The sequence below is a fragment of the Lithobates pipiens genome, unplaced genomic scaffold (genome assembly GCF_037356315.1).
Source record: "Lithobates pipiens isolate NorthernLeopardFrog02 unplaced genomic scaffold, aLitPip1_a1.2 Scaffold_18, whole genome shotgun sequence".
Classification (NCBI taxonomy): Eukaryota; Metazoa; Chordata; class Amphibia; order Anura; family Ranidae; genus Lithobates; species Lithobates pipiens.
In genome coordinates this window covers 32,900,538-32,972,626 of record NW_027507758.1, presented here as the reverse complement: position 1 = coordinate 32,972,626, position 72,089 = coordinate 32,900,538, and the positions used below count along the sequence as shown (strand labels likewise).

The window sequence follows — 72,089 nt, the reverse complement described above, 5'->3', positions numbered from 1 at the left end:
AGTGAGGCGTTTGCTGGGCACAGTGAGGGGCATTTTTTGGGCACAGTGAGGCATTTGCTGGGCACAGTGAGGTGGCATTTTTTAGGCACAGTGAGGCATTTGCTGGGCGCAGTGAGGCGGCATTTTTGGGTGCAGTGAGGCGGCATGTTTGGGTGCAGTGAGGCGTTTGCTGGGCGCAGTGAGGTGGCGATTTCTGGGCACAGTGAGGTGGCGTTTGCTGGGCACAGTGAGGTGGCGATTTCTGGGCGCAGTGAGGTGGCGTTTGCTGGGCGCAGTGAGGCGGCGATTTCTGGTCGCAGTGAGGCGGCATTTTTTGGGCGCAGTGAGGTGGCGATTTCTGGGCACAGTGAGGTGGCGTTTGCTGGGCACAGTGAGGCGGCGATTTCTGGGCACAGTGAGGCGGCATTTTTTTGCCGCAGTGAGGTCGCGATTTCTGGTCGCAGTGAGGCGGCGAAATCTGGGCACAGTGAGACGGCGATTTCTGGGCACAGTGAGGCGGCATTTTTTGGGCGCAGTGAGGTGGCGATTTCTGGGCACAGTGAGGCGGAGTTTGTGGGGCACAGTGAGGCATATTTATTGGCAGAACAATGTACTGTATATGTAGTCAGTGCTATGTACGGGGCCCTGCCCCCTCTCCAAGCTCCGCCCCCCTCTCCAAGCTCCGCTCTATCTCTCCCTCCCAGCAAGTCTCCGCCCGCTTGAGTCCATAATTTTGGTCGACCGCTGAACAAATATCTTGCGCATGCACTAATAAAGCTTGAAGCCATAATTTTTCTTGACCAGTGAAGAAAATCGTGGGGTGGGTGGGGCTGCTGCTGACGTTCTAACCATCTGTTCAGCTCCGCCCGCCCACCCGCAAGTCTCCGCCCACTTGAGGCTAGAATTTTTCTCCACCGTGAAAATAAATATACTGCGCATGCGCTGTAAATGTCAGGGAATTGGCGCATGCGCAGTAAAGGCCCGCTGTCAGCTGTTTCAGTGACTGAGCCGCACCGGAAGTGACGGGGTGAGATGTTTTCATAAGTCGCAGGAAATTTTACAACACCGGGAACACTGCTCGCCACTGATGCTGGTAAACAGCCATTGGCCGTTTACCACGCAATCGGCTGTGATCATTCCAAACGCAGCCACTGTGCCCAAACGCAGACACTGTCCCCAAACGCACACACTGTCCCCAATCGCAGACATTGTGCCCCAAACGCAGACACTGTCCCCAAACGCACACACTGTCCCCAAACGCAGACATTGTGCCCCAAACACAGACACTGTGCCCAAATGCAGACATTGTGCCCCAAAAGCACACACTGTCCCCAAACGCAGACATTGTGCCCCAAACGCACACACTGTCCCCAAACGCAGACATTGTGCCCCAAACGCAGATATTGTGCCCATATTCTGCTGATTTAATAAATACACTACATATTGGTGCTGCCGATGATATAATAAAGCCATTGCCCGCCCGAGTCTATCAATTTTCAGCACCAATAAGAATGTGCTTGAGTGCATAATTTTTCTCGACCTGTGAACAAAGATCCCGCGCATGCGCGATTGCTGTTAATAGCAGCTGAAGCCATAATTTTTCTCAACAGTAAACAAAGATCCCGTGCATGCGCGATTCAGGGGCATGTTAGTGGGGTGGGCGGGGCTGCTTCTGACGTTCTAAGCATCTGTTCAGCTCCGCCCGCCCGCAAGTCACGCCCACTTGAGTGTAGAATTTTTATCCACCGCTTAAAGAGGAGGGCCTTTTAAAAAAAAAAAAATTAAAAGTCAACAGCTGCAAACATTGTAGCTGCTGACTTAATAAGCACACTTACCTGTCCAGGGCGCCCGCGATGTCGGCGCCCGAGGCCGACCCGTCCCTCGGCTCTCGGCGCCGCCATTCCTTCTAAGGGAAACAGGCAGTGGAGCCTTACGGCTTCACTGCCCGTTTCCTACTGCGCATGCGCGAGTCACGCAGCGCTTTGTGAATGGGACGCGCTGTGTTCTGGGACACACAGTTCCCAAAACACAGCGCGACCCATTACCCAGAAGACAATGCGGAGGAGGGGAGAAGAAGGAAGATCTCCGCGGAGGAGGAAGAGGAAGATTAGGATTATGTGCCTAGCAACAGGCATTTCTGGTAAGTAAAAAAAAAAAATTTTTTCATTTTTTTTTTTATATATTTTTTTCATTTTTAATATTTAATTTTTTTCAGGGTGGCCCTCCACTTTAAATTATCATCCTGCGCATGCGCCGTTAATATCACGGAATTGGCGCATGCGCGGTAAAGGCCCGCCGTCAGCTGCTTCAGTGACGGTGTAGTGTCATATTTTGCTCCCCATCATAGAATGCTCCGGAAGTGACGTTGCGGCCAGAAATTTAGCACTGCGCATGCGCGATGCGTTCCAAACACTTGCGCAATGCGTTTCAAATGATTTGCGACAATGCAGACCAGTGAAACCGTCAGATAATGTCAGAGAAGTGAGGGGAGGTAATCCCCTCCCTGAGACACAGTTACCTGCTCTCTCTCCGTCGCTCTCTGTTCTGTCTAAAGTTAATGTCACGATTACCTCCCCTCACTCCCGTGACATTATCTGACGGTTTCACTGAACTACATTGTCGGAAATCCTCTGTAACGCATCGCGCATGCGCAGTGCAAAAATTTCTGTCCGCAACGTCACTTCCGGAGCATTCTATGATGGGGAGCAAAATATGACACTCCATGGGGAGCCGCACCGGAAGTGACGAGGTGAGATGTTTTCATAAGTCGCAGGAAATTTTACAACACCCCTCTTCTTAGTGTATCCCTAATGTGGACGAGTGTAGGGTGTAGCAAGATGGCGACGACGAACGTCACTTCCGTAGCAAACTATGATGGGTCGCCGAATATGTCTTTACACCGCTGTAGTGTCACATTTTGCTGCCTATCACAGGATGCTGCGGAAGTGACGTTGCCGCCAGAAATTGCGTACTGCGCATGCGCGATGCGTTCCAAACACTCGCGCCGTGCGTTCCAACATAGTTTCGGCAATACAGTTCAGCGAAACCATCACATAATGTTACGGAAGTGATGTTACACACAACACAAACACTGGGCCGTTCGTTACAACACTAATACTTCCCTTGTTACCTAGTAGGTTTTGCATTGCTGGGACTTGTAGTGCCTATCCTGAGCTACATGCTTCAATGTTCAGTGTCCTCATCCCTATCCCCGAGCTTCAATGTTCAGTGTCCTCATCCTTATCCCCGAGCTTCAATGTTCAGTGTCCTCATCCCTATCCGCGAGCTTCAATGTTCAGTGTCCTCATCCCTATCCCCCTGCTTCAATGTTCAGTGTCCTCATCCTTATCCCTGTGCTTCAATGTTCAGTGTCCTCATCCTTATCCCCGAGCTTCAATGTTCAGTGTCCTCATCCCTATCCCCATGCTTCAATGTTCAGTGTCCTCATCCTTATCCCCGAGCTTCAATGTTCAGTGTCCTCATCCCTATCCGCGAGCTTCAATGTTCAGTGTCCTCATCCCTATCCCCCTGCTTCAATGTTCAGTGTCCTCATCCTTATCCCTGTGCTTCAATGTTCAGTGTCCTCATCCTTATCCCCGAGCTTCAATGTTCAGTGTCCTCATCCTTATCCCGAGCTTCAATGTTCAGTGTCCTCATCCTTATCCCTGAGCCGAGATAATTTATTATTACCCCTTTTTTTGGGGTGGGGGGGACCCGCAAACAAACTAAAAAATTTAAAAAAACTAGATCATCAATTCCAAAAAAAAAATAGATCATTAATTCCAGCCTCACTGTGCCATCAAACCAAGGCACAGTGCACATCTGTTTCTCTGACTGCTCTACTCTTTGTATAAATTATCCTCACTCTTCTTTCTTACCCCAGGCCCTTTCTGTCCAGGGGAAGCCGAATTTGATAGCAAACTGACTATTGCTGTCGGATTTGGCTCCCCCTCCCAATAAAGCTTCCACTGCATTTCTAGGGTTAAAAACACTTGTATATGGCCTCTCTGACTGCTCTACTCTTTGTAGCATCCCCACTCTTCTTTCTTACCCCAGGCCCTTTCTGTCCAGGGGAAGCGGAATTTCATAGCAAACTGACTATTGCTGTCGGATTTGGCTCCCCCTCCCAATAAAGCTTCCATTGCATTTCTAGGGTTATTACATTATTACATTATGTCTGTATGCTCGGGGATGAGCACGGGGGCGGGGAAGATAAAAGTGTAATTTGCATTCGGGATAGAGGAGGAGGAGCCGTAGTGCAGAGGGATGGATAGGCGGAGTTCCGATCTGCGCCGAGAGGCAGGGGGAGCTGATCTCGGCGGGGATGCCATTGTCGGCACAACACCGGGGGAGAGGCAATAGGGGAAATACTCCGGGGCAGGGATATTATGTGCATTTTGAGATCGGGGACTGGGCACTTATAACCGAGTTCGGGGGAATTATAATTGTTGGGGGGCATTTACAGGGAGAAGTACTCTGGGGTAATTATATGAGGGGGGTATGTAATTGTAATAGAGGAAGTACTCTGGGGTAATTATAATATGTGGAGGGGATTGCGGGGGGCCATTACAATGCGGAGGGGGGCAGGAAAGGTACTTTGGGGTAATTATAATAATGTGGGGGGGGACTGTGGGGTAATTATAATAATGGGTATCTATAATATGGGTAGGGGGTTTCGGAGGAATTATAATGTGGGAGGGGGGCAGGAAAGGTACTTTGGGGTAATTATAATAATGTGGGGTAAATATAATATGGGTAGCGGGTTTCGGGGGAATTATAATGTGGGAGGTGGGGCAGGAAAGGTACTATGGGGTAATTATAGTGCAGTGGGGGATTTTTATGGTAATTATAATGGGGGAGCGGAGGATTGTAGGGTGGTTATATATACATTGGAGGTAATTATAACAGGGTGGGGGAGGTGTTGCGGGGTAATTATATATGATGGGGGAAGGAGATTGTGGGGTAATTTTATTTGGCTGGGGGAGGGGTTGCAGGGTAATTATAACATTTGAGGGGGGCCCTATGGGGGGGTCTCTGTCGGGTTCCTCAGGGTGTTGATCTGACTGTTCTGCTCCCTCCCTCCAGGTCCAATGAGTAGGGATGGCCTCGGCTCCAACTGGCCTGAACCTCCCCGACACAGGAGACCCACTACGTACAATACACTTAGCAAGACCGAAATCTCCCGGACCACCCCGCAGGGTTTCTCCCACCATGTGGAGACTTACTCCTGCCACACCTCACGACCCCCCCTCAGCTCAGGCCTTGTCCAGAATCGGGTAGGAGTGCATCCCAGAGCTGCTCAAACAGCTTCCATCCAGACCACCTTCTGCCAGCCTGAGCTGGTACCGAGTTCTGCCCTCCATCGGTGCAGCAGAAGGTAGCGGGGAACACGGGGAGGGCGACCTTGTCCAACAGGCCGACTCCATGAAGCTGACTGCGGGGCTGCCTGGACTACTACCAGCCAAAGCTTTTTACCAGAGTCAGCCCAGTGCTGACCCTAGTGCTGGCCACCCGCCCGGCAGCCACAGGGATTTTAGAATGATGGACTCCACAGTCCCTGTAAACCTGCAGGAACCTGGCCTATCATGCCTCTTTGAATCCGGCATTCCCAAAGCCAAGCCTGGCCTATCATGCCTCTCCAAATCCGGCATTCCCAAAACCAAGCCTGGCCTATCATGCCTCTCTGAATGCGGCATTCCCAAAGCCAAGCCTGGCCTATCATGCCTCTCTGAATCCAGCATTCCCAAAGCCAAGCCTGGCCTATCATGCCTCTCCGAATCCGGCATTCCCAAAGCCAAGCCTGGCCTATCATGCCTCTCCGAATCTGGCATTCCCAAAGCCAAGCCTGGCTTTAGGCCAGGTTCACATACGGTATGTGTGAGTCCCCCGTCCCCCCCCCCCCGGTCAGGGGGCAACCCTATGTGAGTGTGACCGGCGCTCATTGGAGCTGCTTCACACCGGTTCAGGGCGGCCGCGGAGCGGATTGCATACCGTGTGTGCGTGTTTGGGTCCGGTTCACTTGCAAACTCAGACCTGAATCACACCTGAACCGGTGAACAGACATGCACTGGACCCCGGGCACAAACCCGCGGCCGCACACATGTGAACCCGGCCTAAAATCTAATGATCTATATCAGGGATATGCAATTAGCGGACCTCCAGCTGTTGCAAAACTACAAGTCCCATCATGCCTCTGCCTCTGGGCGTCATGCTTGTGGCTGTCAGAGTCTTGCTATGCCTCATGGGAATTGTAGTTCTGCAGCAGCTGGGGGTCCGCTAATTGCATATCCCTGATCTATATAGTACACAGCGAGCCTTTCTCCCGTCAAGCTGTGAAGAAGAGCCTAGAAAATACCTGAAAAGGAGGTGAGTGCTCCACCTACTGGCTGAAAATGGGAACACAAAACAATCACATCCACCTGCAAGAAATCTGTTATTCAAAAATGTTTAATAAAATTTCTATAAACATCCGACACATTCACTCCATTTGTTTTGGTTTCAATTTTATTCCACCGTTCATATTTACTCCACGAAAAAGAAAACCTAAAACCAGTGTTGGGACTTTGTATGAGGCGATGACTATGACAGTTCATGAACCTCCATCCCTGCTACATTGAGAAAGGGCTTTATTTGAAGGGCACTACTAAATGAACCCCTTCAGTACCGGGCACTGCCACCCCCTTCCTGCCCAGGACCATTTTCAGCTCTCAGCGCTGTCGCACTTTGAATGACAATTACGTAGTCATGCTACAATGTAACCATGTAACAGTTTTATCATTTTCTTCCCACAGATAGAGAATTTCTTTTGGTGGTATTTGATTACCTCTGTGGTTTTTATTTTTAGCGCTGTAAACAGAAGAACAGCGACAAATTTTGAAAACAACACAGTGGGGGTTATTTACTAAAGGCAAATCCACTTTGCACTACAAGTGGAAACTACAAGTGGATAGTGTACTTGGAAGTTGCAGTCGCTGTAGATCCGAGGGGGGCATGCAAGGAAAATAAAAACAGCTCTAATGAATATCCCAGTTTTAAAAAAATAAATAAAAATTTTTTCCTCAGTTTAGGCCGATATGTATTCTTCTACATATTTTTGATTAAAAAAAAAATCGCAATAAGCGTATATTGATTGGTTTGCACAAAAGTTATACTCATTCATATAGGATGGGGGGCGGTATGTGGGGGCCCCCTTATTAAATGAAATCCCGGATTCTCGGCTCACGAGGGGGGGGGGCGGGGTGCTCGCTCATTCCCACCCTCTTTCCTGACCGGCCGGGGCCGCGTGCTCAGATAAGGGTCTGTTATGGTCTTTGGGGGGACTCCCACAACGTTTTTTTTTGGTGTAGGGGTTCCCCTTTAAATCCATACGAGGCTAGCGAGGTGTCTATCTCGCAGATTTAGGTGGCGAAATTCACTTTCTTCGCTAGTCCCGGCTACCTGGACTCCGTGTGGGCAAGTCCGTTCATTTCAAAAGTCCGGCGGAATCCCGCCATAGTCTGCTGGGTTGTCCGCCGGACCTAGCCCGCCAGAAAAGTCTGGTCGGGTGTGAGAAGGTCCACTCGTTCGGAACCTCAGCTGCAAAGTCCATCGGTTTGTCCGCCGGATTAAGTCTGCCAGATAGTCCGATCGTGTGTACGTGGCATAAGGGGGCGATAAAGGGGTTAAGTGTGTTGCCTACTACGTGTTCTAACTGAAGGGGGGGATGGGACTTACTAAGGGAAATGACAGATCGCTGTTCGTACTTTATATGAACACACGATCCGTCTCCTCTCCCCTAGTGTTTCTTTTTCCAAAAAAAGTGCGCTTGTAAGACCGCTGCACAAATACGATGTGACAAAAAGTATTGCAACAACCTACATTTTATTCTCAAGGGTGTTAGAAAAATATATATATAATGTTTGGGGATTCTAAGTAATTTTTTACGAAAAAAAAGGTCCATTATTATGTGTCTCATGTTGGAATAATTGAGGACTATCAATTGTTTTGATTATATCTGTCGAGACCTTTTTTATTATATTACATTATATATACCTTCTCTACCAATTTATATGTATATATGCCCTTTGTGATAAAACGGTTATTATGCTCATTCATTTAGTAGTGTGCTTCATATAAAGTCCCACAATCTCTTTCCTTTTTCATATATACTCAACACTTAATTTGTACAGCACTTTCCCCCCTGGGGACTCAATACACTGAGAAGGTGGGGCAGACATCTTGGAGAGGGCGTTGGCCGGGAATCGAACCCGGGTCATCTACTTAGAAAGCAGCTATGCTCACCACTGCACCACCAACGCAAAAAAGTGGCATGTTTTTCATAGTGTGGGAGGAAACCGGAGAACCCGGAGGAAACCCACGCAAGCACAGGGAGAACATGCAAACTCCATGCAGATAGTGTCCTGGTCAGGATGTGAACCATGGACCCCAGTGCTGCAAGACTCACCACTAAGCCTCTGTGCTGCCCATATTTGGCCTCTGTTCTATAAGGCCCACCCCCGCTGCTGAGCAGGGACTTCTCCCCTCACCTCTCCCCCCTCTTCTGCCCCCACCTCTCTACTCACCTGCTTTTCTGCCCTCACCTCTCTACCCCCCCTTCTGCCCCCACCTCTCTACTCACCTGCTCTTTTGCCCCACCTCTCTACCCCCCTGCCCTTCTGCCCCCACTTCTCTACCCCCCTGCCCTTCTGCCCCCACTTCTCTACCCCCCTGCCCTTCTGCCCCCACTGCTCTACCCCCTGCTCTTCTGCCCCCCACTTCTCTTTCTGACATGAGCTTCTTTATATGCTGGTCTAGCCTAGCAGAAAGGGAAGTTCGAGTAGGTGTGACCCTGGGAACGGGAAAGGCCGTCTCCTCCATGGTGCTCTCTGCATTGTTGCTTGGTGGTGGAGTGACATCACTCGGTGGGGTGATGTCACTCTTAAGTGGGAAGATATTTGTATGCTGGGCCACCATTTCTGCTTCAAGCTCCTTTATACGCTGGCTTAGCCTAGCAGAAAGGGAAGCTCGAGGACGCGTGACGCTGGGAGCAGGAATGTCCGTCTCTTCCATAGCTCTCTTCACATTTTTCCTATGACATACCACGCTGGGGTGCACAGTAAATGTACTCTTTTGTGGCCTAAGGCCGGAACCCATTGCTGGGGTCATGCATTTGTTTGGAAGGATCTCACTCCCAGACCTAATGTTATTCCTGGTCAGTGTGACGCTAGGAATGGTAAAGGCCGTCTCCTCCATGGCGCTCGCTGCATTTTCACCTGCTGGTACAATGGTGTCTTCATCTGCTGGTACAATGGTGTCCTCATCTGCTGGTACAATGGTGTCCTCATCTGCTGGTACAATGGTGTCCTCATCTGCTGGTACAATGGTGTCCTCATCTGCTGGTACACTGGTGTCCTCATCTGCTGGTACACTAGTGTCCTTATCTGCTGGTACACTGATGTCCTCATCTGTTGGTACACTAGTGTCCTCATCTGTTGGTACACTGGTGTCCTCATCTGTTGGTACACTGGTGTCCTCATCTGCTGGTACACTGGTGTACTCATCTGCTGGTACACTGGTGTCCTCATCTGCTGGTACACTGGTGTCCTCATCTGCTGGTACACTGGTGTTCTCATCTGCTGGTACACTGGTGTTCTCATCTGCTGGTACACTGGTGTAATCATTTGTTGGTACACTGGTGTCCTCATCTGCTGGTACAATGGTGTTCTCACCTGCTGGTACACTGGTGTCCTCATCTGTTGGTACACTGGTGTCCTCATCTGTTGGTACACTGGTGTCCTCATCTGTTGGTACACTGGTGTCCTCATCTGTTGGTACACTGGTGTCCTCATCTGTTGGTACACTGGTGTCCTCATCTGCTGGTACACTGGTGTCCTCATCTGTTGGTACACTGGTGTCCTCATCTGCTGGTACACTGGTGTTCTCATCTGCTGGTACACTGGTGTCCTCATCTTCTGTTACAATGGTGTCCTCATCTGTTGGTACACTGGTGTCCTCATCTGTTGGTACACTGGTGTCCTCATCTGCTGGTACAATGGTGTTCTCATCTGTTGGTACACTGGTGTCCTCATCTGTTGGTACACTGGTGTCCTCATCTGCTGGTACAATGGTGTTCTCATCTGTTGGTACACTGGTGTCCTCATCTGTTGGTACACTGGTGTCCTCATCTGCTGTTACAATGGTGTCCTCATCTGTTGGTACACTGGTGTCCTCATCTGCTGGTACACTGGTGTCCTCATCTGCTGTTACAATGGTGTCCTCATTTGTTGGTACACTGGTGTTCTCATCTGCTGGTACAATGGTGTTCTCATCTGTTGGTACACTGGTGTCCTCATCTGTTGGTACACTGGTGTCCTCATCTGTTGGTACAATGGTGTTCTCATCTGCTGGTACACTGGTGTCCTCATCTGTTGGTACACTGGTGTCCTCATCTGTTGGTACACTGGTGTCCTCATCTGTTGGTACACTGGTGTCCTCATCTGCTGGTACACTGGTGTCCTCATCTGCTGGTACACTGGTGTCCTCATCTGTTGGTACGCTGGTGTCCTCATCTGTTGGTACACTGGTGTCCTCATCTGTTGGTACACTGGTGTCCTTATCTGCTGGAACACTGGTGTCCTCATCTGCTGGTACAATAGTGTTCTCATCTGCTGGTACACTGGTGTCCTCATCTGCTGGAACACTGGTGTCCTCATCTGCTGGTACACTGGTGTTCTCATCTGCTGGTACACTGGTGTCCTCATCTGTTGGTACAATGGTGTCCTCATTTGTTGGTACACTGGTGTCCTCATCTGCTGGTACAATGGTGTTCTCATCTGTTGGTACACTGGTGTCCTCATTTGTTGGTACACTGGTGTCCTCATCTGTTGGTACAATGGTGTTCTCATCTGCTGGTACACTGGTGTCCTCATCTGTTGGTACACTGGTGTCCTCATCTGCTGGTACACTGGTGTCCTCATCTGTTGGTACACTGGTGTCCTCATCTGTTGGTACGCTGGTGTCCTCATCTGTTGGTACGCTGGTGTCCTCATCTGTTGGTACACTGGTGTCCTCATCTGTTGGTACACTGGTGTCCTTATCTGCTGGAACACTGGTGTCCTCATCTGCTGGTACAATAGTGTTCTCATCTGTTGGTACACTGGTGTCCTCATCTGTTGGTACACTGGTGTCCTCATCTGTTGGTACACTGGTGTCCTCATCTGTTGGTACACTGGTGTCCTCATCTGTTGGTACACTGGTGTCCTCATCTGCTGGTACACTGGTGTTCTCATCTGTTGGTACACTGGTGTCCTCATCTGTTGGTACACTGGTGTCCTCATCTGCTGGTACACTGGTGTCCTCATCTGTTGGTACACTGGTGTCCTCATCTGTTGGTACGCTGGTGTCCTCATCTGTTGGTACGCTGGTGTCCTCATCTGTTGGTACACTGGTGTCCTCATCTGTTGGTACACTGGTGTCCTTATCTGCTGGAACACTGGTGTCCTCATCTGCTGGTACAATAGTGTTCTCATCTGTTGGTACACTGGTGTCCTCATCTGTTGGTACACTGGTGTCCTCATCTGTTGGTACACTGGTGTCCTCATCTGCTGGTACACTAGTGTCCTCATCTGCTGGTACACTGATGTCCTCATCTGTTGGTACACTGGTGTCCTCATCTGTTGGTACACTGGTGTTCTCATCTGCTGGTACACTGGTGTCCTCATCTGTTGGTACACTGGTGTCCTCATCTGTTGGTACACTGGTGTCCTCATCTGTTGGTACACTGGTGTCCTCATCTGTTGGTACACTGGTGTCCTCATCTGCTGGTACACTGGTGTCCTCATCTGCTGGTACACTGGTGTCCTCCTCTGTTGGTACACTGGTGTCCTCCTCTGTTGGTAAACTGGTGTCCTCATCTGTTGGTACACTGGTGTCCTCATCTGTTGGTACACCGGTGTCCTCATCTGCTGGTACACCGGTGTCCTCATCTGCTGGTACACCGAAGTCCTCATCTGCTGGTACACCGGTGTCCTCATCTGTTGATACACCGGTGTCCTCATCTGCTGGTACACCGGTGTCCTCATCTGTTGGTACACCGGTGTCCTCATCTGCTGGTACACCGGTGTCCTCATCTGCTGGTACACCGGTGTCCTCATCTGCTGGTACACCGGGGTCCTCATCTGCTGGTACACCGGTGTCCTCAGCTGCTGGTACACCGGTGTCCTCAGCTGCTGGTACACCGGTGTCCTCATCTGCTGGTACACTGGTGTCCTCACTTGCGGGTACAATGGCGTCACTTGGTGGTGGGGCGATATTGCTACTTGTTGGTTGTAACAGTTGGTAGAATGGCTTGAAATATATTAGGAGTAGTACCACCAGCATAGTGATAAGCCCCAGAATGCATTCTAACCGGTGCTCAGTAACAATTTCTATAAGTACGGGTAGGACTGTGTTCTCCAATGCCACCCAACCCCTGGACCAGACTGACCAGAGCCTGGCGACCACCCTATGGTACCAATCACCAGCATTTATAAGCCGGGGTGGGACTGTGTTCTCCAATGCCACCCAACCCCTGGACCAGACTGACCAGAACCTGGCGACCACCCTATGGTACCAATCACCAGCACTTATAGACAGGGGTAGGATTATGTTCTCGAAGGCTAGCCCCCGTCTGTTCCAGATATCAATCAGTAGATACATGAATCCACACAGCTGCAGGAACGTTGAATAATATCCTAATATTCTGATGAGGTAATTTTGGTGCAGGGTGTGCTTCAGAATGAGAGCACATATCAGGAGTGCCATGCTAAACCATGATGGAGGACGGGTCAGGAATGACACCCACCTGATGAGTTGTTGGATTACATTCTTGAAGGATGTCCCCCGTCTGTTCCAGATATCGATCAGAAGATTAACTAATCCGCTCAGCTTCATGAACATCAAATAGCGCCCTAATGTTCTGGACAGGTGATTTTGGCGCAGGATGTACTTCAGAATCAGAAAACTCGCCAGGACTGCCAAACTGAGCAAGATTAGAGGACGGGTCAGGAATGAAACCCACCTGATGGGTTCTGGAGGGTCATTTCCAACTCCTCTGACTATTTCCTCCACTGGCCGCTCTGTCCTCCTGGCGTTCTCCTCCCCCTCCCCCTCCTCAATGCGGGTCTGTGGGGACCCTCTGATGACTTCTCTGGGCACAGCCCATGGGTAGAGGATTCTAAAGATCATCGGAATCTTCACTGGCTGCTGTATCTCCACAATCCCCTCCCCCCCATCCATGGGGACCTCTGGGGATTGGATGTCGGGATTTCTGTTTAGCTCCCAAGGAACCAACAGAAAAAGAAAAACGGCGACAATTCCGTTTCTCATTTTTATTTTTATTTTTAACTGACAGGAAATGCCAATTACTATTAATTACAGATTAAGCAATTAATGCCAATCAATCAATAGACTCACAATTCCAATAACTGGAGAGAATCTGACCGAATAGAAATCAATCAGTCAGGAGAGCTCTGCAGTACAGATGCTACTACTATGAAGACCTGAAGTCAACTGAGAGATTCCCCCTCTGCAGGGCTATTTATCAGCTGCAGGTCATGTGACCACAGTGATGTCACAGTGCCTGACCGTTTGCAGCTATTTTTAGACTACAGGTCACGTTGCCTGGCAACTGCTTCAATCTGATTGGCCGATTTTTTTTCACGTTTTTTTATTTTTTTCTAAATGATTTTTATTACAACATTTCGTTTTCTTCAAACATGATTTATTTTTTCCCAAAAATTATGTTTTTTTTTCAAAAATGACCCCTCAGTGAGGCAAGTTCAGTTCCGGGTGGGGGGAGGTGTTGGTTCTGGTCTCAGTACGTATAGAATGAGGGGCGTACACCAGGAGGAGGAGGAGGGGGCGGAGACCTGTGAGGAGGGAGGACAGGAATGGTCGGATCTCTGTCCGCCCCGCCTCCATGCTTGACAAGCCTGGCTCGCGCCGCCTCCGGGGCGTGGTGACGTCAGCACGCAGCGCTCGCCCCCCCGGTTGTCCTGGTAACGGTCGGTTGTTTACTACCCGGAGCGATGGCGGCCGGTGTTGTGCCGAGAATGGCATCCACGCCGAGATCGGCTCCCCCTGCCTCTCGGCGCAGATCGGCACAACACTGGGAATATTACCAACATGTACCGCCGCCCCTCCGCACCATACATGATATCACCGACATATACAATGATCCCTCCACACCATACATTATATCACTAGTATCACCGCACATTGTATCCTTTATATCGCCGACATATACCGTCGCCCCTGAAAAATTGTATAATTATCAGTGTACAGCTCTACAGTATGTGCAGATGCCATATAAACTGTGGGGGGTGATGCCTATAATGACAATGACCTAATTGTAGAAATATTCACCCCATCCATCCCCATAGATTGGATGTGGCAGGTGAAAATATGATTTTATTGTCACCTTTATTATCATCCTCCATCATCATCCTTCACTATCATCCTCCATCATCCTTCAATATCATCCTCCATCATCATCCTCCATCATCCTTCACAATCATCTTCCATCATTATCCTTCACTATCATCCTCCATCATCATCGTTCACTATTATCCTCCATCATCATCTTCCATCATCATCATCATCCTCCATCATCATCTTCCACCATCATCCTTCACTATCTTCCTCCATCAGCATTCTTCACAATCATCCTCCATCATCATCTTCCATCGTTTTCCTTCACTATCATCCTCCATCATCATCCTTCACTATCATCTTCCATCATCATCCTTCACTATCATCCTCCATCATTATCCTTCACCATCATCCTCCATCATCATCTTCCATCATCATCCTCCATCATCATTCTTCATCATCATCCTCCATCATCATCTTCCACCATCATCCTTCACTATCTTCCTCCATCAGCATTCTTCACAATCATCCTCCATCATCATCTTCCATCGTTTTCCTTCACTATCATCCTCCATCATCATCCTTCACTATCATCTTCCATCATCATCCTTCACTATCATCCTCCATCATTATCCTTCACCATCATCCTCCATCATCATCTTCCATCATCATCCTCCATCATCATTCTCCATCATCATTCTCCATCATCATCCTCCATCATCTTTCTTCACCATCATCCTCCATCATTATCCTTCACCATCATCCTCCATCATTATCCTTCACTATCATCCTCCATCATCTTTCTTCACCATCATCCTCCATCATTATCCTTCAACATCATCCTCCATCATCATGCTTCACTATCATCCTCCATCATCATTCTTCACCATCATCCTCCATCATTATCCTTCAACATCATCCTCCATCATCATGCTTTACTATCATCCTCCATCATCATTCTTCACCATCATCCTCCATCCTAATCCTCCAGCATTATCCTTCACCGTCATCCTCCATCATCATTCTTCACTGTCATTCTCCATCATCATCCTTCACTATCATCCTCCATCATCAACCTTCACTATTATCCTCCATCATCATCCTTCACTAGCATTCTCTAAAATCATCCTTTTGCCATCATAATTACCCATCCCCATCCTTAGACATCATCATCCCTCACCATGATCCAATATACCTCACTATTATCCTACAATATCATCCGACACCATCATCCTTCATCATTATTATCTTTCTCCATTATCATCCTCCAACATCAATATTCTTTAACATCATTCTCTAACAGTATCTTTCACCATCATCTTTCAGTATCATATTTCACTATCATCCTCCATCATTATCATTTACCATCACCCTCCATCGTTATCCCTCACCACCACCTTTCACCATCCTACTTCACCATCATCCTTCATGATTATTCACCATTATCATCCTTCATCATTATCATCCTTCACCATCATCCTTCTCCTCTGCCATCTCCTTACACAATTATCCTTCATCATCACCATCATCTTTCATCATCATTGTTCATCCTTCACCATCATTCTACACCATAATCTTTCACCATCATCTTTCATAATCATCCTCCAACATCATCTATTATCATCATACTCCACCATCATCATGCCCAACCATCACCCCATCCCATTATTGTCCCTCACTATCATAAATCTCCAATATCATTCTTCACCATCATCATACAACATCATACTCCACCATCTTTCTCCAACATCATCCCCACCATCACCCTTCACCATGATCTTCCTTGACCATCATTCTCCAACATCATTGCCACCATCACCCTTCCCCATCATCTTCCTCGACCATCATTCTCCAACATCATCACCCTCCACCATCTCCTTCAGAATCCTTCTTTATCATCATCCTCCGCCATCGTCTTCCTTCATTATCCTATTCCACTATAATCATCAACCATCATCTTTCATCTTCATCCTTCACCATCAACCTTAACCTTTATCCTTCAACATCATCCTACACCATCATTTTTAATTGCCATCCTCCAACATCGTCTTTCAACTTCCTTCATAATCATCTTTCATCATACTCCATCTTTATCATAATCCTCTGCCATTACCTTTAATCATCATACCCCACCATCACCCTTCACGATCATCTTTTATAATAACATCCTCCATCATCATCCTTCACCATCATCATTCAACCCCATCCTTTACCACTATCATATTTCAATATCATCCTTCATCGTCATTATGCTTCCTAGTGTGGATTGAGCTAATAATGGGAGGAGCCTCATCATACTAGGGAAGCAGGAGGTAGAGGGGGTATCTAGAAGGAGGAGGGGTGTATAATAGAGGTAGAGGGTGTATTTAGAAGGAGGAGGGTGTAAAATAGAGATAGAGGGAGTTATTAGAAGGAGGAAGGGTGTATAATAGAGGTGGGGGGTATTTAGGAGGGAGAGGGGTGTAAACTAGAGATAGAGGGGGTTCTTAGAAGGAGGAGGGGTGTATAATAGAGAAAGGGGGGGGGGGGTATTTAGGCGGGAAAGGGATGTAAAATATAGATAAATGGGGTATTTAGGAGGGAGAGATGTGTAAACTAGAGATAGAGGGGGTTCTTAGAAGGAGGAGGGGTGTATAATAGAGAAAGGGGGGGTATTTAGGCGGGAAAGGGATGTAAAATATAGATAAATGGGGTATTTAGGAGGGAGAGATGTGTAAACTAGAGATAGAGGGGGTTCTTAGAAGGAGGAGGGGTGTATAATAGAGAAATAGGGGGTATTTACACTTCGAAATAGAGGTAGAGGGGGTATTCAGGAGGGAGAGGGGTGTAAAATAGAGGTAGAGGAGGTATTTAGAAGGATGAGGGGTGTATAATAGAAAAAGAGGGGTTATTTAGGAGGGAGAGGGGTGTGAAAAAGAGGTAGAGGGGATATTTAGAAGAGGGGGGGGTTATAATGAAGAGGGAGAGTAACTGAGGGGGGTATGATGAAGGGGAAATGTAATTAAGGGGGTAAAATGAAGGGGGAGTGTAATTGAGGGGGGGGGTTATAATGAATGGGGGATGAAATGGGGGGTGGATATAATGAAGAGGAGGGGTTTAATGATATAATAAATAAGTGGGGGGGGGGGGGTAAAATGAAGAGGAGGGGTTTAATGAAGAATGGGTGTATTTGAGAGGGAGAGGTTTAATAAAGTGGAAATTGTAATCGAGGGGGCTGCATATCATGGGGGGGGGGGGGTATAATTAGGGGGTTTAATGAAGGGTGGGTGTAAACTAAGGAGGAGGGGTATAATGGATAGGGGATGTTTTGTGTGTCATGGAAAGGGATATATTTGGGGGGTGTATTTTAAGGGAGGTGTAATTAAGTTGGAGGGCTGTATTTGAGGAGGAAAAGTGTAATGAAGGGGGGTTGTCAAAATTTAGTGTGTGTGTGTGTGTAGGGGCGCAGTGATGAAGAGAAGGGGGGTGTAGTTGAGGGGAAGATGTATAATGAAAGGGGGGTATAATTAAGAGGAGGGGTGTAATGAAGAAGGGGGTGTAGTGAAGGTGTTGGGTATTAATATTCCACGGAACTCTTTCCCCCTTCTCTGTTTCCGGCGGACGATATTGGTGGGGACGCTGGGCTGAAGCCGGTGTAGTGTCACATTTTGCTGCCTATCACAGGATGCTGCGGAAGTGACGTTGCCGCCAGAAATTGCGTACTGCGCATGCGCGATGCGTTCCAAACACTCGCGCCGTGCGTTCCAACATAGTTTCGGCAATAAAGTTCAGCGAAACCATCACATAATGTTACGGAAGTGACGTTACAGACAACACAAACACTGGGCCGTTCGTTACAACACTAATACTTCCCTTGTTACCTAGTAGGTTTTGCATTGCTGGGACTTGTAGTGCCTATCCTGAGCTACATGCTTCAATGTTCAGTGTCCTCATCCTTATCCCCGAGCTTCAATGTTCAGTGTCCTCATCCCTATCCCCTGCTTCAATGTTCAGTGTCCTCATCCCTATCCACGAGCTTCAATGTTCAGTGTCCTCATTCCTATCCACGAGCTTCAATGTTCAGTGTCCTCATCCCTATCCCCCTGCTTCAATGTTCAGTGTCCTCATCCTTATCCCCGTGCTTCAATGTTCAGTGTCCTCATCCTTATCCCCGTGCTTCAATGTTCAGTGTCCTCATCCTTATCCCTGTGCTTCAATGTTCAGTGTCCTCATCCCTATCCCCATGCTTCAATGTTCAGTGTCCTCATCCCTATACCCCTGCTTCAATGTTCAGTGTCCTCATCCCTATCCCCCTGCTTCAATGTTCAGCGTCCTCATCCTTATCCCTGTGCTTCAATGTTCAGTGTCCTCATCCTTATCCCCGAGCTTCAATGTTCAGTGTCCTCATCCCTATCCCCATGCTTCAATGTTCAGTGTCCTCATCCTTATCCCCGAGCTTCAATGTTCAGTGTCCTCATCCTTATCCCCGAGCTTCAATGTTCAGTGTCCTCATCCCTATCCCCCTGCTTCAATGTTCAGTGTCCTCATCCTTATCCCCGAGCTTCAATGTTCAGTGTCCTCATCCTTATCCCCGAGCTTCAATGTTCAGTGTCCTCATCCCTATCCCCCTGCTTCAATGTTCAGTGTCCATCCTTATCCCTGTGCTTCAATGTTCAGTGTCCTCATCCCTATCCCCATGCTTCAATGTTCAGTGTCCTCATCCCTATCCCCATGCTTCAATGTTCAGTGTCCTCATCCTTATCCCCGAGCTTCAATGTTCAGTGTCCTCATCCTTATCCCCGAGCTTCAATGTTCAGTGTCCTCATCCCTATCCCCCTGCTTCAATGTTCAGTGTCCATCCTTATCCCTGTGCTTCAATGTTCAGTGTCCTCATCCCTATCCCCATGCTTCAATGTTCAGTGTCCTCATCCCTATCCCCATGCTTCAATGTTCAGTGTCCTCATCCTTATCCCGAGCTTCAATGTTCAATGTCCTCATCCCTATCCCCGAGCTTCAATGTTCAGTGTCCTCATCCCTATCCCTGAGCTTCAATGTTCAGTGTCCTCATCCCTATCCCCGAGCTTCAATGTTCAGTGTCCTCATCCCTATCCCCCTGCTTCAATGTTCAGTGTCCTCATCCTTATCCCCATGCTTCAATGTTCAGTGTCCTCATCGAAGCAGGGGATAAGGATGAGGACACTGAACATTGAAGCACAGAGATAAGGATGAGGACACTGAACATTGAAGCAGGGGGATAGGGATGAGGACACTGAACATTGAAGCTCGGGGATAAGGATGAGGACACTGAACATTGAAGCTCAGGGATAAGGATGAGGACACTGAACATTGAAGCATGGGGATAGGGGTGAGGACACTGAACATTGAAGCACAGGGATAAGGATGAGGACACTGAACATTGAAGCACGGGGATAAGGATGAGGACACTGAACATTGAAGCAGGGGGATAGGGATGAGGACACTGAACATTGAAGCTCGGGGATAAGGATGAGGACACTGAACATTGAAGCTCGCGGATAGGGATGAGGACACTGAACATTGAAGCTCGGGGATAAGGATGAGGACACTGAACATTGAAGCTCGGGGATAAGGATGAGGACACTGAACATTGAAGCAGGGGGATAGGGATGAGGACACTGAACATTGAAGCACAGGGATAAGGATGAGGACACTGAACATTGAAGCAGGGGGATAGGGATGAGGACACTGAACATTGAAGCACGGGGATAAGGATGAGGACACTGAACATTGAAGCTCGGGGATAAGGATGAGGACACTGAACATTGAAGCTCGGGGATAGGGATGAGGACACTGAACATTGAAGCATGTAGCTCAGGATAGGCACTACAAGTCCCAGCAATGCAAAACCTACTAGGTAACAAGGGAAGTATAAGGCCTCATGCACACGAGACGCAGATGAAACCTCTGTCAAAAAAAAGCTGAAACGCGCGTTTAGAAACGCGCGTTTTGCCGCGTTTGCATGTCGCGTTTAGACGCGTTTAGACGCGTTTAGACGCGTTTGCGTTTAGACGCGTTTATAAAGATAACATCATGTAGACCCTCCCCAAGCTCTCAAAGCATTTTTTTTAACTATTTCTGCTATTTTGATCAGAGTGAGCAGCAGCAGCATAGAGAGCAGTTGTACACTTGCATTTGCCGTGTCACTTGCCACGGCACCTGCCACAAGTTGTGGATTGTCCACTTGCCACGTCACTTGCCACAAGTTGGGGATTGTCCACTTGCCACATCACCTGCCACGTCACCTGCCACAAATTGTGGATTGTCCACTTGCCACGTCACTTGCCACATCACCTGCCACGTCACTTGCCACGAGATGTGGATTGTCCACTTTCCACGTCATCTGCCATGCCACCTGCCACAAGCTGTGGATTGTCCACTTGCCACGTCACCAGCCACATCACCTGCCACAAGTTGTGGATTGTCTACTTGCCGCGTCACTTGCCACATCACCTGCCACGTCACTTGCCACATCACCTGCCACAAGTTGTGGATTGTTCACTTGCCACGTCACCTGCCACGTCACCTGCCACAAGTTGTGGATTGTCCACTTGCCACGTCACTTGCCACAAGCTGTGGATTGTCCACTTGCCACATCACTTGCCACGTCACCTGCCACGTCACTTGCCACGTCACCTGCCACGTCACCTGCCACAAGTTTTGGATTGTCCACTTGCCATGTCACTTGCCACGTCAGCTGCCACGTCACTTGCCACGAGATGTGGATTGTCCACTTTCCACGTCATCTGCCATGCCACCTGCCACAAGCTGTGGATTGTCCACTTGACACGTCACCAGCCACATCACCTGCCACAAGTTGTGGATTGTCCACTTGCCACGTGACTTGCCACATCACCTGCCACGTCACTTGCCACATCACCTGCCACAAGTTGTGGATTGTCTACTTGCCGCGTCACTTGCCACTTCACCTGTCACGTCACTTGCCACGTCACCTGCCACAAGTTGTGGATTGTTCACTTGCCACGTCACCTGCCACATCACCTGCCACAAGTTGTGGATTGTCCACTTGCCACGTCACTTGCCACAAGCTGTGGATTGTCCACTTGCCACATCACTTGCCACGTCACCTGCCACGTCACTTGCCACGTCACCTGCCACAAGTTTTGGATTGTCCACTTGCCACGTCAGCTGCCACGTCACTTGCCACATCACCTGCCACGTCACCTGCCACAAGTTGTGGATTGTCCACTTGCCACATCACCTGCCACGTCACTTGCCACGAGATGTGGATTGTCCACTTGCCATGTCACTTGCCACGTCACCTGCCACGTCACTTGCCACGTCAGCTGCCACGTCACTAGCCACAAGATGTGGATTGTCCACTTGTCACATCACCTGCCACATCACTTGCCACATCACCTGCCACAAGTTGTGGATTGTCCACTTGCCACGTCACTTGCCACAAGATGTGGATTGTCCACTTTCCACGTCACCTGCCATGCCATCTGCCACAAGTTGTGGATTGTCCACTTACCACGTCACCAGCCACATCACCTGCCACAAGTTGTGGATTGTCCACTTGCCACACCACTTTCCACGTCACCTGCCACGTCACCTGACACAAGATGTGGATTGTCCACTTGCCACGTCACCAGCCACATCACCTGCCACAAGTTGTGGATCGTCCACTTGCCACGTCCCTTGCCACGTCCCCTGCCACGTCACCTGCCACAAGTGGATTGTCCACTTGCCACGTCACTTGCCACGTCACCTGCCACAAGTTATGGATTGTCCACTTGCCACGTCACATGCCAGTCACCTGCCACAAGTTGTTGATTTTCCACTTGCCACGTCACCTGCCAGGTCACTTGCCACGTCACCTGCCACAAGTTGTCTATTGTCCACTTTCCACGTCACTTGCCACTTCACCTGCCACGTCACTTGCCACAAGTTGTGGATTGTCCACTTGCCACATCACTTGCCACCTGCCATGTCACTTGCCACAAGTTGTGGATTGTCCACTTGCCACGTCACTTGCCACAAGTTGTGGATTGTCCACTTGCAATTGCAATTGTTTAAAATATTTTTCTAATGGTTTTTCATCATTTGCAATCATTTTTGAGATTTTTAATGTAAAAAAAAAGGTCACCTTTAAAAACGCATATAAACGCAAACGCGGCTAAACGCGGTTGCCGCGTTCAGCCGCGTTTAGCCGCGTTTAGCCCCGTTTTGCGTCTGAAACGCAGAAATTTTTGTCTCTGAACGCATTTTTTTGCTTCTGGAAAAACGTGATTAAACGCAACTGCATATAAACGCAAAAAAACGAGACTGTGTGCATGGACACATAGGATAACATTGAATGAGTTCAGGTGCAGTTGAAAAAACTGTCCAACTGCATCTGAACGCGCGTTTAACTGCGTCTCGTGTGCATGAGGCCTTAGTGTTGTAACGAACGGCCCAGTGTTTGTGTTGTGTGTAACATCACTTCCGTAACATTATGTGATGGTTTCGCTGAACTGTATTGCCGAAACTATGTTGGAACGCACGGCGCGAGTGTTTGGAACGCATCGCGCATGCGCAGTACGCAATTTCTGGCGGCAACGTCACTTCCGCAGCATCCTGTGATAGGCAGCAAAATGTGACACTACTAAATGTGACCTAATCGGAAGCTACACTGTCAACAAAACACCAACACGTCACTTCCGGTTTATTTAAACCATTAGTAATTTGCCAGAACACCGGTTTGCTTCCTCCCGGAAGAGACGTGGCGTGTCCAGCGGTGTCCGCGCCGCTCAGCGATGTGATTGGCTGGGAGGATCAGCATTGGTGTGCAGCCAGTCCGGGGGAAGAGGATGAGTAGGAGAGAGCGGGCTGGGAGCGCCGCCGCCCCGCTTCTGGTCACCCTGTGCGGGCTGCTCCGGCTGTGTTATGGAGGGAGGACTCTGCCGGCCCTCAGCGATGACATCCCATTCAGACTCAACTGGCCGGGCCCGGACTTCTCGCTGGTCAGTTACTGAGGAGGGGGGTCATGTATGTGACATGGGGTCTCCATGAGCTCGGTGTAGAGGGGGGGGCACCGGAATCGGGGGTTGCAGCACTAATCTTTGCACGGGCACTTATGGTTCTGCATGTGTGTCCCTGGAAATACATCCCAGTAATATTCCGGTCTTATTCATAAAGAAGCGTTGAGCGCAGACTCGTCTGCTGTGGTGTGCGCCCGTCTACGAGGCTCTACACCTTCCAGGGATGATTAGTGGTGCATTGGAGGAACGCTGAACCGAGCGCCGTCATTCAACAAATACACACAATATTGCCCCGCCACAGCTTTGTCACCCAGTAATCCCACCATCCATTCTAGGGTCTCCTCCTCCAATCAGAGAACGCCTTGTATCCATTAAAGGCAATCTGTGAATGGACACGGTGCCGAGTGACCGCCTGTAGTGTAAAGGCGCCACTACAGCGATGCCAGCGATCTGCCGGGTCCTGTGCTGTCCCACAGGAGGGGGGGTGGTGGTGGTCGTCACCCGTTTGCCACTTGCAATGTCCACAGAAAACCTCGCCGTGCCAGTGTAAGCACACAGCGCTGTGATCAGCGGAGCTTTGGGACACGGCCCATCCCCGATCTCGGGACTGATGAAGTGGCACTGATGGAGACACCTTAGTGTCTCCATCAGTGCCTGTTAGTGCCGCATCTTAGTGCCGCTTCATCAGTGCCACTTTATCAGTGCCCATCACTACTGCATATCAGCGCCACTTTATCAGTGCCCATCACTACTGCATATCAGCGCCACTTTATCAGTGCCCATCAGTACTGCATAAGCATACATACTAGTGCCACTTTATCAGTGCCCATCAGTACTGCATATTAGTGCTGCATATTAAAGCCTCCTCATCAGCACAGCCTAATGAGCGCACATCAGTGAAGGAGAAACATTTATTATCTGCAAAATTTTGTAATAAAAATTAACCACTTGCCGCCCGCCCTGTAGGCAGTTGACAGTGGCAAAGTGGTTGCATAATCCTGATCGGACGTCATATGACGTGATCAGGATTTCAAGCCGCTGCGCGCCCCCGGGGGCGCGCATCTCGGCGATCGTTGTTGCGGGGTGTCAGTCTGACACCCCGCAACTACGATCTCGGTAAAGAGTCTCCGACGGAGACTCTTTACCACGTGATCAGCCGTGTCCAATCACGGCTGATCACAGCGTAAATAGGAAGAGCCGGTGATCGGCTTTTCCTCACTCGCGTCTGTTAGACGTGAGTAGAGGAGAGCCGATCGGCTGCTCCTCTGACAGGGGGGGTCTGTGCTGATCGATTATCAGCACAGCCCCCCCGAGGATGCCCACACTGGACCGCTAGGGACGCCACCAGACCACCAGGGATGCCCAGCAAAAGGTAATCCTCCCTAGACTACCAGGGATGCCAATCAGTGCCCATAATGGGCATCACTGATTGGCATGCATTATTGTTTGGCACTGATAGGCGGCATTGTATTATGTTATACTGTACTAATCAGTGCCCATCCTATCAGTGCCCACCTGTGCCCATCCGTGCCCCCTATCAGTGCCCACCCGAGCCCCCTATCAGTGCCGCCCATCAGTGCCCCATATCAGTGTCCATCAATGCCACTTCATTGGTGCCGCCTTATCAGTGCCCATCAGTGTAGCCCCATCAGTGAAGGAGAAAACGTACTTATTTACAAAGTTTTGAAACTGAAACAAAAAAAAACTAAAAATATTTTTTTTCAAAATTTTCGTTATTTTTTTATTTGTAGCGCAAAAAATAAAAACCCCAGAGGTGATCAAATACCACCAAAAGAAAGCTCTATTTGTGGGGAAAAAAATGATAAAAATTTCATTTGGGTACAGTGTAGCATGACCGCGCAATTGTCATTAAAAGTGCGACAGCGCTGAAAGCTGAAAATTGGTCTGGGCGGGAAGGTGTTTAAGTGCCCTGTATTGAGGTGGTTAAGAAAACCTTCTTTTTATTTTTTTCAATGTTTTTGGCTTTTTTTTTTTTTTTGTAAAAAAATGTAGTGATTAAATACTAACAAAAGAAAGCTCTATTTGTCAAAAAAAAAAATTGTTTGGGTACGGTGTTGCATGACCACGCAATTGTCATTCAAAGTGTGACAGAGCTGAAAATTGGCCTGGGCAGGAAGGGGGTGAAAGTGCCCGATGAAGCAGTTAAAGCAGTTAAATTAATACATGAGGTCCCCTGATTGGATGAGGGGGAGTAGATGGGAGGTCATGCTGTGCTCCCCAGCATATCCAATCAGAGAAAATAAAACCAAGCCCCCTCCCCCGTTACTATGCAGTCAGGAAGTTTCTCAGCGCAGCTGCAGAATATTGCTGTGATCACTGTAGAAGCGCCAACTACTACAGAGATCGTCGGTGACCCCCCCCTCCGTTCTAAGGTATGCAGACTTCCATTGTACCAAAATGGACCAATAGAAGTTTGTAATACAGTTCATACCTGGAAGTCAGCTTTACATTTATTTCAGGGGGTCACCCCAGCAATCCTCCATTACAACAATATACAGTGGGGCAAAAAAGTATTTAGTCAGCCACCAATTGTGCAAGTTCTCCCACTTAAAAAGATGAGAGAGGCCTGTAATTGTCATCATAGGTATACCTCAACTATGAGAGACTAAATGTGGAAACAAATCCAGACAATCACATTGAAAGAATTATTTGCAAATTATGGTGGAAAATAAGTATTTGGTCCCCTACAAACAAGCAAGATTTCTGGCTCTCACAGACCTGTATCTTCTTCTTTAGGCTGGGTTCACACTGCTGCGGGGGGAGATCCGGATGTGATTCGCACCGCAAATCACATCCGATCTCCGTAGCGATGCGAGTACAGCCATACAGATAGTATGGCTGAATTCGCATCGCTCCCGCAGCAAACTCGCACGGGACCCTTTTTTTGGTCCGCAACAGAATCGGATCGCATGGGGGTTCACACCATGCGATCCGATTCCTGTGCGAGTCGGCAGATCGCACTGCGATATGCGGACAGATCTGGGGGTGTCATTAACATATCATTGACACTCCCAGCCGTCCGCATAGGGCAGTGTGAACTGCCAGCGGGAGTAATGCGATGCGGGAAAACGCTGCGGATTTGCTGCGTTCCCGCATCGCAGCGGTGTGAACCCGGCCTTAAGAAGCTCCTCTCTCCTCCACTCATTACCTGTATTAATGGCACCTGTTTGAACTTATTATCAGTATAAAAGACACCTGTCCACAACCTCAAACAGTCACACAGTCCAAACTCCACTATGGTGAAGACCAAAGAGCTGCCGAAGGACACCAGAAACAAAATTGTAGACCTGCACCAGGCTGGGAAGACTGAATCTGCAATAGGCAAGCAGCTTGGTGTGAAGAAATCAACTGTGGGAGCAATAATTAGAAAATGGAAGACATACAAGACCACTGATAATCTCCCTCGATCTGGGGCTCCACACAAGATCTCACCCTGTGGGGTTAAAATTATCACAAGAACAGTGAGAAAATCCCAGAACCACGCAGGGGGGCCTACTAAATGACCTGCAGAGAGCTGGGACCAACGTAACAAAGGCTACCATCAGTAACACACTACGCCGCCAGGGACTCAGATCCACTTACAAAAAAAATGAAGGGTCTATCATTATCATAGGTGTATTTTAAATGATAGAGACAGAATATCCACCAAAAGTTGCAGTTCAGTAAGGAAATAAGTATTTGATCTCCTACCAACCAACGATAATTCTGCCTCCCACAGACTGGCTACAGTAGGTGCTTATGTCAGGGCTCGACAAAACCCGGGCACCAAGTCGCATTTGCGACTAGAATTAGCGACCTGGCGCCTGGGGCAGCATAGCTGGGGGTATCCTATCTCCGTGGACCCCCCCTCGGCGTGATCGCGTCGGGCCGCGCCGCCGCCATCCGGTAATTGAGCCCCCGACTTTGAGGCCTTCTGTGATCCTATGGTTCCTTCTGGAATCTGGCGCCCTCTGGTGGTGGCCGTTGGAATGACAACCAGCAATGTTAAAGCGGAGGTCCACCCTAAATTACACTCCTAGGTCTATGTGATCCCCCCTTCCCTAAACGCTAGGTCAGGGCTCGACAAAACCCGGGCGCCAGGTCGCATTGGCGACTAGAAATAGCGACCTCGCGCCTGGGGCAGCACAGCTGGGGGTATCCTGTCTCTGTGGACCCCCCCAGCGTGATCGCGTCGGGCCGTTCCGCCGGCGGCCGAAAATTTAGGCCGCGGCTTTGAGGCCTTCTGCGGTCCTATGATTCCTTATGGAATCTGGCGCCCTCTTGTGGTCGCCGTTGGTATGACAAACCAGCAATGCTAATGAAGCTCCCTCTGAGTGTTTTATATTACCTGCCTTTTCTTCCCTTTATTTAGAACCCCCTAAACATTATATATATTTTTTATTCTAACACCCTAGAGAATAAAATGGTGGTTGTTGCAATACTGTCTGTCACACCGTATTTGTGCAGCGGACTTACAAGCGCACTTTTGTTGGGAAAAATAATTTAGTTAATAAAAAAATAAGACAACAGTAAAGTTAGCCCAATTATTTTTTATATTGTGAAAGATAATGTTACGCTGAGTAAATTGATACCCAACATGTCAAGCTTCAAAATTGCACCCACTCATGGAATGGCGACAAACTTTTACCCTTTAAAATCTCCATAGGCGACGTTTAAAAAAATTCTACAGGGGGGGGGGGACAGGGGGGGCGGCGACGGCGCTGCTATCTTCCCCTCACTCGTCTCCATGTCAGGCCAGGGACAGGTCCGGATCGCCGTCACGGACCTGGCTCCTAACTTTTTAAGCTGGCTCCTAGATTCCAAGCAAATTTGTCAACCCCTGCGCTAGGTAACCCCCTTACCTTTTAGCTGTCTTCTGTTTTTTTCTTATTTCAAATTTTCTGCCTCTGTAGATTGCGGAAAGGGGCGGGGCTTCAGCGGCAGGTCACTTCTTCCGGTCTGCCGCAGGGGCTCCTGGGATCTTTTTTTTTTCTCCCCAGGAGTCTGTGCTGTGCCCAGGCTCGAGATCTCAAGCAAGGAAGAGAAGGGAAGTGACGTCATCACGACACCCACCCATCACAACGGGGCGGGACTTCCGACGACAACACCCGTTGTCATGGCAACCGGAGCTGTTGATGGTGCTTGATATTGCGCTGACTGCGCATGCGCGAGATCTTTTATCGAAGGGGCGGTGCATGCTGGTCTTTTAGCAGCACACTCTCCCGGAAGAGGATGCCTGTGGGCTTCACATGCCCACAGGCAAAATGGAAACCGTCAGACGGTTTTATAAAATCATTTTCGAGGAGAAAACGGCATGCTGCTGTTTGGGGAAAAACAGAAAAAGTAAGTGTTATAATTACTATTGTCAGTATGCCTCAAAAAAAAAAAAAACGTTAAAGACAGTGGAATCCCGCTTTAATGTAGCCTTTACTCAGAACATATATATATATATATATATATATATATATATATATATATATATATATATATATATATATATATATATATAATAAAAAAAAATATATATATATATATAACACCCTAGAGAATAAAATGGTGGTCGTTGCAATACTGTCTGTCACACCGTATTTTCACAGCGGACTTACAAGCGCACTTTTTTGGGGAAAAATTATTTATTTAATAATAAAAAAAAAAAAAAGACAACAGTAAAGTTAGCCCAATTTTTTTTATATTGTGAAAGATAATGTTATGCCAAGTAAATTGATACCCAACATGTCACGCTTCAAAATTGCGCCCGCTCATGGAATGGCGACAAACTTTTACCCTTTAAAATCTCCATAGGCGACGTTTAATAAATTCTACAGGTTGCACGTTTTGAGTTACAGAGGGAGTCTAGGGCTAAAATTATTGCTCTCAATCTACTGATCGTAGCGATACCTCACATGTGAAGCTTTCCTTCTGCACGCAAGCTTGGCGGGACAGGGCGCGTTTAAAAATTTTTTTTTCTTATTTTAACCTTTATTTTTTTTACTGTTCTTTAAAGAAAAAAAGAAAAAATAAATGTGTGTCACTTTTATTCCTATTACAAGGAATGTAAAAATCCCTTGTAATAGAAAAAAGCATGACAGGTCCTCTTATATATGAGATCTGGGGTCAGAGAGACCTCACATCTCATATTTACACTAAAATGCAATTTAAAAAAAATTTGTCATTTGAAAAAAATAAAATAAATAAAATGTCCCTCTAAGGGCTATGGGCAATGACTTGGAGACAGGTGGGGGGGGCGGCGATATCTTCCCCTCACTCATCTCCATGTCAGGCCAGGGACAGGTCCAGATCGCCGTCACGGACCCGGCTCCTAACTTTTTTTAGCTGGCTCCTAGATTCCAAGAAAATTTGTCAACCCCTGGCTTATGTGCTACACAGATTAGTCCTGTCAATGTAAGAAGGTGCTTCTAACGACAACTCGTTATGTGTATAAAAGACACCTGTCCACAGAATATTTCTTCCATTCAAACCTCACCATCATGGGCAAGACCAAAGAGCTGTCAAAGGACATCGGGGACAAGACTGTAGACCTGCACAAGGCTGGAATGGGCTACAAGACCATCGGCAAGAAGCTTGGTGAGAAGGAGACAAGTGTTGGAGCGATTTTTCGCAAATGGAAGAAATACAAAAAAAAAACATCAATCGCCATCGATCTGGAGCTCCATGCAATATATCGCCTCATGAGGGGAGGATGAGAAGTGAGGTATCAGCCCAGAACTACAGGGGAGGAGCTTGTGAATGATCTCAAGGCAGTTGGGACCACAGTCACCAAACAAACCATTGGTAACACGCTACACCGCCATGGATTGAAATCCTTCTGTCCACCTCCTCAAGAAAAAAATAAGAGGGTGCACAGCCTTGTGCATTACCCTTAAATGTCTTTTTTTTTTTTTTTTTTTTTTTATTAAAAATGAGCTAATAAAAAAAAAAAAAAAAAAAAAAATACTCAAGAATGTGAGAAAAAGTTTGCAACACAAACGATCTCCAGGTGACAGCAATTTAGTTGATTGACAAAGAAACTCCAGATGGTAACAAGGGAGATATCTAGGGCTGACGCGTTTTGAAGTGGTACCTCCTTCCCCAGATCCTAGCGGTGTTGACCCCTTCAGAGAGTGTATATATATGTATGTATGTATGTGTGTGTGTGTATATATATATATTATATTATATTGGGAGAAAGTTCCATGGTCACAAAAGCCCAAAATGAAGCTCTTTGGCGTTAACTCAGCTCGCCGTGTTTAGAGGAAGAAAAATACTGCCTATGACCCTAAAGCCCCATACACACTATCAGATTTTCTGCTGATTTTTTTTATTTTTTTTTTATCTTCATATTTACCAAAACCATGTAGTGGAAGGACCTGCCCGATTGCATACAAATTGAAACTCCTAAGGTTTGACCTCATTATATGGTTTTGGTAAATCTGAAGACAAACCTTAGGAGTTTCAATTTGTATGCAATCGGACAGGTCCTTCCACTACATGGTTTTGGTAAATATGAAGATAAAAAAAATCAGCAGAAAATCTGATGGTGTGTATGGGGCTTTAGAACACCATCCCTAAAGTCAAGCACAGAGGTGGAAACATGCTTTGGGGCCTGTTTTTCTGCTAAAGTTACAAGCTGACTTTGCCGCGTTGAGGGGCCAATGGGCGGGGCTATGTATTGTAAAATCTTGGATGAGAACCTTCTTTCCTCAGCCAGAACACTGAAGATGGGTCTTCCAGCATGACAATGACCCAAAACATACCGCTAAGGCAACAAGGGAGTGGCTCAAGTAGAAGCACATTAAGGTCATGGAGTGGCCTAGCCAGTCTCCAGACCTTAATCCTATAAAACATTTATGGAGGGAGCTGAAACTTCGAGTTGTTAAATGACATTGAAGAAACCTTAAAGAGGAAGTAAACCCTGATGAGTTTACTTCCTCTTTCATTCCCTGCAAAGGTAAAGCATAATGGACTACTATGCATCACATAGTAGTCCATTATGTGTCACTTACCTGACACAGGAGCCAGCGAAGTCGCCGCTGTCCCCTGTAGTCCGCCGCATCCATCTTCTTGGTGGGGTCTCGCAGCTCCGCCGCTGTCATTCGGCGAAGCCGCAATGACGTCACTCCCGCGCACGGGAGCCGACACGCGCTGCAGCTCCCTTCGTTGAGAATGCCACGCTCAGTGCGCCTGCGCGCATGTGCCGCAGACAGCAGTGCCTGTTTTCGGGCAAATATCTCCTAAACCATATAGGTTTAGGAGATATTTCTTGGACCTACAGGTAAACCTTAATCTAGGCTTACCTGTAGGTCAAAGTGGTTTGTAAGGGTTTACAACCACTTTAAGGATTTAAAGAAGATCCGTAAAGAAGAGCGGACCAAAATCCCTCCTGAGATGTGTACAGACCTGATCACCAACTACAAGAAATGTCTGACCTCTGTGCTCGCCAACAAGGGTTTCTCCACCAAGTACTAAGTCATGTTTTGCTTGGGGATCAAATACTTATTTGAGGGTGTTTTTTTTTTTTTTCTGTATGTTTGATATTCTGTCTCTCATTTAAAACACACCTACAATAACATGTATAGTCCCTTCCTTTCTTTGTAAGTAGGCAAACTTACAAAATATTTAGGGGATCAGATAATTATTTTTCCCACTGTATATACCCGGGTCAGATATATGCGTTACCTTGAGTCCCAGGCAAGGTTTTATAACGGAGTCAGGACTCCCCTACTTGTGCTGATAAGTCAGCAGAGACTGGGAGCACTGGAAGTTTTCAACTGAAGATTTCTGTAGGTATCACCAGGTGTTCTTTGTGATATTATATAATATAATATATATATATATATATATATATATATATATATATATATATATATATATATATTTATTTTTTTTATTAAATAATATATTTATATAAAAAAAAAATGTTATATATATATATATATATAATACATTTTTTTTTATATAAATATATTTAATTTAAAAAAAAATATATATATTTTTTTTTTTTTGTCCCCAGTGCTGTTAGTTTGACAATTGCTTCATCATCTAACACTGTACCCAAACAAATTTTGAGATTTTATTTTTTGAGACAGGACTTTCCTTTTGGTGTTCAATCACTTGCTGCCCTTCTAGAGATATACTGCGACAGGGTGGTCTGGTCAGGCTTAGTTACAGATATACATTCTGTTACCAAAAGTATTGCGAAGCCTCCCTTTTATATGCACATGAACTTTAATGACATCCCAGTTTTAGTCCATAGGATTAAATATTGAGTTGGCCCACCCTTTACAGCCTCTGGGAAGGCCGTCCACAAGGTTTAGGAGTGTCTATGGGAATGTTTGACCATTCTTCCAGAAGCACATTTGTGAGGTCAGGCACTGACTCTAATTCATCCCAAAGGTGTATTTCCGGGTTGAGGTCAGGGCTCTGTGCAGGCCCAGTAACCGGGTACTATGTGATCGCTGTGATTGGTCGAAGCTATCGTAATGTAACCAACCTGGCATGAATGGTTTTCCATTCATGAACGGCTTGCTTACTGTTGTGATCTGTGATGGGCCCAAAGCAATCACATGGTATCTGGATACCTGTACCACGGGATTAGCTTAGCCAATCGCAATCAAAAGCAAGCTGCTCATTCATGACCGCTAAAGCTATTGGTTATACAGTGATGATTGATCATCGCTGTACAAATACCAATTAAAAATTAGCACGAAAAACAGTTGTATGACTAAAACATAAACCTTTTACTGTCTCTTCTAGAGCAGCAGAAATATGCCACACCGTCCTGAGAGTGAAATGTAATGACACATATTATTTGTCTTTCAGCCAACCACGGGAATTCCTTACAAGGAGGACAATTACATCATTATGACAACTGCTGATAAAGAGAAATACAAGTGTATGCTTCCTCCTTCTGCCAGTGAGAATCAGGTAACTACTCCATCGTCTGGACTTTAAAGGGACCATTTTTAACAACAATCTTCCCATAGGTTTATATGTGCATTTCACATGTTTTATGCGTGTTGTTTACCTACAAAATCCTCCCTTGTGTATCACCCAAAAGTGGGACTGCTGCTCGGATCTACACCTTGGATGTGATGTCAGAAGCCCCAGCAAACTCCGAGCTGTCACTCCATGACACTATAATATTCCCCGTCACTCCTCTGGGAGCTGGGCCAGCACCGACTGTATTTAGACACTCCCACAAGGGCAAGTCTGATCATTGGAGGCGAGCAGCCTGAGTTCCCAGGATAGCTAGAGAACTGACCCTGATGTGCTCTCCTGCTTAGTGTGGTCAGTTATTTTAATAGAAAAGCAGAGTGACAGGAAAATGACGATTTTTACTGCAATTTTGGCCCACTTTTACCATGATTTACTGTGCTTGTGGTGTGTTTTTCATAGGTCACGTGACCCAAAAACTTAACATGGGTGCATTAATCATGCGTTCTTGCTGCTTCAGCAAGAAGGCGCATGGTTTTGTTTTTTGTTTTTTTTCTGACCAAAAATGCTGGATTGAACACCACAATGGAAGCACAACAGACAAGTGAAGACATACAAAGAATTTAACCGCTTCCCGACCGCCTCACGCCAATATGTCGGCAGAAGGGCACGTACAGGCAAAATCACGTACCTGTATGTTGCCCTTTAAGAGGCGGCGCGCCCCTGGGAAGCTCTGTGAGGCAGGTCGCGCGGACTCGATTGCCGCGGGGATACCCGTGATCGCCTCACGGAGAGGAAGAACAGGGAGATGCTACAGTGAACAAGCATCTCCCCGTTCTGCCTAGCAACAAGTGACACTGATCTTTGCTCCCTGTGATTGGAGCAGAGATCAGTGATGTGCGCAACACAGCCACACCCCACACAGTTAGCAACACGCCCCTAGGAGGCACTTAACCCCTACACTGCCACCTCCTGCCAGTGTTATTTACACAGGAATCAGTGCATTTGTATAGCACTGATTGCTGTATAAATGCCAATGGTCCCAAAAATGTCAGCCATAATGTAGCAGTCACTAAAAGATCGCCGCCATTTAAAAAAAATAATTATAATAAAAATGCCATAAAACCATCCCCGATTTTGTAAACGCTATAACTTTTGCACAAACCAATCAATCACTTATTGCGATTTTTATTTTTATTTTTTTTTATTTATTTATTTATTTATTTATTTATTTTTTTCTCAAAAATATGTAGAATACGTATCGGCCTAAACTGAGGAAAAAAATAGGGTTTTTTTATATTTTTTGGGGGGATATCTATTATAGTAAAAAAAAAAAATTTTTTTTTCAAAATTGTCGCTTTTTTTTTTTTGTTTGTTTTATAGCGCAGAAAAAAAACCCCGCAGAGGTGAACAAATACCACCAAAAGAAAGCTCTATTTGTGGGAAAAAAAAGGACGTCAATTTTGTTTGGGAGCCACGTCGAGTTAAATCGACTCAGAGCCGAATTGCAATGTGTAAAAAATGTCTCGTGTCCGCCATAATGTCGCAGTCGCAATAAAAATCGCTCATCGCCGCCATTACTAGTAAAAAAAAAAAAAAAATGATAAAAATGCCATAAAACTATCCCCTATTTTGTAAACGCTATAACTTTTGCGCAAACCAATCAATAATCGCTTATTGCAATATTTTTTTTTTTTCTTACCAAAAATATGTAGAAGAATACGTATCGGCCTAAACTGAGGGAAAAAAATGTTTTTTTTATATATTTTTGGGGGATATTTATTATAACAAAAAGTAAAAAATAAAGCGTTTTGTTTTTTTCTCAAAATTGTCGCTCTATTTTTGTTTATAGCGCAAAAAATAAAAAACGCAGGGGTGCTCAAATACCACCAAAAGAAAGCTCTATTTGTGGGAAAAAAAGACGTCAAGTTTGTTTGGGAGCCACGTCGCACGACCGCGCAATTGTCATTTAAAGCGACGCAGTGCCGAATCGCAAAAAGTGGTCTGGTCTTCAGCCAGCAAAATGGTCCGGTCTGGAAGTGGTTAAAAACTGTCATTTTTCAGTTTTGGCACCAAAATATCTATTCAGTTCACCTCTACATAGGAAGACTCTCCCTAGATATTATTTTGTTTTCTGACACATTTCCCATGACCAGGTCTGGAAGAATTTTTATTTTTTTTTATTTTTTTTATTGTAGGATTTTCGAAAAACACTGAAGCTTCATGTACACGGGACGTGTTTACAACCTCTCCTGACAGATAGTGACCCACGTTTAAAACGTCCGTTTTGCTTGGTTTACATGCCACGTTTAGCTGCGTTTTGCCATGTTTGCATTTAGAAGCTCTTTAAAAATAAATGATTTATTTATTTATATATATATTTTTATAGACAAAAATGAAAAACGCATGTAAACGAAACATGGTTTCGTTTACCGGTGTTTAGAAGCGTCTGGAAATTGAAATGCCTCTAAACTCGTGCCTGAACCCATTTTTTTTGCGTTCCAAAAAAAAGCCTCGAAACTCAACTGCCTAGAAATGACTATAAACAACCCTGTGTACATGTACTGATAAGATAACCGAGGAGAGTTCAAGAGTCAGTTGGAAAAAAATGCCCAACTGCCCCTAAATGTCTGTTTACCAGAAGCAGTGTACATGAGGCCTTACCGTTTTCACATTAAATATACTCCATCTAGTTTCTAACATGTTGTTATAGGCAACTCCTTAGCCAAGTAACTTCCCGCACTTCCTTACTTACCTGGGTAGCAAGTGGAGGTGACCTCCCATTTAACCGGTTCCCAACAATTTACTGCGGCACAATGGCACCGCTGCGTAAAACCCCATAGGGGTCTCCTTTAAGAGCCGCCGGAGGGCGTGTGCCTGCTACACGGAGGGGTACCCGATGCGCGTGGTCGGTGGGCATGATTGCCACCGGCCACGTGGGATCGCATGCACGAGAGCCAGCGCAGGGATTTCTGTATTCCCTGCTCTGTCAGGGAAGAGGAGACATATGTCTCCTCCCCCAGTCAGTCCTATCCCTGTACAGTTAGAACACACTGAGGGAACACACATTTAACCGCTTGATTGCCCCTCTAGTGTTAACCCCTGTCCTACCAGTGACATTTAAACAGTAATCTGTGCATATTTATAGCTCTGGACGCTGTAAAATTTCAATGATCCAAAAAATGTCAGAAGTGACAAAATGGCACAAATCTCCGTTGTCCCTGGATCGGCAGGTTCAGGTGAGCCAGTTAGGGGATCCTTGCTCTAGTGGCTGAGGTCCCCGGCACTTCGGTCCAGGAAGTCGTTCCTACCTCTGAAATGGACAGTGATCACAACGGACGCCAGCCTAACCGGCTGAGGTGGAGTAATGGGAGTTCAGTCGACCCAAGGCCTCTGGTCAGTGGAGGAATCCAAGTTGCCGATCAGTCTGCTCGAGCTGAGAGCGATCAGGCTGTGCCTCTCCACATAGTCGATAAGACTTCAAGGGCGTCCGATCAGGATCCAGCCAGACAGTGCCACGGCTGTGGCATGCGTCAATCACCAAGGAGGAACAAGAGGCTCGGCTGCCGCACGGGAGGTCGCTCACATCCTTCAGTGGGCAGAGTGACACGTAGCGGCCCTGTCTGTCCTTTACATCCTGGGAGTGGAGAACTGGCAGGCGGACTACCTAAGTCACTAGATGCTGGACCCAGGAGAATGGGCGTTGCATCCGGAGGTATTCAGGCTACTGTGCCTGCGATGGGGCACACCAGAAGTGGATCTTCTGGCCTCCCGTCTCAATCGGAAGGTTCCAAGATTCGTGTCCGGAACAAAAGATCCTTGGGCAGACGTGCTGGTGCCTCCGTGGGATTGGTACCAGCTGATCTACGCCTTTCCTCCACTGAAACTTTCACCATGTCTGCTCCGCAGAGTGGAGGCCGAGGGGATTCCAGTAATACTGATTGCCCCGGATTGGCCCCAGCATCCCTGGTACGCAGACCTAGTGCGCCTGGTGGCGTGCGCCCCATGGCGACTGCCGTTACGAGAGGACCTTCTGTTTCAAGGTCCGATTTCTCCATCCTGCTTTACCATCGCTGATTTTAATGGCATGGCTATTGAGGAACTAAGGTCTTTCGGACTCGTGATTCCAACTATGCTGAGAGCACGGTAATCTTCTCGGAAGATATATCATCGTACCTGAAAGGCCTACATCTCCATGTGCGAGGAGAAAGGTTGGCGTCCACGCTTCTTTTCCATATCCAGGATCTTGCAGTCTCTACAGCAAGGAGCACACCAGAAATTGGCTTTAAGCACCATTAAGGGACAAATATCAGCTTTGGCTGTCATTTTATTTTTTTATTTTTTTTCGGTGACCCCTGGCGTCTCACTCTCTAGTGAGTACTTTTGTTCAAGGAGTCCGACGTGTAGTTCCTCTGGTGCGTCCACCGTTACCCCCGTGGGATCTGAACCTGGTGTTATCGGTGCTTCCAAAAACCCGGCATTTGAAAATATCATAGAGATCCCTCTCTGTTGACTTTCTCTGAAAATGGTCTTTCTAGTGGCCATTACTGCAGCCAGGAGGGTTTTGGAACTGGCGGCCTTGTCTTGCAAGTCGCCCTATCTGGTTATCCATAAGGATAAGGTGGTGTTGCGTCCGCAACCTTCTTTTCTGCCGAAGGTGGTTTCGGCGTTCCACATCAACGAAGACATTGTGTTACCATCTCTGTGTCATAAACCAACACATCCTAAGGAGGTGGACCTCCATTCCCTGGACGTGGTTCGGGCTCTGAGGGTGTATTTGTCTGCTACGGCTCCCTTTCGGAGGTCAGACTCCTTGTTTGTTTTGGTGACTGGTCCGAAAAAAGGCATGGCGGTCTCATCGGCCACCATTTCCAGGTGGATCAGACAGATTGTATTACAGGCCTACGCCTTGAAGGGGGAGGTGCCCCCCTTTCCGGCCACTGCCCACTCCACAAGGGCAATCGGAACGTCTTAGACCTTCCGACATCAATCGTCTGTCGCTCAAGTGTGCAAAGTGGCGACTTAGTCGTCTGTTCACACTTTTACAAAATTCGGCAAGGTAGATGTCGGTGATGCCTGTTTTTGGCCACATAGTTTTGCAGGCGGCCGTATAATTGCAATTGCACTTACATCTTTTTCCTGTTTTTTGATAAAAACACAGTAGCTTTTAAATAAATGCATGTTACATTTGTTACCGCAGTTCTGAGGCGGTTTGGAAGTAGTGACTCCCAGATTGAGGAGCACTCTGTTTTTTTTGTGGGTAAAAAAGTTCTTGGTTATTCCCACACACTGTTGTTTTGTGGGTAAAGTTTTTATACTAGTTCCCATATGCCATTGTAGGTGAAGTTTTTATGCTGTTTTGGCACTGCTTGGGGACGTCCCAATGGTTTAAGAAAGGAGCTGTGTCAGTCGGTGAATATAAGAGAAAATAGGATTTCTTTGTACTCGCCGTAAAATCCTTTTCTCTGTAGTTCACCGACTGACACAGCACCCGCCCCTAATATTTTTGTTTACGTTATACTGCTTGTTGATGCACTGAGGCTGCAGTAGCAGGCTAAGGGTTTGTTACCTAAGGGACCGCCCCTTGGGCGGAACTAGAAAGTTCTAGTTTTCTGTTAACAACATGTTCGTCCTAGTCCTCTCCTGAAGGTGGCGTAACAACCCAATAGTCTAAGAAAGGAGCTGTGTCAGTCGGTGAACTACAGAGAGAAGGATTTTATGGTGAGTACAAAAAATCCTATCTCTTTTTTTTATTTTTTTTCAATAATTAAATAAAAGCTACGGACAGAAGTGACGTTTTTGACGTCACTTTCAGAGCAGACTGTGTATGAAGGTGTGTACTATTTGATTTTGAATAATGCTGTGATCTGTGAGGCGGGACTTGGGAGGTTTTGATTCTTCCTGTAGGTGTGACTGGGTGGGATTGAATCCTAATTAGAATATATTCCATCCCACCCACCATCAGAGCTGTGAAGGAAGTTGGATCATTTGCACAGTCTCAAAGACTACAGAAGAGTGTATTTTAGGCTAGAGACGCAGTAGGAAGTGGCTATGGAACGGACTCAGTCAACATCAGACTACAGAGTGATACATGGTACTAAGCCACTACTAAACCCAGAATATCAGAGGGTCTTGCAGACAACAGAGCAACATGGTGTACAGAGCTCTGATCATTCTATTCAGTTCTGTTGGAAAGAAAGGTGTTCAGCTTTAAAAATATTAAAATTGTGTACATGAATGAATGTGTTTATTTGTATTTATTTTTTTTTATTATTTTTTTTTTATTTTTTTTTAGGAGGAAGAACGGGATTATAAAGGACCAACACCGGCTGAACTGCTCGAACCGCTTTTCAGACAGACCAGCTGCTCATATCGGGTATTTGTTCTGGATTCTTTCTTCTACTGTATTTTCCTACAGGAACCCCGTGCCATAGGCTGCCATTACTGGCGTCATTTTTGATCGTTATTAATTCCTTAACCACTTCAGCCCCGGATGAATTTCCTGACCAGAGCACTTTTTGCGATTCGGCACTGCCGATTTAACTGATAATTGCGCGGTCGTGCGATGTGGCTCCCAAACAAAATTGATGTCCCTTTTTTTTTTTTTTCTTCCCCCACAAATAGAGATTTCTTTTGGTGGTATTTGATCACCTCTGTGGTTTTTATTGTTTGCGCTATAAACAAAAAAAGCGACAATTTTGAAAAAAAAAATGTATTTTTTACTTTTTGCTATAATATCCCCCCCCCCCCCCCAAAAAAAAAAAAAAAAATATATATATATATATATATAAAAAAAATATTCCTTTGCGCTGATTGAACCATTTTCTTTACATTGTCTGGTAATAGGCTTAGACTTATGAGACTTTGCCGGGGGGGGGGGGGGTTGAGTCTTAAGAGTGCCTGTGGAGTTGTCTGTAAGCAGACAAGTTTTTCTTTAATAGTCATTCTTGTGTAGTGACTCTAGTCCTTTGTCAGTCACTGACTTGGAACAAGTAGGAAGTTTGTGATCTAAATCTAAAGCTAGAAAATTGTATGGCCTTGTGTTTTCCTTTTACCAATATCCAGCTTTTTACCATTGTAGATCGAGTCCTATTGGACGTACGAGGTGTGCCATGGGAAACACATACGGCAATACCATGAGGAGAAGGAAGCAGGACAGGTGTGTGCACATAATCTATTCTGACTACTCAGCTTGGAGAACTTTCAAGGAAACATACGCTGAAAATAATGTTATTTTTGTTTAATTTTTTTTTATTAAAAACAGACAAATATTCAGGAGTATTACCTTGGAAACATGGTGGTGAAGAAGAGCTCGCATGAAGCAGGTTTGCCATTTTAACTACTTTGACCTCTGAAAGCCAACTTCAAAACTTTTCAGGTTTAGGTGGGTACCAGTGGGCTAAATCCCCCTTTAGCTTTCTATTTCCATGAAAGGCCCCCCAAAGTAGATTGTGGGGTGGATTTACTAAAAATGGTAGGGTACAAAATCTGGTGTAGCTCTGCATAGAAACCAGTCCGCTTCCAGGTTTTATTGTCAAAGCTTAACCACATCCAATCTGGCCTATAGCAAAATGATAGCCGGGCGGTGGTTTAATTGTTCTTACTGTACGTCATATGAAGTCGGAAACCCTACTGCGCATGCGTGAGGCCCCACTCCTCTCTCCTACTGGCACGGCGACGGCGGAGGGGAGCCCCGCGGTGACATCATGGGCCGCATCGTGGACTCCTGAAAGTGGGAACAGGATACCTGTCCAAGACGGGTATCCTGTCGTCTTCGCCCCCCCTCCCCGAAAGGTGTCAATTGTGCCACTGGAGGGGTAGAGGAGACAAATAAGCCCAAGTTCAATTTTGCGTGGAACTTTGCTTTAATGCCTTATGTTCATTTCCTTGACTGTAAAAAAAAAAAAAGTAATTCATGCTGATGGCAGAGGAACGAGGCAGCAGACAGAAATTACACTTGGTGCTCTGGATTGAGACAAGTACACACTATAGAGGGATATGCTTTGTTAATATTTCATGTATAAGGTTTACAACTACTTTAAGATAGTTTCCCTTTAAATGTCTGCTACCACACCCAGCCACGATTCACTTTTGTTTACAATTTTAAATATTCCATTGAGAATGTTTTCTGACTAATGTATAATTACTGTCCTGCAGGGGACCACCGGCATGAAGGAGGGAAAGCAGAAAGCAAAAGAGTGAGTAAAACAAATATCTAGATATAAAACGGTGGTACATTTACAAAGCATGGTAGCATCTCTTGCATTGTTTAGATGACTTTATTGGGTTTTAATATTTTCTTCCTCCTCTATTCTTTGATTTGATCTCGGAATAAGTTAGAATAGATAGGGAGGGGAAACCATGGCCAATCTGTGTGCTTTCCCTAATCCTAATGATATATTAAAGTGTAAGTTCACCTTTACAGAAAAAGCTGTATGGTGAACTTGCATAGGACCCCCTCCTCGCCCCCCGTCAGTCTGACCTGCACGGTGGCGATCGCCCGTTCTGAGCCCCGATATAGCTGCCTCATGGCTCCAGCTCTTGGAAATACTCTCAGGTTTCTTTCTTTCTTCTTCCCCCATGGAGAGGACGAGATACACGGGTTCCGATTGGTCCGCGCTGACCAATTTGAATGCTCCTAAACATCCCTCCTGACAGGGTATGTTTAGGAGATTAAGCTCACATTAGGCACACATCCGGTGAGCACTGTGTTCTTTAGACACAGACGGCGGTAAAGGGCCAATCTCAGCGCCCCTTTACCATGTGATCAATTGTGTCCAATCACAGTGTAAAAAGACTTGCTAGTTATCAGCGCTACCTTCCTCACATGCTGTGACAGCGTGAGGAGAGGAGAGCCTGTAACCGGCCAGTGTCACAGGTTTACATGTACACAGATATTCCGTGCACTAATCATCAGTACTCTGATTATCAGTGCAGCCTCATCGGTGAAGGAGAAAAATTGCTTCTTTGTAAAATTTTATAACAGAAACCTAAAAAAAATAATTTTTTTGTTTTTCAAAATTATTGGTCTTTTTTTTCATTTGGAAACTACAGTGTTCTCTGACCGCGCAATTATCATTCAAAGTGTGACGCCACTGAAAGCTGACAATTGGCCTGGGCAGGAAGGGGGGGGGTGTAAGAGCCCAGTAAGCAAGTGATTAACCATTTGTCCTCTGGAAGGTTTACCCTCCCCCCCTCCTGATCAGGCCATTTTTTGCAATATTGCACAGTTATTTTAACTGACAATTGCGCAGTCGTGCAAAGCTGTAACCAAATAAAATTGATGTTCGTTTTTTTTTTTTTTCCCCACATGTGGCTTTTTTTGGTGGTATTTGATCACCTCCTGCAGTTTTTTTTTTTTTTTTTTTTTTTTTGTGTGCTATAAACAAAAAATATATATTTTTGACCTTTTTGCTGTTTAACACATATCCAATATAAAAAAAATAATTTTATTTTTTTCATAAATTTAGGCTAATATGTATTCTGCTACATGGTTTTTGGTAAAGGAAAACTCCCAATAAGCATATATTGATTGGTTTGTGCAAAAGTTTTATAGCATCTACAAACTATGGGATATTTGTATATATTTATTTTTTTACTAGTAATGGCAGCGATTAGTAAATAATAGCGGGACTGATTTCTCAGCGGACAGTCGGGGCACTAACGTTTTTTGAGGACCAGTGACACTAATGTAGTGATCAGTGCTAAAAATATGAACTGTCACTGGAAAGGGGTTAACCTCTATGATGATCAAAGGGGTTAACTGCGTGCCTGGCTTGTGTTTTTGTTTTGTGTTTTCTATTCCCAATATGTTTGTTGCTTTTATTCCCAATTCTATGTTGTGATTGGTGTCAATGCGCAATAAATTTATATACTTTTTCTACAAAACTGTTTGCGGCATGTTTTAAGTCCCAACCTGAGGAACCCATCCTTTACTCTTTCCTTGTTCAATTCCTATTGTGAAAGGAAACCATGCACAGAACTTCAGATGATCTGGGGGATGAAGGTCCACTTTAAGGCACCACTATGCCACTCACTTCTACACCTCAGGCGCTGAGTTTTTCCCATTCCAGCCAAACGTTATCAGTTTCCAGGAGACGGCAGCTGGACGGGTTCTGTACCCAGTGTAAAGCTAGCCATACTCGTGTAGATTTCTCTCATTCATCCTTAGGACTGAACAAGGGAAATTTTATTAGATTCCTCCATCCTCACTAATCGGCATCAGAAAACCAAAGCAGTGACTGTGTCAATTTTCCGCCCCTTCAACAGAAGTGGATTAAAGAATAGACCACCTTTGATCTGGACAACGCTTAGAGGGGTCACCCATGACTTAAATTTCAGCAGAAATTCAAGACTTCTATGGCAGCCTAAATTTTTGATTCAACTACCCACACAAGCTCTTCCCTCAGATGTAGATCTTTATGATTAAAATCTGTTGGGAGTGAGGAAGGGGCTTTTTTCCATTGGTGTTACTTTAACCACTTGTGCCATAGAAAAATGGCGGCTATAGGGTGGTCGGCCGGTTCTGGGAGGGTGTCATGACATCCTCCCATAATCACACCCGCTGTGGCGCGCAGCCAGAGCACTCTGTGTTCACTATGTCCCTTGGACACAGCTGATCAGTTTGGGGTAAAGAGCCAATCACAGCGGCTATTTACCAATTGATCAGCTGTGTCCAATCCCAGCTGATCACAATGTAAATACACTTGCCAGTTATTGACATTCCTTTCTTCATGATGTCACAGCAGTAGAGAGAGAGTACAGAGAGAGCCCGTAACCAGCCAGAGTGAAAGGGGACATCTGCATCAGGGCACTAAGGGCCCCAACATTGCCCATCAGTGCTGCCAATCATTTCCTCCTCAGTCTAGCCTCATCAGTGACAGAGAAATATTACCTGTTTGCAAAATATTATATCAGAAGCTAAGAAAAAAATTATTTTTGTTCAAAGGCTTTGGTATTTTTTTCATTTTATTTAGCAAAAAATAAAAGACCCAGTCTTGATTAAAAAAAATTTTGGTGGTATTTAATTTGTGTGAAAAATTATAAAAATGTCATGGGTACAGTGCTGCATGACTGCGCAATTGTCATTCAAAGTGTGACTGCGCTGAAAGCCGAAAAATTCGCCTGGGCAGGAAGGGGGTGAAAGTGCCCGGTAGTTAAGTGGTTAATAACGTTTTTTTTTTTTTTTCTTTGTGGCCGGAACTCAGTCTAGCTGCTTTCAATATGTGTTCACCCTTCAACTTCTATTACAAGACCCCCCCCCCCCCCCCCCCCCAGAATACTCCATTTTCCTCAACATGGTTTGTCTTATTTTCAGATCCCCACCAAAAATATTGAAGGACAGATGACTCCGTACTATCCATTGGAAATGAGTGACGGAACACCGTGCAGCTTAAAACAGAACTTGCCACGAAGCAGTACAGTCATGTATATATGCCACCCGGATGCCAAGCATGAGATCTTGTCTGTAGCAGAAGTCATCACATGTGAATATGAAGTTATCATTTTGACACCACTACTGTGCACTCATCCAAAGTACAGGTGAGTTCACTATAGGATTATTTTGTGTTACATCGGGGGAGATTTACTAAAACTGGAGCACTCAGAATCGAGTGCAGCTGTGTACAGTAACCAATCTGCTTCTAAGCCCTGGTTCACATTGCAGCAATTTGGCATGTGATTTGACATGTTAAATCGGTGGCTATTGCTGGCAATAGCACTGTCCGGATTGGTGCAACGCATTTGCGGCGCCCCACTTATTGCCAGAAGTCGTTTCTGTACTACTTTTGGCTACTGCTGGGTGCAGGGAGAAGAATCAGATCTTTAGTAAAAAGCATTACACAAAATACACTTGAGGCACATATGTAACCCCTTTATTACCCACAATGTTAACCCCTTCCCAGCCAGTGTCATTAGTACAGTGACAATGTATAGTATCAGTTCCATCTCCGGCTCAGATGGTGTAGTGGGCTATAGCAGTCCTATGCTAAGTCGCTGATCACCGCCATTAGTATAGTGTGTGTGTGTGTGTGTGTGTGTGTGTGTGTGTGTGTGTGTGTGCGTGCGTGCGTGTGTGTGTGTATATAGATATATAGATTGTGTGTGTGTGTTTTAGAATTTTTTTTTTTTTCAGAAAAAAAAAAAAAAGACCTGTGATGATCAAATGCCACCAAAAGAAAACTCTTTGTTTGAAAAAAAAATTATGAAAATGGGTATAGTGTTACATGAATGAGCAATTGTCAGTTAAAGTAGCGCAGTTCTTAATATCAAAAAATGGCCTTGTCATGAAGGGGGTAAATTCTTCCAGAGCTGAAGTGGTTAAATATGAAATATTGCATATTAGTATGAATACATTCTGTTATTTAGCCAGCAGATGGCGCTCTCGTCTGCTTTTCATGTTTTGGCATTGCCATTTTAATGACATTGATTGTTTTCAGAACTGTCATCACAGCAGTGACAGTTCAGTACTAGCTTTTTAATAAGACAAAAGGATAAAAAGTAAGCTGTAGACATGTATTGCTGCCTCCATAAATGTCTTTGTAAAACAAAGATTGTCTTCATCAGATACAAAATGTAATAATAAATAATGAAAACAAAATGCAATCTGGAAACAAAAATCCTTAGCTGAAATGATACACAACCCCACACTCGCATATCTATGACTTTGTCTTGTAATGAATGCTTATATTAACCCTTTTCTCTCTCTCACAGGTTTAAAACCTCCCCTATAAATGATATTTTTTGCCAGTCATTGTCAGGGTCACCTCTAAGGCCTCAGAGTCTGGAAAAGCTTGAACAGCAGCAACAAGAGACCCTAAAGGTGCCAATTAAACCCAGCAAAGAGGTAATTGTTTTGGGGCTGAAACACTTGTTTGTGCTGCAGTGTGTTATAGTACATGCACAGTAACTCGAATGGTACCTTAACCACTTAAAGGGGTTGTAAAGGTAAATGTTTTTTCACCTTAATGCATTCTATGCATTAAGGTGAAAAAACATCTGACACTGCCTGCACCCCCAGCCCCCCCTGTTTTACTTACCTCACCCCTCGAAAATCCAGCGCTCGCCCCCGCCGTTCTTCACCACTCAGCCTGGCCGATCATTGGCTGGAGTGGATGGATGGAAAGCAGCGCAGCCATTGGCTGCTGTCAATCACATCCACTGATGCGGGGCGCCGGGGGGCGGGGCCGTGTGATACAGCAAAGCGGCTATAGCCGCCGGCTGTATCATGGGAGCTCGCCAGCAGGTACTTCTCCCCAATGCGTGGGAGCTCGCATGAACGTGAGAAGTACCTGCGGGAGGAAGCGGAGACAGCCGCGAGGGACCCCAGAAGAGCAGGTTCGGGGCCACTCTGTGCAAAACGAGCTGCACAGTGGAGGTAAGTATAACATGTTATTTAAAAACAAAAAAAAAATTTAACTTTACAATCCCTTTTTTAAGGATCGAGTCTCTTTTTGAGATTTGTTGTTTACAAGTGTAAAACAGTTTTTGTTTGTTTTTGTTTTTTTGCTAGAAAATTACTTAGAACCCCCAAACATTATACATTTTGATTTATTTTTTTCTACCACCCTAGAAAATAAAATGGTGGTCGTTGCAATACTTTGTCACACCGTATTTGCGCAGTGGTCTTACAAGCGCACTTTTTTTTTTTTTTTTTTTTAGGGGGGGGAAAAAAATACACTTTTTGAATTAAAAAAAATAAGACAGTAAAGTTGGCCCAATATTTGAAAAACTAGAGCGAACATTGGGACTTTATATGAGGCGGTATACTATATATACATACACCTCCATCCCCGATATATTGAAAAAAAGAAGAAATGGTGGGACTTTATATGAAGCATGTCACTATATTGATTGAACCACTTGATTTACATATTATTCCATTTATTAGTACAAGCCATGCATACAATAGGTAAATAGTACATTATAAATTAATAAATAAGCTAAAGGATCATAATCATAATACATAATTGATTCAATAATACATAATAATCTCATAAAAAATTATATTAATTATAAATTGATAATTATAAATCCATAAAAAATGAATACTTCATAGTATAACATAGATAGTTCAGTATGATATGCATAGCACTCGACCCCAGTATATAGACCTAAATGGTAATAGTAACAGCATATAGACCTCAATAATTAGGTTAGTAAAAAATAATAAATTCTATAAATAAAAACACTGTGACAATGCATCAAAGGTAAGCTCTACGCGTTTCGTGATTTTATACCACTCATCGGGAGCAGATGCAGAAAATGGGGGTATCTATAATGAGATAAAAAAGCCAAATAAATAAGAGGTATATGAATAATATATGATATAATATAACTATATGAAAAAAGGGGGAGCAAAGGGGACATAGATGGTCCCAAACATTCTCACCTATCCTTTTTTCATATAGTTATATTATATCATATATTATTCATATACCTCTTATTTGGCTTTTTTATCTCATTATAGATACCCACATTTTCTGCATCTGCTCCTGATGAGTGGTATATAACCACGAAAAGCGTAGAGCTTACCTTTGATGCGTTGTCACAGTGTTTTTATTTATAGAATTTATTATTTTTTACGAACCTAATTATTATTGAGGTCTATATGCTGTTACTATTACAATTTAGGTCTATATACTGAGGTCGTGTGCTATGCATATCATACTGAACTATCTATGTTATACTATGAAGTATTCATTTTTTATGGATTTATAATTATCAATTTATAATTAATATAATTTTTTATGAGATTATTATGTATTCTATTGAATCAATTATGTATTATGATTATGATCCTTTAGCTTAATTATTTATTAATTTATAATGTACTATTTACCTATTGTATGCATGGCTTGTACTAATAAATGGAATAATATGTAAATCGAGTGGTTCAATCAAAATAGTGGCATGCTTCATATAAAGTCCCACCATTTCTTCTTTTTTTCTTAGCCCAATATTTGTTTTATATTGTGAAAGATAATGTTACGCCGAGTAAATTTGATACCCAACATGTCATGCTTCAAAATTGCGCCCGCTCATGGAATGGCGACACACTTTACCCTTAATCTCCATAGGCGACGGTTAAAAAAATTGGTTGCATGTTTTCAGTTGGAGGAGGCCTAGGGCTAGAATTATTGCTCTCGCTCTACCGATCGTGGCGATACCTCACCGTTTCATATTCTGTCACTTTTATTCCTATTACAAGGAATGTAAACATCCCTTGTAATAGAAAAAAAGCCTGACAGGTCCTCTTAAATATGAGATGTGGGGTCAAAACACCTCAGATCTCATATTTACACAAAAAAAGCAATAAAAAAGAAAATCATTTTGTCATTTAAAAAAATGAAGAAAAAAAAGGCCCTTTTTAAGAGCAAAAACGTCACTTATGCCCTGCAATGATATGGAGATGGGTGGGGGCCATCTTCCCCCCCTCATTAGTCTCCATGTCACGCTAGGGAATGGATCTGATTGTCTCCGCTGCTGCCGACGGCTCCGGTAAGTGGCAGAGGGCACCGTGGTGGGGGGGTGGGGCCTCTCCCGCCACTGTCGATTAACCACTTCCCGACCAGTGCACGACGATGTACGTCGACAGAATGGCACGGGCAGGCATATTGGTGTACAGGTATGTCCAATATTCAATGCCGCCCTGCCATCGGTGGTCGGGACCCCCGTGAGTCCGGTCGCGGGACCCGCAGGCTCGATCGCCGCGGGCATCCCCGCGATCGTCTCACGGAGCGGCCGAATGGAGGAAATGCTGTGTAAACAACATTTCTCCATTCTGCCTAGCAACTAGTGACGCTGATCTCTGCTCCATGTGATTGGAGCAGAGATCAGTGTTCACTAAATGAAAGCCCAACCCCCCCACAGTTAGTAACACACCCCTAGGAACACTTAACCCCTACACTGCCACCCACTGGTTAACCCTTTCACTGCCAGTGTCATTTACACAGGAATCACTGCATTTATATAGCAGTGATTACTGTATAAATGACAATGGTCCCAAAAATGTGTCAAAAATGTCCGATGGGTCCCCCACAATGTCGCAGTCACAATAAAAATCGCTGATCGCCGCCATTACTAGTAAAAAAAAAAATAATAAAAAATTATTACAAAAAATGCTATAAAACTATCCCTATTTTGTAAACGATATAACTTTTGCGCAAACCAATCAATAATCGCTTATTGCGATTTATTTTTTTTTTTTTTTTTTTTTTTTTTTTTACCAAAAATATGTAGAAGAATACGTATCGGCCTAAACTGAGGGAAAAAAATGTTTTTTTATATATTTTTGGGGGATATTTATTATAACAAAAAGTAAAAAATAATGCGTTTTTTTCAAAATTGTCGCTCTATTTTTGTTTATAGCGCAAAAAATAAAAACCGCAGGGGTGATCAAATACCACCAAAAGAAAGCTCTATTTGTGGGAAAAAAAGGACGTCAATTTTTGTTTGGGAGCCACGTCGCACGACCGCGCAATTGTCAGTTAAAGCGACGCAGTGCCGAATCGCAAAAAGTGGTCTGGTCTTTGACCAGCAAAATGGTCCGATCTGCAAGTGGTTAAAAGTGATCTCAAGATAAAAGACCACTTTTATCTTTACGCAGACCGCCCGCTGAAAAAGAGGATACCGGGTTCATGGTAGCCAGCTGCACCCTCGCAGCTTATTGAGAACTACAAGCTGTCAGCCGCAAGGGCTGAAGATTCGTTCACAAACTCTGTAAATGAATGATGCAGCTGTGTGGGCGGAGCCCCGCGCAGCTGCGTTCTTTTTAAATTTGAAGTATGTTTGTCATTGTATGTTCTATACGTGTCATTACAGGAAGAGAGACAGTCTATTAAGGACAAGTTTTCCACCATTCACAAGCCGGTCACTGTGGGATCTCAGCAGCAGGTGACTGTGGGAACCACACACATCTCCAAGCTGACCGATGAGCAGCTGATCAAAGAATTTCTTAGCGGATCGTACTGCTTTCATGGGGTAAGGAAGGAATTTTGGCTTGTAGTGTATCTGTACCGTGCCATGCAGTCTTTTGAATGTATTTAAAGCTATCACTGGTTAGTGTATGTCTTGCAATAAAAAAATTAAATATTCAGTGTACTAATTTTTTCCATGTTTTGTGTTTTTTGGTTTTGTTTTTTTCTTTTTTAAATTGCTACAGGTACAGAAAAATACCAGTCGATCTGCCAGAAATCCAGTGAACTCCTAAGTTAATGTTAAGCTCACCCAGTGCCTCTGCTGAATTGTATATCATGAGCATTGTCGTCAGCCTGTTCTTCTCTGGTGGACTACAGGACACCTCCTTCTAATGTTATGGAGAGGGAGATGTCTTCTGTACTTTAGCAGGGGAGAACACTGCTTGGAATTTTGGTGCAGCAGAGGCACTGTTGTCAGCCTACAACTGGAAGTAAAGCAGAGCTCCACCCAGAAGGGAAAGCTACGTATGTTTGCTCCCTCCACTGCCACATTTGGCACCTTTTTGGGGGTGGGTCTCTGGTTTTGACAGGTACCCACTCCCACTTCCAGGTGACTTTGCCGCAGCAAAGTCACCTGGTAGTTTGCCCCCTCCTTCCCACACCACCAGGCCATTCACAAAGCGGTTCACGCATGCGCAGTAGGGCGCCAGCTGTGCCAGTTTCCTGTACAAGAAATGACAGCAGCAGCAACCGAGAACCAATTGAAAATTTGGCTGTAGGGAAGACACCACTGGATTTGTAGACAGGGAAGTGTCCTGATGTTAAAAGTCAGCAGCTACAGAATTTTTGTAGCTGCTGACTTATTTTTTTTTTTTTTTATTGTTTTCTGAAGGAGCTCCTCTTTAAAGCAAAACTAAACCCTCCTATGCTTTCTGGCCAAGGAATCTGCCATCTTAAGCCCCATACACACTATCAGATTTTCTGCTGATTTTTTTTTCCTTCAGATTTACCAAAACCATGTAGTGCAAGGGCCTGCCTGATTGCATACAAATTGAAACGCCTAAGGTTTGACCTCATATTATATGGTTTTGGTAAATCTGAAGACAAAAATCAGCAGACAATCTGATGGTGTGTATGGGGCTTTAGCCTCTGTTTGATCTGTAACTGCCATGGTGTTGCGCAAACAATCAGATCAGTCATGACTCCATCCATTGAATGGTTTGACCGTTTGAGAACACAAGCAAATGTGACAGTTCATTGCAGAAATGTTAACTGCTCTTTTTAAATTGTTAAATCGAGGGGTTTAGTTCCACTTTTAGAGCAGAGCGCTGGCTTGCTGAGCTGAAGCAACTTTTCTTGTTTATTGGATTGCAGCTGGTGTCACCTCTGACTTGTATCGCGTTGGAAGTGAGCTTTGTCAAGGACTGGCACACAGGGATGAAATATTATTATATATGCTTTATTTTTATTTATTTTCTTGTTTTTGTTTGTTTTCTAGCAGAGACCCTAGAGAATAAAATGGACATCGTTGCTAAAATATATATAATACACACACACACACACACACACACACACACACACACACACACACACACACACACATATATATTTTTTTATGCCTTACCTCCAATAGAGGCAGTTACTGAAGTGCAGGAACAATCCATGAACTACGAGAACGCTTGGCAGCGCCCTTGCATTTCATTAAGAACTACAATGGCGGACGGTACTTGTACTCCATTCACAAGAACTTGTGAATGAATAGATGCAGCCGTGTGTGACAGTGGGTATGGGAGATGATCCCCCTGCCCACTGTCACAGAGAGGGGAGCCGTGGTAGCAGATGGGTGGAAAGGAGCATGTTATACCATAAATGTGGGTGTAACATAGATCATATTTCTAAAGGTGAACTTAGCCTTTTAAATTCCAGGTGCATTAAAACAAAAGTTGTCCAATGTCCTACGGCTTTTCTTTCTAAAGTGACCACAGCCCAAGTAAAAAAAAAATCCTGCCCTCTGCCAACAGCTGTACACTAGGACCCTTGCGCTCTGTGTGGAAGCAGTGGCCTCCCTGCAAAGGTAATAGAGCCATTTCCAGTACAGTAGCATTATGCGGCCTTGGTGACTGATGACCTGGGTGATCTACTAAGGAGAAGTGATTTATGTTTTTGATTGCCAGGTTTATAAACCACTTATACATGCTTTTATAAATACAGAAAATGTTATTGCATGTAATGTGCCTTGTTTGGTTGCTCTGCGATCATTCGCATTATTTCCAGCATTGCTTATGTTTTATGTTGTTTGATGTCATTCTCAGGGTGTCGGTTGGTGGAAGTACGAATTCTGCTATGGAAAACACGTTCACCAATACCATGAGGTAATTGCAATACTCAGTACAGCCAGGAGATGGTGATAATGAGCCATGCATGCAGAGAGGTCGTTTGATCAGCATCATCATGCCACATAGAAGTTTGCCTTTTTGTTTCACTGCATACATGAGTTTTGATTTATTATATTTCTGCACATCTTTTGATTTGTAGGATAAGGACACTGGCAGGACTACACTTGTTGTTGGCCAATGGAAAGAAGAGGAACATCTGGACTGGGCAAAGAAGAACGCTGCAAGGCTCTTCCACCCTCCAGGAGACGGAGTCCAAACTGTGAGGTAAGTCTCTGTACTACTCCATGTCCCTCTATTAGTGTAATCATAGAGAACCTGGGAGTGAGGCGGTGACACACGGCTGAGGCACTGCGTTACATCAGTGTAGTGCCTTGTGACAACATTAGAGGGACTACTAGCAGCATTGTTATTTTTCTTATTTGACATTTTTAATTATTGCCTTGAATGTCTTGCTCTGCTGCTGGAGGTTGGCTGGCCAGTTTTCAGTGTTTTAGATCTGGGCTATCCAAACTTTCCAAATAATGGGCCAGTTTACTGTCCTTCAGACTTTAGGGGGCTGGACTGTGACATTTGGGAGTAGAAAATGTCCTGATGTCAGTGGGAGTAAACAATGGCATCATTGGTGTCAGTGGGAGGGAATGGTGCCCCTTATTGGTGTCAGTGGGAGGGAATGGTGCCCCTTATTGGTGTCAGTGGGAGGGGGGGGGATAGTAACAAGGTATACCTGTGTTTGGATCCCAATAGCTTGTACATGCTTATAAACTCTTAGGCACTAAAGGGTTGTGACCACATATTAATTCTAAAAATACCCTTTTAAGCAAACTTTGCAATAAAAGACAAATAAATAAAATCCCCGCAGCTCTCTCTCCTCTTCACCCACAGTGACAGGACTGGCTTTGCGGGTTCTGATTGGTCGGCGCTGACCAATTAGAGTGCTCCTAAACATATCTCCTGACGAGGTACATTTTTAGAGATCAAGCTGCGGGGGATTTCTAAGCCCCGGACCGGTGAGGCGGTGATGTGTCAGTGCGGGTGATCGCCGCGCTCCAGGTCAGCGGGACTGGGGGGGTGGTGAGGGGGGCATCCTGTGTAAGTTCACCTTACGGATTTTTCTGTAAAGGTGAACTTACCCTTTAAGCTGGCCAACTGTGCAGTGTCCCCTGTACAAAAAAAAAACACTGCTCAGATTTTGGAAAAGGAGGTTCTCTGTAGGCCACGTGCAGCATCTCCCGAGCCTGTGAAGAGAAATCCTAGGTAGGTGCGTTTTTTTATTAAAACTGGTTTTCTTCTAAAATGTCTTTTTAGAATGGTGTCCCATTTCTACGGCGGAGGAGATATCTGTGACTTCACAAATAAGCCCCGACACGTCATAGTGAAATTAAAGTGAGTATATAATGTGTGTTCTGCATTTTCAGGCTGTTTATATAGCGGGTTGTCACTTTTTATGTTGGCGTTGATTACTGTTCTCCTCTCTGTGATAGGTGTAAGGAGTCCGAGTCCCCACATGCTGTTACTGTATATATGCTGGAGCCACAAACATGCCAGTATGTTCTCGGGGTAAGTACAGTTTTCTCACTTCATTCTATGCGATCAGTGAAAATTCTGTTTTGTAAGAGTATATTATGAGGCCTGATCATATAAATTGTATAGAAAGTCCAGTATCATTTCCCTACTTTCAGCAAATCGCTAAAAAATGTAACAAATTCTTTGGGGAGATACTTTAATTTTTTTTGCCTGTTCTGCCTTCTTTGGAGAATGACATCCCCCCCCCCCCCCCCCCCCGCGCGCCAAACGCTTCCTGGGATACGCATGCCATGCATCCCAGTAGGCTTTAGGGCTGTGTAGAACATACTGCACATGTGCGGTGCAATCCGGGGGGGGGGGAGGCTGCCAGGACCCGGAATAGACAGTCAGCCATGCTGCTGATATCAGAAAAGAGGACAATGTGGGGCCCAGCCTGGGTGGCATAGATACAATAAGGAAATGAGTGTGTACAGTTGTAAAAAAAAAAAGTATGTGAACCCCTTTGGAAGGATTTCTGCAAAAATTAGTCATAAAATGTGATCTGATCTTCCTCTAAGTCACAACAATAGACAATCACAGTCTGCTTAAACTAATAACACACACAGGATTAAATGTTACCATGTTTTTATTGAACACATCATGAACACACGCACGTTTTAAGAGAGATTTCCACTACCTATAGGTAAACCTTAACCACTTGAGATCCGCGCTATAGTAAAAAGACGTCTACAGCGCGGATCTCAATTTCCGGGACTACGTCTATTGACGTCGTCCCGTGTACGAGCGGCCTGCGCGCCCCCTGAGGGGCGCGCGCGGCGCGCTCTGTGATCGGCGAGTCCATGAGACTCGCCTGATCACCGATCCGTGAAAGGGGTCGATCCCGACCCCTTATCACGTGATCAGCTGTCAGCCAATGACAGCTGATCATGTGATAGAACGGAGCCGGTAATCGGCTATTATTCCTCCTCGCGCTGACAGCGCGAGGAGAAAAAAAAAAAGCCGATCACCGGCGGCCGTGATCGGGACATCAGTCCCGATCACGGCCAATAATCTAAGCGCTCACCTGCCCCCTGCCAGTGCCCACCTGCCCCCTGCAGTGCCAGTTTAATAAAAGTTAGTGCCACCCAGCAGTGCCCACAATCTGCCTAAAAGGTGCTGCACCCCAGTGCCGCCCAGCAGTGCCGCCCATCAGAGCCACCTATCAGAGCCACCTATCAGTGCCACCTATCAGTGCCCATCAGTCCCATCTATCAGTGCCACCCATCAGTGCCACCCATCCGTGCCACCCATCCGTGCCATCTTATCTGTGCCCATCTTATCTGTGCCGCCTTATCTGTGCCCATCGGTGCCGCCTTATCTGTGCCTATTAGTGCCCACCAGTGCAGCCCATCAGTGCCCACCAGTGCAGCCCATCAGTGCCCACCAGTGCAGCCCATCAGTGCCCACCAGTGCAGCCCATCAGTGCCCACCAATGCAGCCTATCAGTGCCGCCTAATCAGCGCACTTCAATGAAGGAGAAAAATGACCCGTTTGCAAAATTTTAGAACAAACTATTAAAACATGATTTTTTTTTTTTTTTTGCATCTTTTTTTGTTTGTTTAGAAAAAAATAAAACTCCGAGCTGTAACTAAATACCACCAAAAGAAAGCTCTATTTGTGGGAAAAAAATGATAAAAATTTCATTTGGGTACAGTGTTGTATGCCCGCGCAATTGTCATTCAAAGTGCATCAGCGCTGAAAGCTGAAAATTGGTCTGGGACTGAGGGGGGTTTAAGTGCCCAGTAAGCAAGTGGTTAATCAGAGGTTTACAACCACTTTAAAGCTTCTCCTATGGAGATTTATCAATAGTGTAGTTTGGTGCCATTCTGCAAGCATGCGCAATTTTAACCGCTTCCTGCCCGCCCTATAGCCGAATGCCGGCCTTAGGGCGGGCGGCTTCCCGTGCCTGGCCGTCCCTGGACGGCCTGGTGTTTACTTCCGCAATGCGCGCCGCCGCGGGCGCGCATCGCGGAAGTTCTGTGTTTGCCGTGTCCCCCGGGGACAGGCAAACACAGATCGCTGTAAACGGCCAATCACAGCGGCCGTTTACAGCGTGATCGGCGTGTCCAATGGGAGATGATCTCATATGTAAACATATGAGATCATCTCTCAGCGCCGCTCTCCCTCCTCACACAGACAGCGTGTGAGAGGGGAGAGAAGAACGGCTGCAGCAGCCGTCAGTGTAAAAAAGAAAAAAAAATAAAAAAAAGTAAAAAAAAAGTTTAATAAAAAGTGCCATCCTCCCCCAGAGCCATCCTCCCCCAGTGCCATGCCCCCCCCCCCCAGTGCCATCCTGCCCCAGTGCCATCCTGCCCCAGTGCCATCCTGCCCCAGTGCCATCCTGCCCCAGTGCCACCTGCCCGCAGTGCTATCTGTCCCCAGTGCCACCTGTTGTCAGTGCCATTTGTCCCCAGTGCCATCTGTCATCAGTGCCACGTATAAGTGGCATCTGTCATCAGTGCCACGTGTTATTAGTGCCACATAGTGCCATCTGTCATCAGTGCCACGTATTAGTGCCATCTGTCATCAGTGCCACGTATCAGTGCCATTTGTCATCAGTGCCACCTGTCAGTGTCACGTGCCATCTGTTGTCAGTGTCACGTGTCATCAATGCCACTTATCAGTGCCATCTGTCATCAGTGTCATTGGTGCCACGTATTAGTGCCATCTGTCACCGGTGGCACGTATTAGTGCCACGTATTAGTGCCACATGTCATCAGTGCCACGTATTAGTGCCACGTGTCATCAGTGCCACGTATTAGTGCCACGTGTCATCAGTGCCACGTATTAGTGCCACGTGTCATCAGTGCCACGTATTAGTGCCACGTGTCATCAGTGCCACGTATTAGTGCCACGTGTCATCAGTGCCACATATTAGTGTCATCTGTCATCAGTGCCACGTGTCATCAGTGCCACGTATAAGTGTCATCATTGCCACGTATCAGTGCCATCTGTCATCAGTGTCACGTGTCATTGTCCTGGTATTTCAAAAGTGTAATAAGTAGTCAACAAGTTAGATGTGTAATTTATGCTCCTAGAACACGTGATGGCGCTCCCTGCATGTTGGGCCTCTCTATGTGGCCAGGCTGCGAAAAAGTCCCACACATGTGGTATTGTAATACTCAGGAGGAGTAGCAGAATTTTTTGGGGGGTGTCATTTGTGGTATACACATGCCACGTGAGAGAAATAACCTATTACAATGACAATTTTGTGGAGAAAAATAAAGAAAATGAAAAATCTTCATTTTGCAAAGAATTGTGGGAAAAAAATGACAACATCAAAAAGCTCACCATGCCTCTTACTAAATACCTTGGAATGTCTACTTTCCAAAAAGGGGTCATTTGGGGGGTATTTGTACTTTCCTGACTTGTTTGGGTCACAAGAAGCGAGATAGGCCACCAGTACATCAGATGTGATCAATTTTGTGCGATTCGCACCACAGCTTGTAGACTCTCTAACTTTCACAAAGACCAAATAATATCCACTAATTTGGGTTATTTTTACCAAAGATATGTAGCAGTATAAATTGTGGCCAAAATATATGAAGAAAAATTAATAATTTGCATAATTCTGTCACAGAAACAAAGAAATATGCGTTTTTTTTCAAAATTTTCGGTCTTTTTTCATTTATAGCGCAAAAAATAAAAACCCCAGAGGTGATCAAATACCACCAAAAGAAAGCTCTATTTGTGGGAAAAAAAGGACACAAAATTCATTTGGGTACAGTGTTGCATGACTGAGTAATTGTCATTCAAAGTGTGAGAGCACCGAAAGCTGAAAATTGGTCTGGGCAGGAAGGGTGTTTAAGTGCCCAGTAAGCAAGTGGTTAAAGCATGTCGTGTTGAGTATCTACTCAACATAACACCATCTTTTATGTTTTACAGACAAATTGGGTGTTACATGGGGGTTGATTTACTAAAACTACAAAGTGCAAAAGTTGGTGCAGCTGTGCATGGTAGCCAATCGGCTTCCGAGTTTTTGTGCTGAAGTTTTTAAAAGCTGGCTTTTTATTTTTTTTAAACCTTGCACAGCTGCATCCAATTTTACTCTCCAGTTTTTGTAAATGAACCTCACTATGTTTGAATTAAAATTCATTTAAAGTGTTTGGTTTTTTTTTTTCCCCAAAAACAATTTGTTATATAAAAAAAAAAAAAAAACGTTGCCCAAATGCTGTGTGTCATAAAGAATTGCAAAACCCACCATTTTATTCTCTAGGGCCTCTGATCTAATGTATGTATGTGTGTATAATAGTGTTTGGGGGTTTTAAGTTATTTTCTAGTTTTAAAAAAAGCTGATTTTTTTTTTTTTTACTTGTAAACAAATGGTGTCATAAAAGGCCTGATCTTAACCACTTCAATACCAGGCACTTAAACACCTTCCTGCCCAGACCAATTTTGAGCTTTCAGCGCTGTCGCTCTTTGAATGACAATTGCGCGCTCATGCTACACTGTACCCAAATGAAATTTTTATCATTTTTTTCCCACAAATAGAGTTTTCTTTTCGTGGTATTTGATCACCTCTGGGATTTTTATTTTTTGCTAAACAAATAAAAAAATACCGAAAATTTTGAAAAAAAAAATGTTTTTTTTTTTTGTTTCAGTTTCAAAACTTTGCAAATAAGTAAGTTTTTCTCCTTCACTGATGGGCACTGATGGGGTTACACTGATGGGCAATGATAAGGCGGCACTAATGGGCACTGAGGTGGCACCAATGAAGTGGCACTGATGAGGTGGCATTGATGGACACCGATAGGTGGCACTGATGGGCGACACGGATGGGCACTGATAGGTGGCACAAATTGGCACGGATTGGCATGGGTGGGCATGGGTTAGGCGGCACAGGTGGGCATGGGTTAGGCGGCACAGGTGGGCATGGGTTAGGCGGCACAGGTGGGCATGGGTTAGGCGGCACAGGTGGGCATGGGTTAGGCGGCACAGGTGGGCATGGGTAGGTGGCACAGGTGGGCATGGGTAGGCGGCACAGGTGGGCATGGGTTGGCACTGATAGGCGGCACAGATGGGAACTGATAGGCGGCATTGTATTATAATATATTATACTAATGGATGCCAATCAGTGCCAATCAATAATGCATGCCAATCAGTGATGCCCATTGTGGGCACTGATTGGCATCCATTATGGGCACTGATTGCAATCCCTGGTGGTCTAGGGTGGCATACCTTGTGGTCTAGGGTGGCATACCTTTTGTCCTTGGCATCCCTGGTGGTCTAGTTGCGTCCCTGGTGGTCCAGTGTGGGCATCCTCGGGGGGGCTGTGCTGATAATCGATCAGCACAGACCCCCCCCCTGTCAGAGGAGCAGCCGATCGGCTCTCCTCTACTCGCGTCTGACAGACGCGAGTGAGGAAAAGCCAATCACCGGCTTTTCCTATTTACACTGTGATCAGCCGTGATTGGACACGGCTGATCACGTGGTAAAGAGTCTCCGTTGGAGACTCTTTACCGAGATCGTAGTTGCGGGGTGTCAGACTGACACCCCGCAACACCGATCGCCGCGATGCGCGCCCCCGGGGGCGCGCAGCGGCTCATAATCCTGATCACGTCATATGACGTCCGGTCAGGATTATGAAACCACTTTGCCGCCGTCAATTTGCTATAGGGCGGGCGGCAAGTGGTTAAAAAGGAAACCTGCACTAGTTACACGCCTCTCTCAGCTTTCAGTTTTTGTTGTCTAGCTGGTTGTGAACAAATATGCTAATTAGAAACTCCTATTTGGGTCAGAACTTTAACCACTTGCCTACTGGGCACTGAAACCCCCTTCCTGCCAGGACCAATTTTCAGCGCTGTCGCACTTTGACAATTACGCCATCATACAACACTGTACCCGAATGACATTTTTTGTAACTGATGGGTGGCACTGATGAGCCAGCCGCGGCTCTATGTGTGAGGGACTTGTGTCCCTCTGACAGAAGCCGGTTAACGGACCCCCCCCCCCCCCCCATGAGGGGGGAAAAAATACTGATTACAGATGTTCTGTATACATCACGTGACAGCTGATCACATGGTAAGGGGCTGGGATCTCATAGACTTGGTGATCACAGAGTGCGCCCCACAGGGTTGCGCAAGCAGCTCATGCGTCGGGGGACGTCCACGGACACCCTCCCCGCAATTAAGGCCTGTCGTGTAGCCGTCTTTCGGCTATAGCGTGGGCGGCAAGTAGGTAATCATAAAGGCATTGAATCGATAAAAAAAAAAAATCCCGCCCTCTGCCAACAGCAGTAGACTAGGACCCTTGCACTCTGAATGGAAAAGGCCAGACAGTTAGCATTTGTTAGCTGGGATACCAGGGTCAGATTGCCGTATGCAAGCCTTTAAAAAAATAAAATAAAAACGCTTTAAAAGAAGTAATCATTTGTTGGAGATTCTCTTTAACCTTTGCTTTTGCCATAAGCCAGCCTACTTGTTGTCTGGAGCCCCATTCAGTGTGTCTTCCTCCAATATCCTCAGGTGGAATCTCCGGTGATATGCAAGATTCTGGATACTGCTGATGAAAATGGCCTCCTCTCCGTTCCTAACTGAGACCCAAAAACCATGCCGAGAAATCTTCTGGGACCTGAATCAGCGGGAGCAACACTGTACAAAGGAGAACTGTGTTCTAGGATTTGTGTATATGTGTGTGTATATATTGGAAATACAGATTTTAAATACAAATGGCTTTTTTTTTTTTTTTTTTTTTCATCCAATTTTAGGGCCAGTTCACACCACATGCAGTCCAATGCGTTTTTTTTCTGCATCAAAAACGCATGGAAAGTAGATTATATGGTTTTTCAAAGGCATAGTTCACACCAGTGCTTGCAGTTCCAGTGTTTTCCAGAAAAAAAGAATATGCTGCATTTTTCCTGCACTGGAATGCTGAAAACGCATAAATGCACTGGAGCTCCACATATCATTATTTAAGGTTAAGAAAAGATCAGGAAAAGTGCACTGGACTGCATCAAAAACGCACCAAAAATCTGTCAAAAACGTGCATGCAGAAAAACATCTGGAGCGCATCCTGACTGCCTTCTCTATGCTGTGAACTGACCCTTAGTTGATTTACTAAACAAGTCGTTTCTGACCACTCTGAAAATATACACTTATAATAATAGTATATAAGGTAAACCTGAGCACACTACCAGGCCGGGAAGATCTTGTCTCCCTGCCGGAACACAGCGCTGGGTAGTATACGTAGCTGAGACCACATACAGTTCATACAGCCTGAACAGCAAGCTCACCTGTATAGCCCAAACTAAAGGACATTAAAGTAACACTAAACACACACACACTGTTTAATTTACATTCTCCCTTTTATTTCTGTATCTGGACGATGGTACTGTAATTAATTTACCACTTCACCTCTGGAAGGTTTTACCCCCTTCATGACCGGGCCATTTTTTGAGATATGGCACTGCGTTATTTTAAATGACAATTGCGTGATCATGCGACATTGTACCCAAATAAAATTGATGTCCTTTTTTCCCACAAATAGAGCTTTCTTTTGGTGATATTTGATCACCTCTGCAGTTTTTATTTTTTGCGTTGTAAACAAAAAAAGCGACAGTTTTGGTTAAAAAAAAAAAAAATATATTTTGTTATAAAACATATCCAATACTTTTTTTTTTTAAATTAAGTTTCTTCATACATTTTTACCAATACGTATTCCTCTACATATTTTTGGCAAAAAAAAATCCCAATAACGTATATTGATTGGTTTGTGCAAAAGTTGTAGTGTCTACAAACTATGGAATGAATGGCCACCCTGTAGCAGTAAATCTGTTCGTAAACTGGTTACTTTAAAAAAAAAAAAAAAAAAAAAAATTGAAGTACTTTTCCCCAATCGATATCCAGCTGTCACATGACCCAGCTCTCTCCCAGCCTGACTGCAGGGAAACATAAGCAGTGCTCTGCTGCTGGTCACATGTTCAAAAGAAAACAGCCTTTGGAATACAAAGTGAAGATAAATATCAATAAAATATTTTAAATCATCATATAAATATATCTTTGAAATCAAATCTTTATTTTTTGGCAATCACATGTAGGCGGATTTTTGACAGTCATAAGCTGTGTCACACCCCTCCAGCCTGTGTCTTAAGAATAACAGCGAGGTGAAGCCCCCATCAATCTACATGTAATATCCCACCCACCCCATTGTATTTAACTGGTTAGTGGGAATGGAGGAGGGAGGGAGTGGGCAGTCAGTTACCACTGTGTTATACGCCCACATGTGATTCTATAGTCACATGGGCTGCTCAGATGTGATGGGGAGGAAATGCTCAGCATAGAAACTCACTGAAAACTGAGCATGTGCAGAGTTGCCATCACAGCTGCTAAATCTCTAGCTGAATTGGGGACATGGACAGAAGGTGGAGATAGAGAGCAGCATGATCAACCAGGTTTTTTTGCAGAATACAAAAGAATAAAGCATGTAATTACACCATTTTATGGATTTTTTTTTTTTGTATGAGGGTTTAATAACACTTGTTCAAGGGGGTCTTCCTGTATTCCTACTCCTGAGACTGTAAGGTCCCTTTCACACTGTCGGACACTGTCAGTTTTGACGGCGGACCTGAACGCGAGCTCCATGCTCGTCTATGGAGCGACGGCTGTCAGTGGTGACATGTCCGCTGACATTCGATCTGCCAAAAGCAGACGGATGGCCCTACATCCAGATCCGTCTCTATCGGATTGGGTGAGATCTGATGAAAACAGACATGCTGTCTGTTTTCATCCGATCCCTCCATAGAAACCAGCGGAGCTCGACCAGCCCCTCCCCGCTCAGTGAGCAGAGAGGGACCTGTCATCCGCTGGCTCAGTGGAAATTAATGGAGAGATCTCCCGCTGAGCTGGCGGACTCTGAGGCAGCGGATCCAAAACGTGGGAATGAAGCCTAAGGGATAGGAACTTGATTCTCTCAGCTGTACAGAAAGCAGTTTGAACCCATCAGAGACATACCCCATACCATTTTAATCCACAAGGTGGTGTTTTTAGTAGTCTGCATCTCTACAAAGCGTAGAGTATTTAGCCTGGCAGCTTTATGGTAAAGGTGGTAGATGTCCCTCTGTTGTCTGGATCTGGTTTGGGCTATTAGAGTTTATCTCTCGTTCACTGCTTTCAGAAAGACCGGTTCTCTTTTTGTCATCCTGGATGGTTCTCGCAAGGTTAAACCTGCTTTGTCATTCCACCATCTCTGTATGGCTTAGGTAGATGACCCCCAAGGTGATCTTAAGGATCCATTTCCACCCTTTCCTGGGAAGGTGCATCTACTAGATCTGAGTGTTTCTTGGGTTCTTGGACATCAGGCTATGGTTTTCCAGATTTGCAAATCTGCCACTTGGTATTCCGTTGATATGTTCTCTTACGTTCTACCAGGTGGATATTCAGGCCTCATCTGAGGGGCAGTTTTGGATGTAAGGTCCTTCAGGTTGTTCTTTGAGCTGCAGCAGCCCCCAATTCGGTTTTTGTTTTCTTGGGTCTGTGTATGTGTGAGATGGAGATTGTACATGTACCATTAATCTGTTTAAAAGGAGAAGGCTTTTTATTTTTTAACTGCTTCCTGCCTGCGCCATTGTAAAATAATGTTCGGGTGGGAACCCTATTGTTACGGAAGTTCATTATATGACGTCCCCCCGAGAAAGGGCCACGCTCTGGCATGATCTGTCATCTGCTGTGTCCACCGAACACAGCGGATGACTGATCGGTGTATCCGGCCCGCTGCCTGTACCATGTGATCGCTGTAACCAATCACAGCAAATCACAAGACAGTTGTAAACAATGAATGGCTTCCTTTTATACCAATTATTGATTCACAATTGTGTTGCTAGCTCTGATTGGTCACAGTGATCACATGGCACAGACAGGGCTAACCACAACAATACAGTGTCTACAGACTGTCATTCAGTAAAGATATTTGCTTATAGCAGTAATGGACTCCCCAAAGTGGTATAGTGTTACTATGGTAACTATATTGCTGTGGCCACAGTCACCAGTCAGTGTCCCAGTTTTATGATGATGCTTTACTGAACTGGTGCCAGTATGTAAAAAAATAAACAAAATGTAAATAAAAAAAAAAAACTTTTTGGGGGAAAATGAAAAGGGGGAAAAAAAAAATCATTCCTGATGTACTAATGGCCTATCTAATTTCTTGAGACCATAAAATGACAGGACAGTGCAAATATCCCCCAAATGAGCTTTTTGGGAAGTAGACAGTCTGAGGTAGCACGTTTTTTGAAGTTGTCATTTTGTCACTTTTTTGGGGGGAAAATGAAGGAAAAAAAAAAAAGACAAAATTACAACTTCAAAAAACGTGCTACCTCAGTTTACTTTCCAAAAAGCTCATTTGGGGGATATTTGTACTTTTATGGTCTCAAGAAATTAGGCCATTAGTACATCAGGAATGAATATATATATATATATATATATATATATATATATATATATATATATATATATATATTTGTGCTCATAAGTTTACATACACTGGCAGAATTTGATTTCTTGGCCATTTTTCATAAACTATGAATGATAAAACAAAAACTTCTCTTTCACTCATGGTTAGTGTTTGGCTGAAGCCATTTATTATCAATCAACTGTGTTTATTCTTTTTAAATCGTAATGACAACAGAAACTACCCAAATGCCCCTGATCAAAAGTTTACATACCCTGGTGATTTTGGCCTGATAACATGCACGCAAGTGACACAAAGTGGTTTGAATGGCTATTAAAGATAACTATCCTCACCTGCGATCTGTTTGCTTGTAATTAGTGTGTATATAAAAGGTCAATGAGTTTCTGGACTCCTGACAGACCCTTGCATCTTTCATCCCGTGCTGCACTGACTTTTCTGGATTCTGAGTCATGGGGAATGCAAAATTGTTAAAGGATCTACAGGAAAATGTAGTTGAACTGTATAAAACAGGAAAGGGATATAAAAAGATATCCAAGGAATTGAGAATGCCAATCAGCAGTGTTCAAACTCTAATCAAGAAGTGGAAATTGAGGGGTTCTGTTGAAACCAAACCACGGTCAGGTAGACCAACTAAAATTTCAGTCACAACTGCCAGGAAAATTGTTCGGGATGCAAAGAAGAACCCACAAATAACTTCAGGTGAAATACAGGACTCTCTGAAAACATGTGGTGTGGCTGTTGCAAGACGCAAAATAAGGAGGCACTTGAAGAAAGATGGGTTGCATGGTTGAGTCGCCAGAAGAAAGCCATTACTGCGCAAATACCACAAAGTATCCTACTTACAATATGCCAAACATGACAGAGACAAGTCTCAAACTTTTGGCACAAAGTCATTTGGAGTGATGAGACCAAAATTTAGCTTTTTGGCCACAACCATAAATGCTACATTTGGAGAGGAGTCAACAAGGCCTATGATGAAAGGTCCACCATTCCTACTGTGAAACATGGAGGTGGATCTGATGATTTTTGAGCTACAAAGGCACAGAAAATTTGGTCAACATTGATGGCAAGATGAATGCAGTATGTTATCAAAAAATACTGGAGGAACATTTGCATTCATCAGCCAGGAAGCTGCTCAGAACACAAGGCCAAGTCGACCCGTTATTGGCTACAGCAGAATAAAGTGAAGGTTCTGGAGTGGCCATCTCAGTCTCCTGACCTCCATATCATTGAGCCACTCTGGGGAGATCTCAAACATGCAGTTCATGCAAAACAGCCCAAGAATTTCCAGGAACTGGAGGCTTTTTGCCAAGAGGAATGGGCAGCTTTACCATCTGAGAAGATAAAGAACCTCATCCACAAAAGACTTCAAGCTGTCATTGATGTTAAAGGGGGCAATACACGGTATTAAGAACTGGGGTATGTAAACTTTTGACCAGGGTCATTTTGGTTGTTTCTGGCTTCAGCCAAACATTAACCAAGAGTGAAAGAAAAGTTTCTGTTGTTCATATTCCCTGAAAAATGGTCAAGAAATCATAAATTCTGCCAGGGTATGTAAACTTATGAGCACAACTGTGTGTGTGTGTATATATGTATGTATGTATGTGTATATATATATATTTTTATAGTTTGTTGACTCTATAACTTTCCTACAGACTAAAAAAAATATATATACACTAATCTGTGAATTCTGGTGTAAAGGGGAATGATGTAAGTGGGGACCATGGTCATCTGAGCCCCCCTTACATCAGAGTCTACAGCATTCTTTACATCATGGTCTGCCTCATTTCCCTTTACATCAGTGTTCCCCTTTACATCAGGATCCACAGAGCTCTCCTCTTCATTAGGGTACACTGTAAGGGGGAACCCTGCAGACTCTGTTGGAAGGAAAAACTTTGTGGATTGTTATGTAAAGGGGAATTATGGAATCTGTAAAGGGGAACTCTGCAGGCCCTGATGGAAAGGGGAATGCTACAGACCCTGATGTAAGGGGGAGCTCTGATATAAAGGGGAACGATGCAGACTGTGATATAAGGGTGTAAGAAACCCTTCATGGTTTCTTACACTGGGGCCCTGAGGGTTCTAATTACGCCTCTGGTTCCCAGAATTGAAGGGGTGAAATAGACAAACTTAATGACGTACGGCACTTGCGCAAGATGAGCCCCATGATGTCATGCGCTCCATCTCAGACGTGCACACTAGGATTGTGAGCTGACCCCGGGAAGAATATACAGAATGGCGGATTGGGTATGAGGGCGCAGGCAGCAACGAGGCACCATAAAAAGGACAAGAGGAGGAAAGGCAGCATGGAGGTAGAGAAGTGTACTTGTTTAGATTTGACTAATTTCACTATACATTGAAGTCTCAGTATAATGGTGGAGTTTGCTTTTTGTGCTTGTTTGTGTGGTATTTTTTGTCTGAATCTCAAATCTGCCAGCAAGCACAATGGCTCCCATAAAAGCAGATTTAGTCTGGGCTCACACTAGAACACGGAGCGGCTCACAGCAGAAGTCCGGTGCGTCTCCATTCATCGTTTCAGGTCCGATTTTAGTCTGAATCTTTGGCTGCATTCAGACCTGAACCGGACCAAAAGACGCACCGGACTCCTGTACAATTTACATCGGAGCCACTCTGGAGATATGTGAACCGTTTCCATAGAGAGCCGGACACAATCTCGTGCTATGGAAATTGGATGCAGAGAAATCCACATCCAATATGCAATCGTGTGAACCCAGCCTAAATCGCATACTGGCTCCCGTCGTTTTCATGTGAGGTCTCACTGCCCTGTCAGTTCACTTATGTAAGAGAGTCCGCTTTTGAAATATAACGGGGAGCAGAAAAAAAAGGTACAATAGGATGTAATGATCTTGCAAACTATCATTTTTACTTACACGCCACTAAAGTGTGATAGGAAAAACAGTAATTGGGTGCCAGGCTCTTTGTGTGGCCAGGGCTGCACCACTCACAATTTGCAGTGGGTATAGAAAATAATCACACCTCTTTAAAATGATCACGTTTTGTGGCTTTGCAGCCTAAAATGAAGACAGACACCGTTTTTGTTTTGTCCAACTTCTAGCATCCAAGTGAAAGATGTAATCAGTCTGCCAATGAGGGGAGAGACAGCGGCTAGAGCTGCTGATCTTGTGCACGGCGCTGGATCGGATTGGGCTCAAGTAAGAAAAAGGGTGGGGGGGGGGCTCCTACAGAAAAAAACTTTGAGGATTCAAAACCACTTTAAGATGGCCTCGGCTAGAAATGCTTGGGGGTTTCAAAGTGATTTCTCAACAAAATACAGCATAGATGCATGGATGGATGAGTTTGCTTTGAATTTTAAAGCAGAACTAAACCCTCCTATTCTTTCCAGCCAAGGAAGCTGCTTATGCTCGATCTGGTGCTGCACCTGTGATCCATTATTTGACAGTTGTGTTGAGAACACAAACAAATGAGACAGTTGGCATTCCCGGTGTTGTGACATATAGAGTCCGGCCATCTAAAAGTGTCCGCCCCGTACTGCGCAGATGCAGCGGTTGCGCAGTACGGAGCAGAAGGAGATTCGGAAAATCTCCGAAGATGAACGGCGCCTGCACTGTGAGTCGATGTGCAAGCCCCACCATCCAAGTGGACATAGGGCTGCACATATTAGGGGGCCCCTCGTGGGCTCGCTATGCTTGCCACGCTTCGGGCATGGCCTTGCTTCGCTCGGGTCTTTTTATTCTAACTCTGTCCACTTGGATGGTGGGGCTAGAACCTGGACTCACGGCGCAGACGCCGTTCATCTTCGAAGATATTTTTGGAATCTGCTTGTCCTGTGTACTGCGCATGCGCAGTACACAGGGGACACTATCCGACAGGACAACAGCATGCCAGGAATGTGACTGTTTCTAGAAACCATTAAATAAATGAGTTAAAGCAGTTGTAAAGGCAGAAGGTTTTATTATTTTAATGCATTCTATGCATTAAGATAAAAAAACATTCTATGTGCAGCAGCCCTCCTAATACTTATCTGAGCTCCATCTCTATCCAGCGATTGTTGTAGGAATGTCTCAGCTGCCTGGGACTCTCCTCCTCATTGGTAGAGACAGCAGCACCGTGCCATTGGCTCCCGTTGCTGTCAATTTAAAGTCAGTCGGCCAATGAGAGAAAGGGGGCAGGGTCAGACCGCAGCTAAGTGTCTGAATGGACACACAGAGCTGTGGCTCGGCTCGGATGCCCCCATAGCAAGTTGCTTGCTGTGGGGACACTCAACAGGAGGAAGGGGCCGAAGAGAGACCAAAGAAGAGGAGGATCCGAACTGCTCTGTGCAAAACCACTGCACAGAGGAGGTAAGTATAACATGTTTGTTATTTTTAACAAAACAAAAAAACAAGACTTTACCATCGCTTTAAGTTTTACAAAATGAATCGTGCCTCGTTCACATCTGAAGTATTGTGATCTGGGGCAGAATGACTGAGGTTCTTCCCCTGGTCCCAGATCTCACTGCAATAAGGACAAAGCGCACCAGGCGTGTTCGGGTGCCATTCATTTTCATTGGCCCTATAAACGCGGTGCTGATTTCCCGCGATTGCCAAGCAGTTTGGTGATCATCTAGGCAAACCGCAACATGCAAAGCTTGTTGTTCAAAAGAGGCTCCTGCTTCTTTTTGAGTGACCAGCTTTGCGGTTTGCCACAACTGCTGAGCGACAATTGTGTCAAAACCGCACCACGTTTAGAGGCCGTGACACCCGAACACGCATTGAGTGTTGTCCTTATCGTGATTTTGGAATTGCAGCAAGTCTGCCCAAGATTACAAAACGTCAGATGTGATTGGGGACTGATTCATTGTTTTTTAAGTGGAACTTAACCCATTTGTTTAACAGTTTTGAAAAACACTGTCATGTTTGCTTGTGTTCTCAGCCAAACTGTCAAATGTCTGGTGTCACAACTGATCACATGTCCAGCACAAAAGAAATGACAAAATGCCAGATGTGAACGGGGCCTTAAAGTGGAACTTTACCCATAACAACTTCTAAAAAAATCATGTTCTTTAGCAAGCAACATACATTCCACATTAATAATTATGCTGCCAGAATTAGTGTGAGCTGTAACCTGCCTCCAGCATTGCTCCTGTTTCTTCTTGCTGGTGGCTGCCATTTTGCTGAAGCCCAGAGCCCCTGAGCAGGAGTAAATAATAAAGATGAACTAAACCGATACATTCAACGGTTTCAAAAAACAGTTACATTCCTGGAGTTGCTGTCACTTTTGCTTGTGTCCTCAACCAAACTGTCAAACCATCCAATGGCTGGTGTCATAACTGATTGCATGTGTAGCACAATGGCAGTTACAACAGTGGTGTTGCTATGGGGGTGCGGTCTGCACACGGGTTTCACCTGCCAGGTGGCCTGGCTTTATTAATTCACCTCACAGGGGCTCGCTACTACATCGGCATCTGTCCCGCATGTCTTCTGGGAACTGGTGCCGCAATCGCCCCCTCTATTATTGTGACAGGCAGGTAGGCACAGGTTTAGGCTGCCTGTCACAATAACACACCTAAGAGCCTAGGAGGGGGGACATCTGTGTGGACAGAGCCTAGGAGGGGGGACATCTGTGTGGACAGAGCCTAGGAGGGGGGACATCTGTGTGGACAGAGCCTAGGAGGGGGGACATCTGTGTGGACAGAGCCTAGGAGGGGGGACATCTCTGGGGACATCTCTGGGGACAGAGTCTAGGAGGAGGGACATCTGTGCCGACAGAGCCTAGGAGGGGGGACACCTGTGCGCACAGAGCCTAGGAGGAGGGACATCTGTAGGCACAGTGCCTAGGAGGGGGGACATTTGTTACGGACAGAGCCTAGGAGGGGGGACATCTGTAGGCACAGTGCCTAGGAGGGGGGACATTTGTACGGACAGAGCCTCACTCGGGTCCTGCCGCCGCCATCTTGGGTATGGGAATCAGGAAATGGAGCCTTTCGGCTTCATTTCCCGGTTCCCTACTGCGCATGCGCGAGCCGCGCTGCGCAATAAGGATGGTCCCCGCTGCCTCTGGGATCTGTGTGTTTCCCAGCAGGCAGCGGGGCACTTGCGGAAGGGGGCGTAATCTACGCCCCTTTCCGCAGAGAGCTATCCCGGAAGTGGGTGCAGTTACCTGGATTATCCAGGTAACTGCACCCCCCTCCCCCCTGAAAGGTGCCAATTGTGGCGCCGGAGGGGGGGAGGATTCCGATGAGCGGAAGGTCCATTTTAGGGTGGACCTCCGTTTTAAACATATATATTAACATATTTACACATTTCACATTGAAAAAGCGCAAAATTAAAAAAAGAAAATCTATTTATTTAATTTGTAAATAACTTTTCAATGTTTTGTACCATTGCTGGCAGCTGAAGTGAAAACAAAACAGTTGCGGTAGGTATCGGTAATTGGTATCGGAGTACTAAAAGAAAAGTATCGGAACTCGTAAAAACATATGATAACGGTGCATCCCTACTGTAAACAATAGGAAGGTTTAATTCTGCTTTAGGCCAGGTTCACATTGCTGCAGGGGGGAGATCCGGATGTGATTCGCACCGCACTGCAGTGCAAATCACATCCGATCTCCGTAGCGATGCGAGTTCAGCCATACAGATAGTATGGCTGAATTCGCATCGCTCCCGCAGCAAACTCGCACGGGACCCTTTTTTTGGTCCGCAACAGAATCGGATCACATGGGGGTCCACACCATGCGATCCGATTCCTGTGCGAGTCTGCAGATCGCACTGCGATATGCGGACGGATCTGGGGGTGTCATTAACATTTCATTGACACTCCCAGCCGTCCACATAGGGCAGTGTGAACTGCCGGCGGGAGTCATGCGATGCGAGAAAACGCCACGGATTCGCGGCGTTCCCGCATCGCTGTGGTGTGAACCCAGCCTTAAGGCTGTCAAACTCAGCAGTGCCTAAAAATGATGAGCAACTGAGCATGTGCAGAGCAGGGTGAGGCAGCTTATTGGTGGATCGTACACACGATAGGCACTTATTTATTAATGTATTACATAGCTATACCTGCAAAAAGGGCCAATCTGAAGTCATCTAACAGGACTTCGTTTTCTGATTTAAGTTCCACTTTAAATAGCTTTTTATAGTTTGTGGTGCTCAGATACAGTTTAATTTTACTTTAAGAACTTCTATGTTTGATCACAATCAATCAAATGCAAACATTTTTATCCTTCATGAATAGTGATATCAGGAGCGGTCATCGGTTGGGTGGGGGGAACGCTCTTTGGGTGTTTATTCAGTAGATAGTTCCTGCTCCCCCTTGCCTTGGTTTGGTTGAGCTTCTGTTGAATCAAATCGCATGGAATCAGTGGCAGTTCTGGAGCGTTTTCCGAGATGTATCGTGCTGATGGATGGTAATGGAAGTCTTGTGCTGGACTCTTGGTCCACGCTACAGGTATGGCAACCTTCCCGACAGTCCAATCTTCATGTAGCCCAAATGGACAGATCTTCCACCTTGAACCACCAAAATGGACCACTGTAGATTTCCACCAACTTGAACCACCA

The 72,089-nt window shown here is 45.4% G+C and overlaps 1 protein-coding gene and 1 non-coding gene across 2 annotated transcripts; one reads left to right on the top strand and one right to left on the bottom strand.

Annotated features, from left to right (window-relative positions):
* Positions 1 to 8,204: 8,204 nt before the first annotated feature.
* On the bottom strand, positions 8,205 to 8,276 carry TRNAR-UCU (transfer RNA arginine (anticodon UCU)). Its single transcript has one exon. It is a non-coding gene; the product is annotated as a tRNA-Arg (tRNA).
* Positions 8,277 to 23,047: 14,771 nt separating this feature from the next.
* Positions 23,048 to 60,842, top strand: ERLEC1 (endoplasmic reticulum lectin 1). The gene is made up of 14 exons (XM_077485555.1): positions 23,048 to 23,348; positions 33,186 to 33,290; positions 39,595 to 39,675; positions 40,381 to 40,458; positions 40,564 to 40,624; positions 41,457 to 41,497; positions 44,617 to 44,840; positions 46,011 to 46,143; positions 50,121 to 50,279; positions 52,528 to 52,587; positions 52,751 to 52,875; positions 53,917 to 53,994; positions 54,093 to 54,168; positions 60,639 to 60,842. The coding sequence occupies exons 1-14, from the start codon at positions 23,196 to 23,198 to the stop codon at positions 60,708 to 60,710; spliced, it is 1,446 nt and encodes a 481-aa protein (XP_077341681.1). The 5' UTR covers positions 23,048 to 23,195; the 3' UTR covers positions 60,711 to 60,842.
* The last annotated feature ends 11,247 nt before the right edge of the window (positions 60,843 to 72,089 follow it).

What these genes read in the sequence shown, in the direction of transcription:
- ERLEC1 (XM_077485555.1), top strand. Translation starts at nt 23,196, where the DNA reads ATGAGTAGGAGAGAGCGGGCTGGGAGCGCCGCCGCCCCGCTTCTGGTC. An exon ending in CTTCTGCCAGTGAGAATCAG is followed by an intron (nt 33,291 to 39,594) that starts GTAACTACTCCA and finishes ATTTTTTTTTAG; the next exon opens with GAGGAAGAACGGGATTATAA. An exon ending in CATGCCAGTATGTTCTCGGG is followed by an intron (nt 54,169 to 60,638) that starts GTAAGTACAGTT and finishes CAATATCCTCAG; the next exon opens with GTGGAATCTCCGGTGATATG.